This window comes from Colias eurytheme, chromosome 14 (genome assembly GCF_061535395.1).
Source record: "Colias eurytheme isolate Ceu_HAF_F1 chromosome 14, ilColEury1 Martin Lab GWU primary, whole genome shotgun sequence".
In the NCBI taxonomy this organism is placed as follows: domain Eukaryota; kingdom Metazoa; phylum Arthropoda; class Insecta; order Lepidoptera; family Pieridae; genus Colias; species Colias eurytheme.
Genome location: NC_142993.1, coordinates 8659217 through 8731305, shown reverse-complemented (window position 1 = coordinate 8731305; position 72089 = coordinate 8659217). Strand labels below are relative to the sequence as shown.

Sequence of the window (72089 nt, the reverse complement as noted above, 5' to 3'; positions counted from 1 at the left end):
AAGCCCGCGAAGTAGTTCCCAACAGAAGATTAATGATTATTGCTTTCTTAATTATGACCTTTTATGCTACCGATAAGAGGAAATAAATTCAAAACAAAATTTTTGATTAACCCGCGATATGTGTTAAGTTTCTTTGTTTTTAGAGCTATAATTTTTTTAAAGAACGCAATTTTTACAAGAATGATGAAATACATATAACGCGTTAACATGCGATAAGTTTTTGTTTGTTTTGTATAAATATATACATATTAAGGTTCGTATAATGTCTTGACTGTCCGTTTAAATTGGGTCAAAATCGAGTATAAAGGAGTCGGTAGCATACAAAAATACAGGTAAAGCTTATAAAAGCGTGTTGAAATACTTTTCAGGCTATTGCCTAAGTTTAGTATCTGGATTATTACTTGGTTACATCTACTATCTTACAGTGAAAGTCCTATCAAAATCGTTCAAAATCAAAATCTAGCCGTTCTAAACGTACGTGACGGTATTGTCATGACGCGATCTTGAAATTTTACTCTCAACGCGCATAACTACGGTAGGTATAACTGAATTAGATTATTTTTTGTTGCAGTATAATTAAAAGTGACTCTGTTGCTTTAATGCCAATGGTGCTATTTGGTAAACTTCTTATGAGTGAAGCATTGCCATTACGCATTTCAGCTAATTGCTAGCCTTTTCAAGATAAACAAAAATTCCAATCCATTTGTTTGTCATAGATTTACGTTTTTTTTAAGTAAGATTTTCTCTATGGTTTTAACCTAAAATACTGAAAAAAATATTCATAATAATAAGGAATATACCGCCGCGAGGCGAGATACTTGCCCCCCCCATAAGGAATAAAGCTATCATAGAGTCGTCGTTTGCCCCAATTCGTGACGTTTGATGGATGGCCCTTCGTCGCTTCACTAATAAATGTAAACAAACATTTTTTGCTGAAGTTATTAATGGACACGGAATTAATAAGTTTAATTGTTTGGGATTCTTCCTCAACATGGAAATAGATTAATGTTCTAGTGGTATTAATTATTCTATGTATATCCCTATTATACAGGTACTTACTAACATTATAAAGAGCTAAGATTTGTAAGTGATTGGCCCAATAGGGACTGGACGGATTTTGGTGAAACTTTGCAGTAAAATTTTTATTGGTCATACATCAAAATAACACATGAGTTAGGTATAGAAATATATTATTTTGCCCGCGGGTGAAACCGTGTGGCACAGCTAGCTATTATTACTAATAAAATATATTAAAGGAGTGTGTAAGTTGGTGTTAATTTTGTTACTTTTTTATATACTGATTTGTTAACTATACAATGAAAAATATTATTAAAATAAAATATAAACTATTGGTAATATGAATCACTAACCGCAAAACACATCATTAGTGGATATTTGACTTCTGTAAAAAGGATTTAAAAGCTCTTATAGTTTAAGTATTTTAACGAGATCATGACTAATAAAAGAAGGTATTTGGTGAGAAATCATCAGGTTATTGAATAATTGTATAATGTTCATCGGAAGTTTCGTTAAAATATTTCTTGGAACCAAGTTCCGTGGCATAAGCGAGCGATTTCCAATACGCATTGAAGATCTACATTATACTATATTTGTTTCAAACATACTTAAGTAATTTAATCACAGAATATTAAAATTACACACTCATGTGCATACAATTATCTACCTTTTTAACTATCAATAGGAGTACTTACGTGTATGAAAATATGTAAGAAAAAACTATAATAAGAATAAGTAACTAGAATCATTATAATGCGAACAAATTTTACTAGTAACGTCGAAATAAATTATAATATACCATGATAAACAGTTAAACACACACACAAACACATACATAATACATAATTAATTAATTTTATTTTTAATACACTCTGTAGTAGACGCTTTTCTGGCCAACATCGAGACACCACAAAAAACTCTGTAATATAATGGTGTCCAAAACAAATAAGAACAAAAACAATATAATTATCCGCTCCGCTTACATCACAAGGCACAACCTAATCACTATCCGACCAAATGACTCGATGCCATCAGACTAAGCACTAACTTTAATTGGACTAAAAATCCTTATAAAGACTTCAAACAAACTACGGACTTGTTATCCAATGATTCCCGGATTATGTGTCATCAATTAAAAAGTTTGTTCGAGAGTTAGGAGGCTAGTGACGTCATCGTGTAACATTGGTAAAAAATAACGAAAGCTCCTGTAATAATTTTGTTAATGATACATATAAATATTTATAAATGGTAGTCTGTTTCGCGATGAGTAGAATCTGGAGGTCTTCAAGAGAAGAGATGACGGATATCATATCTTCGCTTACCAGTAGGCGAGATCGTGGTCAAATCTTCCCTATTGTTCGGAAAAAAACAGGTAAGTAACATAGGTTAGCACTACTACACAAATAAAAAGTGTATGAACAAGAATGCTTCTGGAGGATTATTGGGTTTTAAATAAATTATAATTTGTATGTTTACTTTTATTTCATATAACCATTTATATATTCTCCGTCATTGTGGCATTCTACATTTCGTTTGCGAAAATGACTTTTTATCTATTTTGTTAATTACCACGCCAACCACTTAACGTTTCTACCTATTTGACTGTATATAATATGATTAACTTTAAGAAAAGACAATTCAAATTCTTTGAAATAAAACTCAAAGGAATAGAGTTGGCAATTTATATGGTTAACAGCAATCGCGAAATAACATGAAGTGCAATATACATTTATATTTAGCCATGTTATACGTGCATCACTCTTCCAGTAAGCTCTAAAGAACCTTAAATATTCATTACAATGCTCAGAAGCTCTTAAACTTGTAACTTTTCAAACTACCGCACAAAAGTTTTTAACGTATAGAATATAATAATCGATTCCTGTACAGGTAAACAATATTCTTTTATAGGTACCTACATGCTGGAGCTCATAATATTGAGAAGAAAGCTAAAGTAAGAGTAAATACACAAAGATAACTTTCTTGATACTGTCATCCTTTTTATTTTTCATCGCAACTTTGTAATTACACTCATCGACGCAAAATTGGATTGAGTTTCAATTAAGCATACCTACTCTTAATTTTAGTTTAAAAACTAATAAGTTTTACTTATAAAATGTTTTTTACACAAAATATCGTATCATAACATAATTTATTACTATCTAGTTAGAAACAAAAATAGCTAAATAACATCTCCTATAATATTGTGATATTTACAAAGAGCTTACCATTATTTTTACAAAAACATGAAAAACGTGCCGTTTTTCATATAATATTTACAAACAAAATATCAGATCTGAAGCGTCAGTTATAAAAGAGCAAAGTCCACAAGGATACATACATATTTCGGTTCTAAAAATATCAAATGTCATGAAAAATAATGATGGGCTTAAACGTTCACGGTCTAATTTTGTACGAAATTCACCTAACGGCCGAGTGTACACTGAGCTCTAATTATTCCAACTCACTGTAAAAGATAAGTCTTCTTATAAGGAAGTTACCCGAAATAGATATTTTTACGATGCACATTCGCCCTTATAACAGGGTAACAAAGCTCAAATTATCACAACAAGTTTCCCCGCAGTAAAATTTACATGTCATAAATGTAATATTTAGCTCTGAACTTACTAATTAGAAGGAGTCTTTTTTGGTAGCGTCAACAAATGAAACTGTTACGGATACGTTTGATACAACAAACACTGTATAACGATTTTTTTTCAGTAGTTATAAATATTTTTTTATGTATTTATTTAACACTTTTATTATACATGTTCTTATACAGCTTTATATTTATTAGTTACGAGTATATTATACTTATCCAAGAATTTGGAGAAGTTGATACAAATGAAAGAGTTTTATTGAGAGTTAGTAAGTATTCAGGAAAGCAAAATTGTCAAAAAAAAAATAACGCCACTTTTAGAAAAAGCACATTTCAAACATAGAGATAGTATGTACTACGTAGTACATATATCTCGATGATTTCAAAAGAAATTAATAAAGTATGATCGAATAAAGAAATGGTTACAATACGTAACCTGTTTTTTTATGTTTACAAAGTTTATACATTTTTGTCGTTGTCGGTACATTTTAGTTAAGAAGCCCTACTCCCGCGAGTCCTCGTCTCACTTTTAATTAGTTGTGAGTTGTTATTATTGTAAATTAAAATGTGCCCGTAAAAATTACGCACCACCTCATGTTGCATTATATTATTAATTTTGGGCGGTATATTTTCGTACACAGCGAATATCGTTTGTAGTTTGTACGTATGTAGAAACTAATTAAGGTTTTTTGTCTCTGTAATTACCTACGTCCTTGGTAAAAATATTTTATAATGAACACGACCCAATTATTAAGTCTAATAAAAATTCACTTTGAAATCATTTATTTTTTTAATTATTTTCTTTGACCCTAGAAGCCCAATCATAATATTATTGAATTGGCTATTAAGCCCAATTTATACGTAAAAAGTATAAATTGGGTAGTGATGGATGGGAGTGGGCTGGGGGAAGGGAGGATGGGAGTAGGGAGGATGGGAGTTGGGAGGATGGGAGGAGGTGGATGGGAGTTGTGAGGATGTGAGTTGGGAGGATGGCTATGGGGAGGATGGGAGGGGAGCATGGGAGTGGGGAAGATGAGAGTTGGGAGGATGGCGGTGGAGAGGATGGGAGTGGGGAGGGTGGCTATGGGTAGGATGGGAGTTGGGAGGATGGGAGGGGAGCATGGGAGTGGGGAAGATGGGAGTTGGGAGGATGGCGGTGGAGAGGATGCGAGTGGGGAGGATGGCTGTGGGGAGGATGAAAGTGGGGTGGATGAAATTGGATAGGATGAAAGTGGGGAGGATGAAAGTGGGGAGGATGGGAGTGAGGAGGATGGTGGTGGGGAGGATAGCGGCGGGGACGACGGCTATGGGGAGGAAAGCTGTGGGGGGATGGCGGTGGGGAGGATGAAAGTGGGGAGAATGGGAGGGGGAGAATAGCTGTGGGGAGGATGGCGGTGGGGAGGATGGAGGGGGAGAATGACTGTGGAGAGGACGAAAGTGGGGAGGATGGCTATGGTGAGGATACCTGTGGGGGGATGGCGGTGGGGAGGATGAAAGTGGGGAGGATGAAAGTGGGGTGGATGAAATTGGATAGGATGGCAGTGGGGAGGATGGCCGTGGGGAGGATGGCGGTGGGGAGGATGGCGGTGGGGAGGATGGCAGTGGGGAGGATGGCTGTGGGGAGGGTGAAAGTGGGGTGGATGAAATTGGAGTGAGGAGGATGGCGGTGGGGAGGATGGCAGTGTGGAGGATGGCGGTGGGGAGGACGGCAGTGGGGAGCATGAAAGTGGGGAGGATGGCGGTGGGGAGGATGAAAGTGGGGAGGATGAAAGTGGGGTGGATGAAATTGGATAGGATGGCAGTGGGGAGGATGGCTGTGGGGAGGATGGCGGTGGGGAGGATGGTGGTGGGGAGGATGGCAGTGGGGAGGATGGCAGTGGGGAGGATGGAGGGGGAGAATGACTGTGGAGAGGATGAAAAAGGGGAGGATGAGAGTGGGGAGGATGGCTATGGTGAGGATACCTGTGGGGGGATGGCGGTGGGGAGGATGAAAGTGGGGAGAATGGGAGGGGGGTGTGGGAGTGGGGAGGAAGGCTGTGGGGAGAATGGGAGGGGGAGAATGGGAGTGGGGAGGATGAAAGTGGGGATTATGGGAGGGGATATTGGGATTGTTTTACATCAAAGTTTTTAAACTTTTTTCAAAAATTAAATTAAACTACAATAATACCATAATGGTAGCACAGAAAAAAATAAGTATTTAGAACCGGTCTTAAGGAATATCAATATTGTGTTCTCCGCATATATCCTCCCCACAGCCATCCTCCCCACTCCCATCGTCCCCACTTCCATCCTATCCATTTTCATCCACCCCACTTTCATCCTCCCCACTTTCATCCTCCCCACCGCCATCCTCCAAACAGCCATCCTCCCCACTTTCATCCTCCCCACCGCCATCCTCACCACAGCCATTCTCCCCCTTCCATTCTCCCCACTTTCATCCTCCCGACCGCCATCCCCCCACAGCTTTCCTCCCCATAGCCATCGTCCCCACCGCTATCCTCCCCAAAGCCATCTTCCTCACTCTTATTCTCCCCACCACCATCCTCCCCACTCCCATCTTCCCCACAGCCATCCTCCCCACTCTCATTCTCCCCACAGTCATCCTCTCCACTCCCATCCTCCCCACAGCCATCCTCCCCACAGCCATCCTCCCCACAGCCATCCTCCCCACTTTCATCCTAAACTACTATTATTAGTTAGACAACAATATTATGTACTAAATGACCTAAATACTACGGCGACCGAATTTCAAGCAAGTAAGTAGTTAGTAGGTATAGTATTAGCACAGCCCTTCCCCCCGGATCTCGCTCGCGAGTAGACGTGAAATAAGTTTATTTTTGTTCGTCTATCAATAATTAAATCGAATTTCAATTTAGTTAATTCTCGATCAAAAAATAGGAGTGCATAAACGAATAAGAGGTTAACGTATTAAGTGCGACGCTGACTTCTGTGCGCCTGGTACGAGAACAAATCGGGGATAGCCACGCCCAATTGGAAACTCCGCCCGCCCATGCCCAACCTCTTCTGGCCGCTTCCAATCACTAGCGCGCCCATCTCTTCTACGTCATCCGCAGTGAGTACACCTCTTGATATTGCTACATTCCTGGTACCTCGAGAGCGGAGATAAATTGAGGTGCGAGTTTGCTAATGCGCTGCAGTAAGGAACACTTAAATAGTGAATATTAAATTACCATTATTTTAAATGCAACGCACACCACCCAAAGTCTCTTCCATGGAGGGTTCAACTAATGCTGCTGTAAACCAAGTTTCGAGGACTAAAAGACAGCGTACAAACAACTCCCCACACTCTCCGTCTCCGTCAATTGATAAGCAAGATGAAATCTTGTCCATGCTCTCGAAAGTGCTTGCGGAGTTGAGCGAAATACGTAAAACAAATATCGAAATGAATGCATCCCTTGAGTACTACATTAAACAATGCGAAGATTTAAACAAACGAGTGGTATCTCTTGAAAGCGAGAAGGCGAAAAGCGAAGATTATATAAAAAAATTGGAGAGCAAACTGGAGGAGTCGGATCGTCACAATCGAAGCACATGCCTGGAAATAAGGGGAATACCTGCGAAGCCCCGCGAATCTAAACTTGAACTTTGTTCTCTTGTAGAGAAACTTCATAATAAATTACGAGTCGATTACCAACAAAGCGATTTAAAAGATGTGTATCGAATAAGGGGTAAATCAGCTACTGATAGAACTTTAATCATTGAATATTGTTCGACTATTACGAAAGCTAATATACTACATGCAAGTAAAAAATATAACGCGTCAAATACAACCGACCGACTCAACACTGCTCATTTAGGCCTGGGGGACAAAAGCTATGTGTACGTCTCAGAATATCTAACTCCAAGGACAAGACGGTTATACTTTTTGGCTCGGGATTTAGCAAAAACAAATAAATATGATTTCTGCTGGACCTCGAACGGACGGGTCTTTATCAGGAAAATTGAAGGTTCGCCTCCTATAATAATCAATAGTGAGCAGCAACTCGTCGACCTGAAACAAAAAAACGGGTTAATAAATACAGTGTAAATATGTTTCTGTGCAAGATAATATGTAATTGTTGTTTACTATGTTATGTGTACTACTTAATATCTTATATGTTGTTAAAAGTGTCCTTGTTGTGTAAATATACACTAAAAATACGTTCATACTTCATATATCTAATATTTCATAACTTTTTCACATACTTCTCACCAACCTTACAAACTCACAGCACACTCAATCATCAAACACAATATCTATTATTACACACTAATACTAATTTAAGATCAATCAGCACCTTTCATATTTTCATGTGGCATAATCTGACCTATGTTATTAAATATGGATAAAAATCAACAATCTAAATTGTGCACATATATAGACAACTTCATTGTAACGAATGCTAGGAACTGCTTGCCAGAAGAGTGCAGGTCTTTTGTCACTTTAACGAAGAATTCTTTCAGTATTCTAACGTTAAATATTAGAAGTATTAATAAAAATTATCCAGCTCTCGAAGTCCTTATACAAAGATTAGATATGCAATGTGATATCATAATACTAACAGAGTGTTGGATAGACAATGAGAAGCCTTATCCGAAAATGATAAATTATAGCACATCGTCTACTAAAAACTGTCTAAATCAAAATGGAGGCATAATTGTTTACTCAAAAAGCGGTCTGGATATATCTATTAAAGAGCCAAAATTTCAAGACGCTAACTGCCTTCTTTTGAATGTGGGAAATGAAATCGCTATTGTGGCTCTATACAGATCACCATCCATTTCGGGAATAGATCCTTTTCTGCACTCGTTGGATTCAGTCCTTACCACGGTTTCTAAATGCAAGACTATCTCGGTTATAGGAGATATAAATATTGACATCCATTCCAATAGTACAGACAAAAATTCTACCACTTACCTGGATTTACTAGCTAGTCATGGACTTCTAGCTAGTCACACGCTGATAACCCGTGGGAATAGGTGCCTTGATCATGTAATGCTCAAAACAAGGTGTAAATATACCACACTTATTATTGACACTTATGTAACTGACCATAAGCCAGTTATGTTAAATATAATTAAAGAAAAATCTAGTAAATTGAGCTTTAGTAGAACTATAACTAAAATTGACATAATAAAATTATGCAATGATTTGAAGGCTGCTGACTTTAGTGAGGTTCTCGAAGCAATGGATGTAAATTTGGCGACAGATATTTTGTATTGTAAGTTAATTAACCTCATGAAATATTGTTCTAAGACCTTTAAGATATCAGGTAAGCAACGAATACTAAAACCGTGGATTACACCTGGAATTCTCCGTTGTATAAAGACTCGAGACAACATGCACATAAGACTGAAAGACGTTCCTAATAACCAAATTCTAAGGATTACTTACCTACGTTATAGAAACTTTTGTACGAAATTATTAAAAAACTTGAAAAGAGATTATTACAAAGCTGAACTTCTAAAACATCAAAACAATATCAAAAAAACATGGCAGGCAATAAAAAAAGTCACTAATACTGAAAGAGATGAAAATAAAAATGTGGGCCTAATTAAAGTAAAGGATAATCCAACTAGCTCTATCAACTTTATAAACGATTACTTTGTTAGCGTGGGAAAGACTCTAGCTGAGAAGATTAAAGCCCCAGCTATGTCAACTAAAATAAACCATACTCTTTCACAAACTAATTCCATTGTCATGTTAGAAACAGACCCAGATGAAATACTTGGCATAATTAAAAATTTAAGGAGTGATTGTGCAGCGGGATATGATGGTATCACAGCAGAAATCATTAAGAGCTCGGCTACTGTGCTTGTGCCCGTCATAACTCACATTTGCAACCGAAGTCTCACCACAGGGATTTTCCCTGATGCTTTTAAAACTTCTATAATTGTTCCTATTCATAAGGGTGGGTGCAGCGATAGTGTCGAAAACTACAGACCCATATCTATTCTCCCGGTGTTATCCAAAGTGCTTGAAAAAGTAATAAACAAACGACTAATGAGTTTTCTCGAAAAATACCAAATTCTATCTTCATCGCAATATGGTTTTAGGGAGGGCCGATCAACTGAAAATGCGGTATCCAATATCTCAGAATACATTGTTGATAATTTGGACAAACGAAAAAAAGTAGTTGGAGTTTTTCTTGATTTAGCAAAGGCATTCGATACGGTTTCCATACCCGCCCTTGTGGATAAACTAGAGAAAGTAGGTATCAGGGAGAATGCACTGTCTCTACTAAAAGATTATCTGACAAACAGGAAACAAAAAACTAAAATTGGTGACTATATCAGTGAAAAACGGGAAGTTAGCTATGGTGTACCTCAAGGCAGTGTACTCGGCCCGAGTCTCTTTTTGGTCTACGTAAATGACCTCTTTAGTATCTCCTTGAAGCAAGGTAAAATTTTCTCCTATGCTGACGATACAGCTCTAATATTCACTGGGAACAGTTGGCAGGAGGCTCAGTCAAATGCTGAGGAAGGATTAAAACAAGTAATTACTTGGCTTCAGAATAATAAGCTTTCCCTAAACATAGCAAAGACCAAGTATATACTTTTCTCCCAAACGCGTAATCGTCCTGAGCAAATTTCATTAAAGGCACATCTAAGCTGCCAAATTTCTTCCTGTGCATGTCCTGAACTGGAACGCGTCACCTCCATCAAGTACTTAGGAATTATCCTAGACAGCAGGTTCTGCTGGAAACCTCACATTGAGTATCTAAGTAAGAGAATTCGAAAGCTCATTTATGTTTTTAAAAATCTCCGAGAAGTGGCAGATCGTGACCTAATAATTAAAGTCTACAATGCACTATGTAAGCCACTACTAACCTATTGCTGCAGTTCTTGGGGAGGTGCTCCAAGTACCAATATGTTAATTCTGGAACGGGCTCAAAGAGCTGTTTTGAAAGTCGCCATTTCCAGGCCTTTTTATTTTGGTACATCAGAGTTATTCGCTGAATGTGGGGTACTAACTGTAAGACAACTTTTTATTCAAAAAATTCTCTTAAATCAGCACCAATTAATCAGTTCTAACCCTATAGGTAAAAGAAGGAAAGATAAAGTCTTCTCTAAGCCCAAAACAAGCACTAAACTTGCTCAACGCCAGCAAGCATTTCTTGGACCTCTCATATACAATAGAATGGCCAAAGATATTGTAGCTCTGCCTTCGATGTCCATAAGAGATGCCAACAGTGCTATTAGAAACTGGTTGATTGAGTGTGATTATGAAGCTATTGAGAAAATGCTTAAAGTTATAGTCTGATCCATGTTATTTTCTCTGTCTTGCCACAAATCGTACACACACACGCACACACACACACACACACACGCACACACGCACGCACACACACACACACACACACGCACACACGCACACATGCACGCACACACACACACACACATTCACACATAGTTACACACTTATAAATAAAGGCGTTAATATAGGCGCAGATTTCATTTAGTTTATAAATTAATAAATAAAAATGTAAATTTAATCTTAATATGTATAAATAATGTTTTATCTTTATGTATAAATAATTTTGATTGATAATATCAGATAATTTTTAATACCTGATATATAATGAGTACCACTTACCTTATTGTGTTATCAGGAAGGGTTGCAGGCCTACGATACAAGCTGTCTTAGTGTAGGTCTGCAGGTCATATTATCTTTTTAATCATCAGGTCCTATTATGATATCCTTGTATTTTTATGTTTAATTAATTAAGATAATTATTTCTTTGTATTTAATTTTGTATTTATGGTGAATAAATGATTATGATTATGATTATGACAGTATTACAATATTATTTAATACTGTGGTAACTATTAGTAACTAATTATTAACGAAAATTATAAAGTCCTAAAATTCTAAAATGACTCTCCGTGTAGGCGAAAATCATCATCATTATCATATTATTATTATCAACTAGCGACCCGCCCCGGCTTCGCACGGGTGCAATGCTGATACTAATTAATATACTACAGAAAAACTGTGAACGTTGTATAATATAAAAACATAGCGGCCCGCTCCGGCTTCGCAAGGGTATAAAATATATAGCCGGGCGGCCGGCCGGTATCGCCGCAAACGCTACGTCCTACGTCCCGCAATTTTTAAATCTGTATCTTCGAAAATATTCACTTAAATCATACGGTGTAGAGGGCCATATAGATCTATATTAAATGAACAATGTATTCAAGGTAACAATGCAATGGTAGGTAAACAATGCAGACGCTAAAATAATATAAATGAAAATATGAACATTCAGAATTTGATGTTATTTATTTAAGCGCCATCTATTACATTTGTATCGTACTATCAGTGGATTTAAAAAAGTGTGTAATCAATTAGTTTCGGTGCTGAAGCCTAGATGGCGCGCTATAAAACACTTAATTTAGTACAGCGCCATCTATTCATTTTTATCGGAACTTTTACGTACCTTAACCAGGTCACATCATTAACCATGCGCCCATATCTAGTAGTACGACATGAAAGTCATAGATGTCACTAAGATAAAAAGTTATGGAACTCTTTACTTGCTCCTTCCCCTATGTTCTTTTAAATGTCAAGTTCGTAACCATTATCTCTCAACTGCTTTTAATTCGGATTAGTATATATTTATGTAGTACTAGCGGTCCGCCCCGGCTTCGCCCGTGGTACATATTTACGTTTTCTCTACATCAGAACCATCCTCGTACTTCAAGGAATATAATAAAAAAAGAATTATCGAAATCGGTTCAGCCGTTCTCAAGTTATGCGCTTACCAACACATTTTGGGATTCATTTTTATATTATAAGATCAGTATATTTATATATATATATTTAGTTATTTAGTTACTACTATTTAGTATGTATTTGTATGTATGTATGTGTGTCTTTAGTTGTATTAATATAATTAGTTTATTATAATGTATAGTATGTTGTGTGTATCTTGTATATGCATTTTATTGTATTATATAATTACTTACTTCTACTCAATCCAATAATTTTTTTCTTCTGTTTCTCAATTTATTTTCCGCTTCTTTGCCTTCTCCCCGTGGTTGCCTGGCAGAAATCACTGCATAGTGATGCGGTGAGTTTAGTGAAATGAGTAGAGTAAAATGCATAATTAAAAATACATACATGTGTAAATATGCTTTAGTGATAAAATACAAAAATTTGTGATTTTCTTGTAAAAAATTGCGTACCTTATATTATACCTATACAAATCATTTTTCCCTTCTTACAAAAATTGACACGAATCCAAAATTAAACCTTTTAACATTCGATCATCAATCATATCCGTTCCACCATTTATTCCAGTTGCTTCTAAAGGGTTGGAGACAAATCGTCGCGCCCCTACAGGGATGTGTTAACTGCACACAGTTAACACATACGTCACTGCGCTGATTCGTTACGGAATACAGGACCGGAATTAATGTTATTTTTTAACTGATAAATGTATTAGGTTTATTAGGCAATATTATAAAGAGGGTTTTTTATGTTGTCGTTTTTATTAAAAAATGGCCAAACTAGGTAATAAAACAGATACCTAAATAATTAATAGCCATTATACCTACCAATTATTAAGTGTAAAATTTTTTGCTAAGTATAGATAACACATTATTAATTATTGAACACAGAAATAAACAGTCGCTACTCGCGGGCGCTACGCTACGCTACGCGCTATTATTATTTTTGATCACATTTTTAGTTAATTGTATTTTTTGTTCTTACAGAAAAACGGAGCGCTTCAGGGCTAATGCACCGTCCATAATAAATAAAAACATGCTTAATTTATTAATTACCTAATTACATATTTATTTAATTACTAGCTTCCGCCCGCGACTCCGTCCGCGCGGATGTCGGTCTTCGCGTGGATGGTTTATTTCTCCATTTTGAGTAACTCTGACAATGACATCTTATAAATATCTATTGGACCCAAATACGGCTAGGCCTATAATAATACGCAACGTGTGTTCGCGGTTCTACAGAACAACGTCTATGGATAAAACTGAAAAATTAAGATTAATTTTTTTTTACGTATTTTTCCAGGATAAAAAGTATCCTATTTTACGCCCAGGATAATAAGGTATAATTATACCAAGTTTCATCGAAATCGAACCGTTAGTTTTTACGTGATGCCTGAACATACAGACAGACAGACAGACAGACAAAAATTTTTTTAATCACATATTTGGGTTTGGTATCGATCCAGTAACACCCCCTGCTATTTATTTTTTCAATATTTTCAATGTACAGAATTGACCCTTCTACAGATTTATTATATGTATGTTAAAGCGTGGTTGCATTACGTAATTAAATACTGATATAATATTTCTTAGACATCTTCACTCGACCAAAGTCGGTACAAGAATGACTCGCAACTGCAGACGACCGTTATTTATAGGACAACTATTCGAGTGGCGTGACTGTGTGAGTCAGTGCAGGTGTTATTTGTGTTGTTTTGATCGTTATTTTGAATATGACTGTAATATTATTATTATTCGATAATTAAATGATTATTAATACTTTTATCCATTTGATTATTATTAAAATAATTAATCGAGTTCGTCAATTGATTTACTTTTTAAAATATAATTTGATCTTTAAATTAAACGCGCTAACACGGCCATTCTGAAAAAAAGCTCGTGCTCTGAGCGGTAATTCAAAACTCAAAATATCAATGATATAATTCACTTCAGCAGGTGACATTCAGAATTGTTTAAAGTAGTACATTATATTCAAATTATTTGTTTCTTTGTCCAGTTGTCAGACTAAACCACTGTCTGGATCCATACTGACAAGTGACAATCGGGTTATTATTATTTTCCGCCCAGTTGTAAGACTAAGTCACAGAAAACCCGTACAGACAAGTGGCATTCAATTCTATTATTATCTGCCCAGTTGCCAGCCTAAGTCACAGAAGACCCGAACAGACAAGTGGCATCCGATTATATTATTTGCCCAGTTGCCAGTCTAAGTCACAGAAGACCCGAACAGACAAGTGGCATTCGATTGTATTATTATCTGCCCAGTTGTCAGACTAAGTCACAGAAGACCCGTACAGACAAGTGGCATTCGATTGTATTATTATTTGCCCAGTTGTCAGACTAAGTCACAGAAGACCCGTACAGACAAGTGGCAGTCGATTATCACCATTACCGCTAACACGGTCATCTAAATTTGGCTTTGGTACTATTCTTACACGTACATAGGACACAATTAGCAATTGCTTGTACTTTTCGCTTCATAGCAATCATTTTCGAGTATTATTGTGATTTACATAGGATTCGATAGCTCAACGAGTTTTTCCAGCTGTGAACAGCGGCTTCTGTATCTCACCTGTATCTCAACTCTCAAGTGATAACCATAAGTCCTGGAACATAATTAAAAGTTAAAACACAAGTTATATCCGGCTTGGCCATAGTAAAACAATAACACAAGAACGTCCTCGTACGTTCATTTGAAATGAGTACGGTAATTTATCTCGCGATGTCAAAACACAATGTATTATTATACACAAATATAACCGCTCGGCCAAACTGACCTTATAGAACACCATCACATCCACATGATGAACTCAAACTCAAATATTGATTTATTCAACTGGACTTCGCTTAGAAGCGTTTTTAAATAGTCAAAATACAGAAAAATAATAATTTACCACCACAATAGCTTACACTGGGCGCCATCGAAGGCACCACATTGGATCCAAATTCCATGGGATCAAAAACTTATTATTTGTGACATAAGCACATCGTTCGCTTACCACAATTAAAGGCTCAAATATCCTGGACAACCGCCCGGATTGCACATCACATTATAATATTGATGAACTACATTACCGTTACAATATTCCACACCACAAACATTTACTTCACACAACGCACAAGAAAACACACAATGTGCGAGTTCCTTCATCCTTGTTTACTTGAAGTCAATTCAATCCAATTTTTCGTAGATTGAAGTCCACAGTGGTATACTGTCATGATGGTGACAGTGACAGTTGCACACTGTCACGTAGTACGATGAAAGAATTTGTGCCAGCCTGTCAGGATTCCGAGGAAGGGCTGGTTCATCTTCTACTTCTGATGTTAACGCGTGGTTGCATTACGTAATTAAATACTGATATAATATTTCTTAGACATCTTCACTCGACCAAAGTCGGTACAAGAATGACTCGCAACTGCAGACGACCGTTATTTATAGGACAACTATTCGAGTGGCGTGACTGTGTGAGTCAGTGCAGGTGTTATTTGTGTTGTTTTGATCGTTATTTTGAATATGACTGTAATATTATTATTATTCGATAATTAAATGATTATTAATACTTTTATCCATTTGATTATTATTAAAATAATTAATCGAGTTCGTCAATTGATTTACTTTTTAAAATATAATTTGATCTTTAAATTAAACGCGCTAACATGTATAGATTTGAGTAACTCTGACAATGACATCTTATAAATATCTATTGGACCCAAATACGGCTAGGCCTATAATAATACGCAACGTGTGTTCGCGGTTCTACAGAACAACGTCTATGGATAAAACTGAAAAATTAAGATTAATTTTTTTTTACGTATTTTTCCAGGATAAAAAGTATCCTATTTTACGCCCAGGATAATAAGGTATAATTATACCAAGTTTCATCGAAATCGAACCGTTAGTTTTTACGTGATGCCTGAACATACAGACAGACAGACAGACAGACAGACAGACAGACAGACAAAATTTTTTTTAATCACATATTTGGGTTTGGTATCGATCCAGTAACACCCCCTGCTATTTATTTTTTCAATATTTTCAATGTACAGAATTGACCCTTCTACAGATTTATTATATGTATAGATTTTTTACGTATTTTTCCAGGATAAAAAGTATCCTATTTTACGCCCAGGATAATAAGGTATAATTATACCAAGTTTCATCGAAATCGAACCGTTAGTTTTTACGTGATGCCTGAACATACAGACAGACAGACAGACAGACAGACAGACAGACAGACAGACAAAATTTTTTTTAATCACATATTTGGGTTTGGTATCGATCCAGTAACACCCCCTGCTATTTATTTTTTCAATATTTTCAATGTACAGAATTGACCCTTCTACAGATTTATTATATGTATAGATTTTTTACGTATTTTTCCAGGATAAAAAGTATCCTATTTTACGCCCAGGATAATAAGGTATAATTATACCAAGTTTCATCGAAATCGAACCGTTAGTTTTTACGTGATGCCTGAACATACAGACAGACAGACAGACAGACAGACAGACAAAAATTTTTTTAATCACATATTTGGGTTTGGTATCGATCCAGTAACACCCCCTGCTATTTATTTTTTCAATATTTTCAATGTACAGAATTGACCCTTCTACAGATTTATTATATGTATAGATTAGTTGACATAGGAATTAAATACTTTGTGTTGTAAAAACTACTGGACGGATTTGGATGAAACTTAGGTATAAGTATCAGAGTTCCTAGTACCTACCTGTTTTACTCTAAGCTAAATTTTTGATTTTACACGCGGGTTACGGTGAAACCGCGAGTGAGAAGAACGGAGTGTAAAATTCCATATTATGTTATATGTTAACAGTTAACACTTAACACTAATATTAATTACATCCTGGTTTTACTTTCGCAAAGCACCATTACTTTAATGCATAACATTTCATATGAAACTTCAGACAAATCAGTAGGTAGTGACTACTGCGAATATCTGCCTTCGTGATAATGTCATTAGAAAATAATATTAAACACGGAAACCATTTAAAATATGCCATATTAAAGTCTAGATATGCACGCACAATAGCAGCAACTATGCGTCGATTAACAGCATCATGGCGCCGGCTCTGCCTGATCCCTTTGTAATCTTATTACATTTAGTTAAAGGGTAGAATTCGATGTATCGCACATCAATACCACTTACAAAGGCAGATATGCCTCGATGGATTCGAATCCATAGCACCCTCGAGTCTAGTGCCGGTTTTGAGGGCATTTCATTAATATACGTCATGTTATACCTACTTTCTGGATATGTATATATTACTTGCCTTTAATTGTATCGTCTAACTGGAATAGTTATGCATGTTAAATCTATCTATAGGATAAAATCTTTGGGCAAGTGATAATTAAGAACTTGCTATCGGAAAGACTATTCAGGGATTATTTTTTAATTCTTACTTGATAAACCATGGAACAGGAAAATGACCGTATGCAAAAAAAAAACTTATATTAGGACTCAACTAACTAATAATTATCCTACACATTGTTAAAATAAACTACCTATAACTAGTTAAAGCAAAGTCTCATGACCACCTGGGGGATGATAGATAAATTAAATCTTAATAAGACGTATATTCTGCTTATAATTACATATTTCTACAAGAGATAATTCAACCTCTATCTATATTCTACACGTGTATCGGTGTAACTCGTGTGCCCTCGCCATAGGATAAGCGCGTGTATAAAGAAAATTTCAAACATATACCTAAGTACATGTTATTATCTCTGAAACATGTCCTCGTGTTATTGATTTTAAATATTCCACCAATACATAGGTATTCTGTTTTTTTTTTTTGTAGGTGTATCAGTAGGTAGGTATACTAAATAAATAGTAGAAGAAAAAAATAATTGAGTCTCAAGATGCGATGAACTTGTTAAACCGTCTCTACTTTCGAAGAAAAACAGACGAGTAGAGTGAGCAATAAGAATCACTACGTCACAGCTAAAACATCAGATATTTCGGCACTCGAGATCCTCATCAATCAAAATAATATTAGCTCTCATAAAATCTAAGCCATCCCGAGGCAAGCCACGCGATCCAACGTTTACTTTGCCGAAACCTCTCAATAACCTCTCCCTATTATTTACAATGGAAAAATAATCAAAATGAAAGATTGTTTTCGGACGTCCAAATAGTTTTTGCAGGCGCGATTTTTCCTGAAAGATAACTCTAATATTTTACGGCGGACTGTGGAAATGAGTGACGCTAGGATTGATGAGGACTCAGTTTGTTATTTGAAAAAGCGGCCCATTTCTACTGTTAGTTGAGACTTGAGATATATATCAATGGGAACGTCAACAGAGCACAAAATTAAAGTCAATAATACGAGTTTGTATTGAGTTCTTTTCTAGAGCAAGGAATTCGGGTGTAGTTGCAGCTTTTAAATATTAACAAGAAGTTTTTCTATGAATGAAGTGATAAATGCAGAAATGAAGAGTTCAATTTTTACTCGTACAAAATATTATTTTTCAGTTACATATTACATTATTAGGTATTTAATGATCTATGAATTCCGGGTGCAATTTCATCGAAAAAATTTTTTTATGGAAAAAAAAAAGATAAAATTTAAAGGCGTCTAAAATATTTATTTTATATATTATGTACTTACCTATATTTCGAAGATTTCTAGATATGGGTAATTAAAAAACTTAACAGTGAATATTATTTTATTACGATGAAATCAGCTATCAGTAGAGGCATTATTTTGTACGTGTAATTTTATATGTTTGTCAATTATTAGTAATAGTTTACTGCAAGCGCACTCAGAGGTATCTTAAGGTTCCCGTATATCACTAATTAGCTAAGAAATTTGCCAGGATTTAAAAGCATTTTCATACGACACTAAGATAACGAAATAAGAAATTTCAAACTATTACACGGCACATCACGTTTCTTACGATACCTGCGGGCTTCCTATTACACTTGGTAAAATATTTTACACTCTAATTGTTTTCTTTACGACATCACGTAGTTGTTTTAGAACCAAGAAAATGTCAAGAGGATTTTGAGTGCACATTACAAACTTTAATTTCACTAGCCTACGTGTAGAATTTAATGCGACGTGAATAATAAATAATAATTAAGTCAAAATATGATAAAGCTCAAAAAGCTCATAATTCATCAGCACTAGATTTTAAATTAAACTCAAACTCAAACTCAAACATTTATTTATTCAATTAGACTTCTTAAAGAAGCACTTTTGAAACGTCATTACATATTTTAAAATTTACCACCGATTCGGAAAGCAGTATCTACGGAGAAGAACCGGCAAGAAACTCCATAGTTGCTCTTTTAAATCATGTCAGTTTTAAAATTTTACAAAATACATATGTAACAACATATAAGTATTGTAATAACATGCCAAAGAACTGTCCTGTGGTTTTTACGCGACAACCCTCCATGGGTTTTTATCGTCCATATATTCCTGAATACTGTAGTACGCTCTCTGAACTAGTACATTTTTTATATAAGTTTTAAATTTAGAACTACTAAACTCTTTAATATTATGAGGAATTCTATTGTAAAAGCGTATACCTTGACCCATAAATGAATTTTTAACTTTAGCTAATCGGAAAAATGGCATTTCAATTCTATTTCTGTTCCTTGTGCCATAACAGTGTCTATCTCCTACTCTTGTGTGTAAGTCGGCGTTTTTGTGTACATGCAAAATATTATTAAATATATACTGTGATGGTACAGTAAGGATACCAGTATTCTTAAAGAGATCTCTTAGTGAGTCCCGAGCACGTAAATTATATATAGAACGAATGGCTCTTTTCTGTAAGATAAATATAGTTTCTATATCTGCTGCCCTGCCCCATAGTAGAATTCCATAGGACATAATACTATGAAAGTAGCTGAAATAAACCAATCTAGCTGTATCTTCATCGGTGAGATGCCTTACCTTTCGGACTGCATATGCTGCTGAACTGAGCTTACCTGCAGCGGTGTTGACATGGGCTCCCCACTGTAGTTTCTCGTCCAATGTTAACCCAAGAAATACAGTCGATTCTGTAGGGTGTAATACCTCCCCGTTCAAGGTAATATTTCTGCTTAACTTTTTAACGTTTGGTAGTAAAAATTCAACACAAGTTGTTTTTTTGGCATTTAATAATAAATTATTAGCAGTAAACCAGTCGGATATGTGTAAAAGAGCACTGTTCACTTCGTCAACATTTGGGTCATGCCTATCCACATTAAATATTAATGAGGTATCATCTGCAAACAGAACTATTTCACACCTATCCTGTAAATAATAAGGTAGATCATTGATATATACCAAGAACAAGAAGGGTCCTAAAATAGATCCCTGTGGAACACCAATGTTAATTGACGCACCGCTAGAACGTTCTCCATTAACAACTACAGTTTGTATCCTATCATGCAGGTATGAGGCTATGAGGTTCTGAGCTTGTCCTTTAATCCCATAGTGATTAAGTTTACGCAATAAGGTACAATGTTCAACGCAGTCAAATGCCTTGGAGAGGTCACAAAATATCCCCAAAGCATTTTTTGAGTTTTCCCATGCCTTATATATATGTGTTAGTAGTGCAACTCCAGCATCTGTGGTTGAGCGCCCCTTTGTGAAACCAAACTGTTTGGTGTGCAGCAAATTATTAGATGCAAAGTGACTAGTCAATTGGTTTAATATTAACTTTTCGAATACCTTACTTAATGTTGGTAAAATCGAGATAGGTCTATAGTTGTTACAGTCTTCTTGATCGCCTTTCTTAAATAGAGGTATAACTTTACTAAGCTTTAATAAATTAGGAAATGTACCATAGTCACAACACTTATTAAATATAAAAGCTAGATTGTTCGCAATATTTTCTATTATATTATTAACTAAATTTACGGACATTCCCCAAAGATCACAAGTATTTTTTAAATTTAGTGTCTTAAAGGCTGTAACAATATCATTAGCAGTTACGTGTCGCAATTCAAATAATGTGCTGCACCCCGCAACATGGTCCCTCAAAAAGGTCTCTGCAAGTGCTGAAGACGAATTTAAATTATTAGTAATGCTAGCAGGGACACTACTAAAGAAATCTTCAAATGCAAGCGCAACATCAGCATTTTTGTCAATAACCATGCCATTATTAACAAGTTTTATGGTATTACTTGATTTGCTTTTACCCATTTCACCATTAATAATAGACCAAACTGTTTTAACTTTATTATCGGAGTCGCGTATTTTATCTCTGATATACAAACGCTTCGCAGTAAAACAAACAATTTTAAAAGTTTTTGAGTAATTTCTAACATAACTAAGAAAAGATGGGTCTTTATTATATTGCTTCATACCATATAACTCATAAAGAACGATCCTACACCTATGTATGCTAGGTGTCGCCCATTTACTAAATGGTAAATCCTTGGTAATATTTAAAGATTTAACTTTAAATATTTTTTCAAATTCATTATGCACTAAATTAAAAAGATTTTTAAACATTTCACAAGGATTATTATGACAGGATTGATCATTCAGTACGGGCAGGCTTTTATTAATATTATCTCTAAATTTATTAATGCCTTTTTTAGTTATAGGCCTAACATTAATTCTTTTAAATTCAGGTAAACAATCCCATTCAAAAACTACTTTCTGGCCACAGTGATCCGAAGTGAGTGAATTGAGAATATTTTTCTCTAAACAGTTGCAGTCGCAGTATATATTATCAATACAGGTTGCAGAAGTAGGTGTAATTCGTGTGGGTTCATTAAAAAGTTTATACAGATTAAATGACTGAAACAAATTAACAATTCGTGTTGCCGTTTGTGTTTGTAAAAGTATATCAATATTAAAATCACCACATACTATAACTTTTTTTTTACTCCTACTTAAACGCTTTAATATTTCTTCCATGACTGTCTCAAACATATTATAGTCACTGGAAGGGGGTCTATAAACGCAAACAATAATATAACGCTCCAGCTCCACACAGGACAGTTCAATGGTCCGTTCTACAGAAAGGCTAACAATGTCAGTTCGTTCCTTGCATTTTAAACTATTGTGTACAAAAATAAGAGAACCTCCATGAATAGCGTTTGTTCTAAAGTATATACTTTTTAATTTATAATTATCAATATTTATTAACAACTGACATTGTTTAAGCCAATGTTCTGTTACACAAAATATTTTAATTCTATTATGATTTAAAAATAATTCTATTTCTAATAATTTGCTAGCCAAGCCTTGAATATTTTGATGCACAATAGAAAAAGACTGCTTAGCTGTTGTCTTATAAACTAGTTTAAATCTAGCTTAGGGCTAGATTGTCTGTCAACACTTAAACTAGGTTGATGTATATAATTACTACTACATAAAATTATAGTAGATCCAGGGTCTGATACTAAACATGTACCAGACTGGTTAATAATTTTATATGCTATTAACATAGCAAGTTCTCTCTTATATCTAAATGGCAGATACACTGTATTCTTTGTCAAACAAAAAGATTTAATACAAGAATTTATGTCAAAATATATAAATGCATCACTATGATGATTTGTTAAATTATATAATTTCAAGTTAATATTATAGATAAATTTATATTGATTTTGTGTCAAACCAGGCAAATATGGTAATGTACACAACATAAATTTGCATTTTGTCTCACTACTAATTTTTAACATTTTTTGAAATCCTATATCTATGTCATGTTTTTTTAATTTAAAACTATCTCCATATAATATAATAACAATACTATTTTCATTAAAAGTAAAACTATCTAATGAATTCATGATATATGTAAATGAACCATTAGGAGTACAAAAATTAGTTACTTTATGCCCCAAATTGTTAAGGTGATGAATTAATTTTTCTAACATTTACGGCCCTTTTTAAACCTTCGTAATTTTTATATTATTAAAGTTGTCGTGATGAAAATTCTTGACAAGAAAGTTCAATAGTAACACAATACGTCTACCGTTTTAGAAACATGATTCCATGATATTTTCACGATAGAAAAAAAATACAAAGTTCTCATTGTTATTTTTTTATAATCTCTGGCATCTTCAAAATAACAAACGTAAAGTTACGACTTTTTGGATATTAACTATAAAATATACAACCTATACGTCTACCGATTTAGAATTTTGAAATATGCGATGGTTTTGAAATAAACAAGAAATACTTGAAATTAGCGCGCGACCAGCCAATATAGCGAGAGCCGCCCTGTACCTTCCTACCCCGATCGCTGCACGAGTCATTCCCGCTACGGCCGTCACACGGGGAACTTGTGTCGCTCGCGCAATCGTAAAAAAGGGTGACAACACGATAAGACAAAATGAGACAAATGGGGACAATAAAGAAAATAAGAAGAAGAAACATAAAGGTTGGAGGAAAAAGAATGCTTACAATTGGAACAAATTAATGAAGTAAGTTGGTTTTATTTTAAATTTTATGATAATTGTATTATAGACGATGTTTGATATGTACCCCTGTTTTAAGTACATAACGAATGTGTAAGATATTTTCATTTATAGCATAGATAATCTTTTCAGAAATCCGGAATCCAGAAGGAAAATAAACCCACTGATTGTTCACAATGTGAACCCACTCCTTCGTAAGTACCTTTATTCAGTCAAAAATGTATGTTATCAACGTTCTACTGGTTTTATCGCATGATTCCATTTTTAGCAAAAAGCAACAAAGTGCAAAGAAATAAAAAATCATGGTGAACTTAGTGGAAGTATGGCGGACATAATATGGAACAGGAGCTCATTGGAGTAGTATTATATTTAAAAAAAATACGAAATAATTTCAAGAATTACATTAATTCTTAGAAGGTGGTAGATAAGTATGTTGTATAAAGAATTTGATGTTGATATTTATTTCATTTATACTTACTACACCTGTGCGGGAAATTGCTTAGTAATAAAACAGGTTTATATTCATATTTACATAGTAATGTGAGTTTTCATTTCGAAAAATTTTGTGTAAGTATATTAAATTGAGTTCCTGGGTGATCTGGAAACACAATTGGGCCCGGAAGATGGCGCTGTAGTCACTCCTCCTAATGACATGAACCAATTTGGATGAATATTTGTGTGCACATTTCATTTTTGTGGGATGATTGGTTGATTCGCTTTCACATTAGCTAATATTATGTATTTTTGTTGTTAGAAAGTAAACTTAATTTAATGTTTATAATACATTATTATTGGTATAAATAAGCCAGTGTTCGTCTCACATTGCTGTACCTGCCTACCTACCCTACCAGGGCCTAACTTTGTTCTGGCTATTTTATTTTGATTATTTGTAATGAATAATTACAATTATAATAGAGTGCAAAAAATAAATACATGCGTCAATATATTTTGTGTTTTTTTTTAAACAATTTTTTTATTTAAAAAAATATCATTCCGACCGCGGCTTTGCCCGCGTGGAATTAGGTTATATCGTGAATCCTGTTTTATCCCACAGAAGTGTTCAGTTCGGATAAAAAGTATCCTATGTGTAAATCCAGGCAATTAGCTATATTTTATCAAAATTGGTAATGTAGTCTTGACGTGATTAAGTAACAACTAACAAAAAAATATACAAATTAACATCCAAAGTTTTGCATCAGTTTTACTGTATTAGTGATATCTTCCACTCTTGACTTTGACTGAGAAGAATTAGGGTGTACCTTTCATTTCTGGGCATGATGTAATATCTACGTCAGCATCAAATTCTATCTAAATCAATTCAGTAGTCCGCGTTATTGAGTACCATTTCATTTTTTCAGAGTAACAATATTTTTTGTTATTTTAAAGATTATTTATAACCTGTATTATTTTGTAATAAAGTAAGCATTACGAAATAATAATAATTATTAATAATGTCTAAGTAGTTGTTGGAAAGAAGATTATTTGTTTATAAGCAAGAAATTAAAACCAATAAATCAACAATTGAATAAATGTATAACAATATTATAACTGTATGACGACTCCATACATGTTTGTCCCGAGTCGGCCAGCGGCAGCGCGGCGAGTTTGCAAGAATGACTTCGCGCACACCGGCGTTCGCGATAGCGAGCTATTAGACTCCGCCCGCCAAGCAGTGGATTTTTTTTTTGTGTATCGTCTTAAGCAAAGCGCCAAATCCCTGACCAATATTGTCTGACAACACAATAATTTCCTGCGTGGAAAGATGTTTCGTTTTAGTAGATGGAATTGTTGCCGTTGATTGAATACTATGTATATCAGTGCAGTCAATTAGCTTATGGGGCGACTGTTGCTTATTGTCACTTATTGAACACTTACATACATAGTTATTGGTTAGAGATTCGAAACGATCCATATTTTCATTGCTTAACTTAATTAGGTAATCTGCCTCTTTTATGTGTTCATTAATTTGTAACTGGGCAGCAGAATTATTATTGCATCTTGCTTATTTCGTACTGAAAATGATATGATAGTTCGTATTTAGGATTTTTTTACCTACCAAATACAAATTATAGATACCGAACGCTATTTTTTATCTGGAAACCGAGTGATTAGTTGATAAATATTAAATAGCGTGGTCAATAATAATGTCTTCTTGTATAACAGTTTATGTTAAACACAGAAGATTAAAAAAGCAATTATTTATTGTAAAATTAATATGTTGCTGCGCAATAAAAACTATAATATTTTTAATAAAGTCGAGCGAATCTGCCCGTTATTAAAGTCGATGCGAGACCGATGTTTATAGGAAAACAACGTCGCACGTGCTATAAATGGTATCACATTTTTAGCTTACTTTATTGTGAACCAATATACTGATTTGCCTGGGGCCTAACCAATAAATAATATCCTCTATAAAAAAGACAGGAGACATTACTTACATTGACTATTTCATTAAATAAAAGATTTTGTACAAAAGTAATGATATTAGGTACCTACTTCAAAAAGGAGACATAAAACATAAAAAATAAGATATTCGAACATGAGCAGTAATTAATGGTTTATAAAAGTTTAACTAACGCTAATTAGAAAATATAGAACCGTGTAAATTATATACGCCTAGCATTATTTACATCTATAAACTCCGTATGCAAAAAACACTTTGTGAATGTTTCAGGCGTAAAAAAAAGGGGTGCAGTTACAATTTGTATTAAACTACATATTATATTATGTATAAAATTTTGTTTTAAAATTGTACCTAGATTGTAAATAAATAAATAAAGTATCCTGTGTATCTCCCAATATTTCCTATTAAAGTGTCAATTAAATAATATATATTATTCATAAAGTATTTACGTAGATACCTATAACTAAGAATTTGCAATTTCGCTTAGTTAAAGTATCAGTAAGATAAAAAAGCTAAGGTGGAAAATATATCCATTTCGAAACGAGCTCTACAATGGATTCCTTTGATAGTTAACTTTCAATAAACAGAAGAATGGTGGCTTTGAATTCAACCCTCGTTTTAAAGCCAGTATTGATAGTCGAAATGTTTTAACAAAATTAACCTTCTGGGATGTATATAGGTCTATTGACAGGGACCTTTACTCCCTATAAATATATACAAATGGCCCTTGGTTTTTTAATAAGAGGGTAAGCCGAATATTAGACTAATATCGGAGTGCAAACCTATGTTACCCTCACAGTATGAAGGCGTATGAGTATTTTTTATGTTTAGTTATTCGACTGAATGGCTATCCATAATGTAGATTACATAAAATCAGCATTTCGTTACTTAGAGTTATAGCAATGCATACCTACTGATAAATTGGTTTTGCATTGGTATTGGTATTGCAATGCATTACCTATAAATTAATAACGATTTTTTTTTGACAAATAAGAACTAATACAGCCTTTTCAAAATACCATCGCTTAATATAGTCAAGTTAGTTTACGCAAACCGCTGCTGTAAAATTAAATATAAATATAAATTAGTTAATAATATGTAAAAACCTAAATTTATAATAGGATTAACTTTCTCAGTCACAGCCACACTAATCCTTCGTTTCTTAGCCATAATCCAAAAAACGCATCCACCCCACGGCCCACAATGCAGTTAATATTAAAATATTGCATACAGCCCATGCATTTTTTTACTGAGCCAAAACATTGGCTTACCCCAAACTATCACTGTATCACCCCACAAAAATAATACAAGTATTTGTACTCAGTTTTTATGCCTCGGGGAGAAAATGCTCATTTAAATACTGAGTAATATGCGAAACGTGACTTGGATATTATTAATAGTATTATTTTGTAGTTTAAGAAAAAGATAAAACAGTTACAATGTGCGTGTTATAAAAAGGGTATGAAAGTACGAGGTGTCTGGTGTTAAGTTTCGTATATAACCAAATCTTTGAACCAACGACATGTGAAGAAATTCATCTCGAAGTATCAATTAACTAAAATAATTAACCATGTAAAATATTTTATGTATAATTTTACCGCAAAAAGCGGTCCTTATTATATTTACCTAATTGCAGTATGTAATCGTTCTAATTTACTAACACTTAATTTAATATTTAAAGAATAGAATTGTTATAGAGAATTAGAATAATGTTAATACTAACCACACTAACAACAAATAAAATTTGTAATTAGATATAAAGTAAAGGAAAGAATAAAGGCTTTATTCATTTTATTTTTTATTTTTACCATGTAAAATGGATGAATGTGTTATTAAATTATCAACGAAACAAAAAACTAAGACTTGAAATTTTCAGTCTATTAATACTTACTATATTTATTATTTTGTACCAATTTTTGTGAATATTTTTACGAAAATAGAACAATTGTTATAAAAAAGCTCCGTCATTATAATATTTGGAAGTCCATATAAAAGTTTCATTGTTCAACTTAATTTTTGATTATTGAAGTGACAAAAGATTTTGTTTACAAAATAGAAACTCTTGTTTTCCAATTCTGTTTGTTCTGACGTTATAAAAAGTTTCATAACAATTTTTTTTGTCAATGTCGTTCATCATGACGTCAATAAATTGCTGCCTTAATTTTGTATTGCCTTAATTAAATATTGTAGTACATGCTTACCTGAGGCTAAGATCGAATTAAATAAGTAGGTAGTATAAAATATTTTAAAAAACAAGTGTTGTCGCTGTTTTATTATTTTACACAATAATTTTTATTAAGCTCCCAACGAATGCTCTACAAAACCTATTTCCAAAAAAAATTTACAAATAAAAACGTTATTAGATAACATTACTCCATAATTTAATTCTTCTCTACAATAACGGATAAGATTTGGAACTAATCCAAATGAGAGCTAAATACATGAAATAGAATAATAATATCGAATCATGTGATTATGCCCAATATGATTTAAGCCTAATGTCTTCCTTGCCTTGAAAGCAGTGCACTGCTCCATTGTATTCCGTCAAGTCGCTTTCAGTTAGGCCATAGACAAAAACACACATACATATTATAGCTTACGTCGTAAACTTTATCGTTAACCCAAATATCTTTAATATGAATCGTCAAAACACTCCCTCATATCAAATGCTACCAACAAATTGCTTATCCTTTATATTGCGTTTATTGTACCAATTCGTTCATCAAATAAAAAACGCTGTTATCACAGTAATAAAACAATTCCCACAGAGAACAATCAAGTAATGATGCTGTTAAAACATTAAAACGTTTTCACTATTGATAGCAGGATAAATAAAGATGAGCAAGATTAACTGCGGGGTGTTATGAATTGTGTCGAATTTTTTTTGGAAGAAAATAATGTCGGAGTGGTAGCTTATCTTATATTGGAGGATATTTGTTTTAATATATTTTACAGCTCTACAAAGTTATGTCAAACTTCAATGTGCTCTATATTTATATTAAACAGACAAAATACAGACTTGATTGTTTGCTTCGTTATAATTCAAATTTTACACATTGGACACGTAAGGTTTTGATTTTGATTTATGCAAAAAACATAAATTTAATTCATTTCTAGAGCTTTAAAATAGGTTTATTAACTTCAATATTATATTCGTCCATATACAAGAAGACATTAATATACCGTCTCTATATTATAATATTTATCCGATCACAGAAGAATTAATAAACCACAGTGCAGTTTCAAACAAACACCTTAAAGTCAACTAGGGGTACTCAAGGGTACATATCCGATATCGTGCATATCAAATTTCAACATAAATTAACTCTCAAATACCCTCAATTCACCAATAAAGTCCTTCGCTATCATTTATCAAAGACTGCAGTATCGCCTTATCTTGGCTCATAACAATTTTAGTACACCATTTTTCTCCCCAGCACCTTAGAATGTGAATCACCCTATACTAAGATAAAAGGGCAAACTTCTTTGACACATTACTCATATTGCAAGGGCGTCACTAAACATTTTGCGGAAAGGGCATTAAGATTGCCGAATGCAATACTTTGGACCCCTACTTCTTGTTTTGACGCATAGATACGTACTAGCGACTGATAGGAATCAATTTATGCATTTGTTTTATACAAATTAAACCTTATCTCTTTGTAATAAGGGGTATTGTGATCTGTGGAAGTGTGTACGCACTTTGTAATTTGCAGTCGTAATAAATGTTGCGTATCGACGCGTGTAATACGTAATGGAAGTTATTTGTGTTTCTTGTAATGAAAATTGTATGTGCTTATTGGAAGATTTTTCGGGATTTTTAAATAAATAATTTATTTTTAGGACAATAAAATAATTACTTATAAGGATTTATGCCATAAAAGTTGAAAAAGTAAAGAATCGATTAAAGCAACGGAATGTTTTTTTTAACATTACACTATCCCAGCTCTGGAAAGACATACTTAAGTGTTTATAGGTACCTACATATTAAGTAATCAAAGATGAAACCTAATTACAATTATACGAACCTCACGGCTCACCTAATCAACCTAATTGTTAGTTAACCAGACATTGATAATTTACATGACGTGATAAGTAAACATATTAAAGCTTTTGTTAAATCTCTGGTTAATGTTATTATTAAAAATCCTCGAATTCAAAGCAGTAAACAACGAAAAGATGCAATATATTCAAAATATTATTTTATGCCAGCGTCTTAGGGGAAGGACCCTCAATTGTATTATTTTTATACCCACTCCATAACATTTCTGTGGTGTTTTCATGCCATTACCTGCTCGACAGACGCCATAAATATATTAATACGATAGTCATACGTTATCTTGTATACCAAAGAAATATTGCAATGAAAATTTTATGCGCATGTACTTTGTACGCGTAATAGGTTTTTAGTAAATTGTAAGAAAATTGCTTTGTCGTATTTTATTCAGGATTCTTCTCTATTACTGTAATATGTGCTTTGGTTGTGTATGAAGCGTTAATATTGATTTAATTTTGTCAAATAATATCTGAAAAAAGAGATTTTAAAATATTTTTATTATTAGATATTAATTATGTTTTGCTTCCTTTAGAAATAGGGATAGGGGATCCATTTTTCTAAAGGTATTTAAGCAATAGGCCTTTAGAAAAATGTTTTTCAACAGATTTTTTATAAATACTAAAGACAAATACAATAAGTTATCTTCCAGTTTAACTTTGAAATAAACATCAACACCCACATTGAGGTACGCGTTAAATGGGTATAATTTAAATTTCAATTGATTAAATTTCACGGTCGTATATTAAAAATTTTAAAGTGACCACAAAGCCGGGGTCATGTCAGATTCTCGTGATTGAAGACCCGGCTAATCAAATTTAACGTAAATTGTACTCGTTCATTTAGGATCGCTTTTAGTAGTGATGTGCTTTTAACTGAAGCGATGAAAAAATAACTTTTTGAAGTGAAACTTTTTTAGGCGCGTTGAGAGTAAAATTTTAGAAATTTTACGTCAAAGAAAATATACCGTCACGTCATTGGAGTAAGGCGACGATTTCTCCAAAGATGTTTCACTTCTGATAGGTGTGCTGGGCACACACGCACTCGTTTTTAAATCTTTTGGCTTTTTTAAGGTGCAAATATTTAAGATAAGTACGTATACGTCTTACATTTCAGTTAAATTATTCAGAACCGACTTCCTCAATATTTGGAATTATATTTTCTAGTTTTTTTTTAAATAAATCAATAGATTCTCTATAATATAATCCAGTAGAAATAAAACAACACTATCACTATGTACACAACTCTATTTCGCACTTAAAATTGAGCATTCTCTAAACACACATCAAACGTGCCACCTAAAATTGGTTTAAAACAAGAAAAGGGGATGCTGGATGTATACGATTTTCCTGTTTTGAATCAATTTTATTCCTCCCAATAACATTTATATATTTATTGTTCCCATCACTAGCGTCGTATAAGAAACAATAGATATTAATAGCGTGACGAATTGGTTTGAACCCGAACAAAATAACGTGCGGGCGCCATGTATCATAAAGATTTTTTACTCGTAAAAATAACAAATTCATGTGTTTTATTAAACTATTACAATCAGTGTTTGACAAGATACTAGATAAAAATATAGTTAGAAAAAAATATACTAAAAATACGCTTAATTAATGTAAATTGAATTGACAAGCATGAATTGACTCTATACTTTTAAAGTTGGTCAAAATCAAGTCTAAAGGAGTCGGTTACATATTATTATTAAGATACTGGTGAAGCTTATAAAAGCGTTTTAAAAACGTCCATTACAAGATGAACATTTAAATGGTAATTTAACAAGTCTTTACTTTCCCGTATTTAAAATAAGCGTACATTTCTGGGTGTAAAACTGCGTGGTTAATGATATTCGTGTTCGGTTCACAGGAGCTGACCTTTCAATTCCGCTAAACTTGACGTACTGCGGGCCTTTTACGTGAACTCTTACGAATGCATGCGAAACTAGGCATTGCGTTTTTTTTTATTCATAAATTATTACCTACACGTGATGGTGCAAGTATTCTTTGAAATATAATATTGTTACTCAATTTATAAGCTTTTTAAAGAGAACTTTACTTCACGACTTAGTTAGACACGTTGAAAAAATATATTATGTAATCATGAAGAATTGAATCTACAGATTTTCTTCTTTTATAGCGACCGTTAAATTCCTGAGAAGTATGAGACCCATTATTTTTAAACAAAACGTTAGGATAGCACACGGCCACAGAGCTCACACCTAGAAGAATAAGTATAACATTCATTATCTTGGCCTTAACAAGATTGCACTGCAATGTCCAGAATATTAAACCATTTCATTCCTGATGCGAGTCCAAGCCGCTATTTGACCAAGGCGTATCAATAAATAAGCAAGATAAATATCACCCGGGGCCAGTACATCAGACAAGCGTTGGGAGTTTGCCAAAGTACAGGTACGCACGGGGGTCGAAACTATTCTAACTTGATTACACACAGTCTACTGGAGTGAAAAATGTACTGATACGGCCATGTTTTAGATCGTAGACACGTCTGGAGTAGAAAGTTCGGGTTCCGTCATCTCCGATAATCTTGTACTGGGGATGGTTAACCCTATTAGTATTGGTGACATTGGTTACGTGCTAAGAAAAAGCAATGGCAAATTAAGTTCTTTTTATGGTTATTTTGGCTTCCAGCCAAAATTTGTATCAATTAATTAATAGAGAGTATTTTGAGGATTGATAACAACAAAAATATATTCACCAACACCAACAAAAACACAAGTTCCGTTCAAATAGCCACCAGGGAGACTCAAATCAACCTTATTTGAAAGAAATAAATTCTATAAAGATCTAACATACACAGCTAACAATACTTGTAACTAAAATTCTCATAGAGAAAAGCAAAAGTATCGACAATGTTACATAATCTCATTAACAAACATCACACGTAAAACTTCTTCAGTATCACAGTCAGCATTGAGAGATCGTTTGAACCGACTCAGTACCATAAATTAAACTTACCAGAGTACCTAAGCACATCAAATAAAACCACAAATACCTAAATACTATAAAGCGAGGCATACATTGAACGCTATATAAATTTCACTGACGTGTTAACAAAGATAAATGGCTGAAATAAACGCGTTTAATAGTTATTTAAACATATTGACTGTCAATAAAGATAGGCCCGCATATTTGAATACATTTGGTATATTTGTTTGTAATTGTAATTTGGAACTTGATTAAATATGTGAATTAATACTATAATATGCTTTGGTAATGGGTTGATAGAATACTAAAGGTAAATAGCCTATTGGTAGCTAAGTATTGTGAAATTCAGTGATACACATGTTATACACCAATCTTATATCTCGAAATTGATAGCCTCCATCTATGCAAAATCTAAACTGTGATTAGAGTTACATGCAAATTTACCAATAATAATATGAAAATATAGAACAGAGCCAGAGTACTATAAAGAATGATTTCAATCATAACACAAAGGAGGCAGTGATAAGAAAGAAAATAATTTGTTCATGTTTGATTTTAAATTTTTGTTTTGTTTTAGGTTGCAGGTCTACAAATAAAACATTATATGTAATATAAACGCAAAATGTAACAAAGGTTTCAGTGTTGGAAGGCGTTCAAAATTATCTGGATTTGCTGAAGCTTGAAAAACTTGTATGTAAAATAAAAGCCCGCGCCAATAAGTTAAAAAAATACGGGAACAAAATATATCCGCCCACACTACATTAATATGAAACGCAAGTAAAATAAACAAAGGAGAATTAAAAAACCAGACGCATAAATCTGAATATATCGTACCCCAATACAAATGGTATCGAAATGTGTTTACATGAGTTGTGAATCTAAAACATTTTATGGTTCGCACGCAGAACGACGAACTTTAAGATGAATATACATATATCAATGTCTGCAGCTACGCAGTATGTTTAAGGGGTAAAGAGCTCATATTATAGTAGAATTGTGAACTTTAAATTACTTTTCTGTATTACAGTTTTTATTGTTGTATGCTTATTTTAACTCAATAGTTAACGATGTTATTGTGAAAGAATGGATTCTAATCTATCTATCAGACTAAGAATTTCTTAATCAGTCGATATTCGAGACTTTGTTCTGACAATTCTTACCGTAGATATCAAATAAACGGTCATAGTGAATAGTGTTAGGTCACAAAAAATTCACAATTAATAAAAAAAATGTCTGGTTACAAAATAGAATGCGAATAACACACCTACAAAATTAAAGCTGTCATTAGTATCTAATTTTAAAACTCATCAACAAAAACACTGTTATTATATCTGTCAAAGTATGCCAAAGACTCCGAGCAAAATTTTAACGTGTTAAGAATCCAAACTTTCTAATAAACCAAACGAACATTCTGGAATGCTATGTTTGATTAAATGAATATTTTTCTTCTACAGGCGGCACCACCAAAGGCTCCTGTACAATATGTCCTACAGCCGACGCGACCACTTTTTTGATCATTAGTAAGTTCCTGATGGGGTGACACAGCTACCACGTAGTTTCGAACTCTTATCGCCGATATTTATCTTAATTACAAAGTTAAATACGCAATTTAGATTCTAAGCGTGGCTCCGGCAAAGCGCCTTGAGATGGCACCGTCAAACACCGATTGTATACCTTCCGAACGCTTATGGTGTCTATCGATAATCAAACAATGGGAATACCAGACGTCGCTTATGATATTCTATTGTTGTTTCGCAAAAAGTTCGAGCGAGATTTGTAACACGGTGCAGGAACGCGAGAGATGCATGAAGAGTAATGTTAATTTGGTTTTCGTTCCATTTCGGGCATGAATATGCTGTGATATTATTCTTATAACATTTTGTAAAACGTGAGATGCGAGTTTGTTTTTCGACTCTTGAGTTTAATTTTTTCGTTTTATTTATCATATTCAAATTACAATTTTGGACTTAGTGAGAATTCAGAATTACCTATATTAATAAAAACCGATTTTGAATAAAATATGCATAGAATTATTCTAGAATATTTTACAAAGGTGAACGGTCTTGCACGCAATTACATAAAAGTATGTAGCTAATTTATATTTTTTGTAATAAATACATTAAACATTTTACAGTAATATATTATGGTCACCCACATACTAAAAAAACAATTTTCATTACTGAATATTTATCATCCAATGGGGTTCGACCCCTTACTACTCTCATTGCTTAATTTTTACAGTAATTAAATGCACGTATTGATTTTCGGACTATGCTTTTTATAACAATTTATATACCTTTGCCTTACAATTGTTTTATATATATTCGAGTTAAATAATGTGAATAAAATACAACGCGTTTAAATTCATTTCAAAGTAATTTATTTCTAAACACTCCTTTACCTACATCCATACATTTTAAAACGTTTTTAAATTCCTTTCAAACTAATTTATTTCTCTTTCCTTTACATCCAAATATTTTTTAACAATATACTTAATTATTCCAGTTTCCAAAGCTCTTTTTCTAGTAATTTTCGGTAAATGGAACGCGTATGCAGAACGCGCAGACATACCCATTTGTCTTAGCAAACGGACCGATTTGTGCGTCGGCGAATCGGTAACGGATGCTTCAGGCACGTCCAAACTGACTTATTGGACTTAACATTGGTTTCTATTACTGATTTGATAGACTGACTCATTGTTCTTTAGCCGATTAGTGATAGATGTAATGCTGTTTTGTTTTAGTTATATTCACGGCGCTAAGACCAAACGTTCATAATATAGTTTCCAGAACATGGAAGGGCCTTCTTCTGAGCATTATTGTTGTCTTATTGATAGCAATTCAATTCGACATCAAGATACTATGCGGAATATTCACACGATTACCGTTATAAATTATGATCGCCCAGTAGATGCACAAATAATTTATGCAACAAAATGTAATTTCCTCTAGGTATTTTTTTATTAAATATCCGCCTTGGCAAGAATTTCAAGAATTAGCAAAAGATTGCATATAATCTTCTTATTTTATAAAAATCGACCCCAACTTTGAATCGCAGACTTCACAATTGCTAACCAAATAAAACTTACTTACTATAAGTTTTCAAATCCTCACTCAACAATGTATCACAAAAACAATTGAGCACACATCTATCCGTAGCAAATACGAAACGTGGTAATATGGCAACATCAGTTGTATGAAAAGGTATAAAATGAAGGATATCGTTCATGAACAGCATGCGGCATTCGTCGATATTACAGCAGATTTACGTGCAAAATGCAACCGAACCGTGGTTTGACTGACTGCTTGAACGCATCTTGAATAATTCATAGATTCACATCTAAAACTTTGTCAGATTCAGGCGCCCCTTGGAATATTGCATTGTTTTATATTTTCTTCCTTTATATACAATTTCCTTGTGTTCATGTAATTTTCACAAACAATCTTGAGATGCTCAAAGGATTGGATCGGATTCTGGAATATATTATTTATATTTTTAGTGCATACAAGGTAACTAATAACCTCATACAACTGGCCTAATTACTATTGTACCTAAAGAAAAGGACTGTACGGACGGTAATAAGAATATCACAACTATTAGACTTTCATTTTGTTTTCCCTTAAAGATTTCCCTTGTTGTTAAAGATTAAATGAAAAAATTCCACGTAATTTTTCCGTCTGAACGGAATGGCTCATTAAATATTTATCTTATTAATTGGCCAGATTGCCGTAACTACATTTCAGAATATACTAAGATGAAAGAAATCCATTCCATTAACGTAAAAGGAATAAATATAGCAAAGGTAAGTGAGCTCTCACAAAATAAAAGGCGGAAAAAATTCACTTTACAGATTCCGTTCTATAAAAATTTATTTGAGGATATAATTTCGCTTGGATCTTAATGAAAATAAATAGGAAATTAGTGGGGGTTCAATGGGAGAAATGAGTGCGGTCATTGCAACAAGGCCAGCATATAAATAGATTTTCTTTTTATTGAAAGTATTTTTGAAATTGGTAATGATTCAGTGCTGCAGATGCATTTTACGGCGAAGTGATTAACACGTTTCGTATCGACTGGTGCATTTTAATAAACATTTGTGCTCCAGATTTTCTTTTCCTGTAATTTCGGTATTATTATCCTGAAAGGTTGAAATATTTTATGCAGATTAATTAGTAGTGAGAAATATGTACTGATACATGAGTAAGATCTTTGCTGGTTGAGAGCTTCAAAATCGTAGACAAATATCTATACTAATATTATAATGTAGAAAGGAGTAACGGCTTTATTTGTAACTATTGTTATTGGTTATGTTTGAATATCAGGAATCGATATGTTATGTATACTTATTACTTATGGGATAATCACTCATGCAAAACCTGAAGCTTGCAGCATTCAAGTATGATTATTAGGTAATATTTAAACTAGAAACAAAGTCGCATTTCACGTTAAATTGCACGCCAGATCTTCGAGTTAATCCATAAAAGAGCATTCAACAAAGTTCAGCAGAAATATGAAGGTGCATTAAAACGATCACACCAACTAAATCAGGTCATAAGTATCGGAGTGCGCCAGTCGGTATTAAATAAAAATAATCCAACATTTTAACTCTTTGCCGCGCTCTTGGCTATATCTTGAGTGCATCGTTGAAAGTAAATGGCAGTATAATTCCTACTTCCATTGCGTTTGGATTGCATTTAGAGACGTTAGGGGATGAAACTGGATAAAGTTTATGTTAACAGTAAGCAATAAAAATAGCCTTTATGACGATACGTGGAATGGTTACGTTTGTATGCCATTACCCAGTGTTTCAACTCGAAATTAAATTCGCTTTATTGAAATGGTAATACGGCTGCCGTTACGTTAAGTATTCTGTAAATGCGATACTTTCATGCTCGTTCGGATTGGATCAAATTACAAAGTAGGATACGTTTTTGGTTACTTTATGGAGCAAACAATGTGAGCATTGAATAATCATAAAATGAATCCGTGCTGAATGCCGTTTGTGTGACTATATGCATTCTGAAAACTTTTAAAGGTTAATGATACACAAAATGATTTTCCTAGTTAAGTAGTAGTACTTACTAGATATATAGACGGTACAAAAACTATTTCACATCAGCGATAAGATGGTATTTAAACTTTTTATGATAACGAACAGTATATTATTAATTTTGTCAAAATAAATAAATAATTTGAGTAACATTATGTCTAAATTCAAGTGTTATGTTGACCATAATATGCCATTTATTTTTTAATATTTTACCCGTTAAAATGTTAATCAATAGTAGCAATTAAACTCCGTACTACTGAAGTGCGTAAAATGAAAATTTACGCAAGCGAAAAAACAATAAATCCAAAAAAAATTACTCGCCAAGGTAGGGGTTTCAACAAGCCAACGGGAACCAATTAAATTGATTGATTCAATATAAATGGTTGTTAATTAAACCGTGCCGGTTGTGCAAGTGTAAATTATTAAAGTACTCGGAATTTAAAGTCGAAGTAAAATAAATAAAAGCTGTGGCAATTTTAACGTTTTTATTACGTGAAGAAGCGCTAAAGCTGGTTAGGTTTGATTTCAATGGATTTAAAAAGCTGATTCAATTTTACCTTTTAAAATTCATTAATCATGATTATTTAAAGTAGGTACATAATTTCTATAAATGCCCTCAAAAATCCGTCGATTCAGTTTGGTATTATTCCTATTTTGGTTCGTGTCTGCAAACGATTGGCTACTTTAGCATCTACCCTAAAAGCCTTAAGGACTTGTTGCAAGCTCTACTTATTACACGCGAATATATTCTTGTGAAAAACTGAAAGTTTTCAATGCCACCACAGCCTACTTAGGCACTAATCACACATTTCTAAATCGTCAAAGCTCGGTTACATACGCCCGGAGCTAACTGCAACATTACAGGCTTACACATAAAAGTATACCTAGACAATACCAACATTCACATAAAATATACGTCCATATTCCATACACACTATCCTCAATTTACATTCGCGTTAACCACGAGATTGCGTCCGCCATGCCGCGGCGACACGCCGTCCAATGGGCTAAATTAAATACATAAAGAAACTGTGTTCACGCATAAACGTTGTCTGCACGTTTGTACATTGGTCGATAATGTTGGTAACGCTGAAGTTGTAGGAAATAGTTGTATGTGATATTGGGGTTTAATGTGAGATGATAATATGACTTGTTTCATTCGGAGAGCTTTTGCTCCCTCGCAATTTACAGTTTCCATCTTGAATGTATTGTTAATCGATCTGTATAAAAGGCTATTCTGATAAATAATACAGTACGATACAATAAAATGATGGTGTCACTTCCAATAATTACCAATCTAAGTAAATAATACTACCTCACTGAAACAAAAATAAGCAATAAATAATACAAATAAACTGAATAGACTAGTTGCTGCTAAACTATATCCATAAAAACAAATTTCCTCAGTGAATATATTTAAGTAAACTACGAAGCAAACAGTTTAAAAGTTAGCATAAAGCAAGAATTCTATGAAACTTTAACAAAATCAGCTTCCAAAGACTTTCGTAGTTTGAAAGTTACCGTTTGAAGAGATAAGTAGTTTACATTTTCAAGTACTTATATATGGAAATGTAATATTCATAATTGTTTGCATACAAAGAAGGTAATAAATTATAGATTTACTGTTTATGATTTTATATAAATTATCAATATTTTTGCAAATTTTATAATGAATATGTTCCCATTAACGTTAGATCGCTATTCCAGTACAAATGACGTATTTAGCCCCTGTGGTAGGTTTTTAATAAAAGCTTGTGCCTGAATCAATATTATTAAAAATCAAAACGTTTAGATGTGAGAAAACAAAAATAAACGTTAAATGTAAGCCTGAAGAGGAAAATCAAATATAATATTATGGTCCTATTTGTACAACAATAATAAAAATTATTTATTACCTTGCATATACTATACATAAATTTATTACCGTGGAGAAATTGTAACTGTACATTTAACAATATAGCCGATAGATATAAAAATAAATAAAATAGTAAACTAATTACATGTTGTTATTGTTAACGATTTAATCGAGTAATATAAATTCACATAATGAAAACGAGTACGCAGCAGCTAATTAATTTTGAATAGCGATAAATTCGCAAAATACATTCCGAGTATTTCATTTAATTTTAATTTCAAAGTACATTGAACATCAATACATAAGCGCACTGAAATTGCAAGTGTATAAACCGTTGGTCGTGAACTAAAATAAATTACAAACCCCGCGTAATTTCACACCCTACGCAATGTCACTAATTGTACCAAAATACACTTAAATTTTCTTTGTGTGTAGCAATTCCAGCCTCAGATGGGGTCAGTGACAACCCTATGACAATTAATGTTAAACGCCCTTTGTCTAATAGACCCCCCAATTAACGCATACTTTGAATATCTGAAGGAAAGATTCATGATTTTCTTGAAGATCCGTGGTATGTCTAAATGAAGCGGTTGTGTACACACTAACCTTTCACTATAGTTATAACATAAATATAATTTCTTAAAACTCTTGATATTATTTTTAGTTTTGAAAATAGATCATAATAAATAGGTCAGGCGTTTACATGTTATGGAATACATCAAATATGAAATTAACGTTTCATCTGCTATAAAAACCTCTCTAACAACATGTTTACCCAGTTTACGTAATAATATTATTAATACCCTCAGTATTTGGGTAGGACGTTGCATCTAATTGATATATAGATAGATATACCTTCTATTATTCTAATTCTACAGCACACAGTTAACACAAACAATATTATACAACAGAAACAAGCTAGTAGGAACATAAATTTAGCAGTTACAAGACTAATCAACATAGAAATCGTAATACGAATATCGGCTCAGCAATTACAATACATTTACATACAGATTTGGTTGGATTGAATTCGAACAGTTTCAGCCGGCTTGTTAATTTGCCTAAAAGGAATGTAATTGGTCGGATACAATTTAGCACTCGCGTGAACTAAATGTGGATATGTCGGGGGATTCTTAAAGCTAAAGATTTCCTTACTCTTAGGGCTGGCTCATGATTTTTTATTAATTTAAATTAAAAAAAAAAACCTTTAATCATCCAAGGCGAAGCTTTATTGATGCTTATTACTTTTTTAAATTTACCCCTTTCTGAAATAATAGATAAAAAAGTACCATGTGATACTAGTCTTTCTAGATAAATTAAAAATAAAGTGCCCTCACAGTTATAATATTTTAAGAAATATCACATTGAAAATAGGCTATATTAACTAGCAATAATAAATTTACACTCGCATTACTAATACGAATGCTAGTCATGACATAATATTGATTATTATTAAATAGGAAACGACCTTAATTTATAACGGAATTGTTTAATTGATAATTTAGCATACTTGGAAATGTAGAGTTTGCTCTTTAGATGTGGTTCTTAGCCTCAAATTGAAATGTAATGAAAACGAAATTAAAAGGAAGCAAATTGCTCGAATTTATAATACAATATAAAATCATAAATTTTGTAGAAATGTTATTTGAGCTCATTTGAATTTTGCCGAGTGACATAAACATATTTTTATTGTTACTATTAAAAAGAAAGGAATCTAATTTAATCAGGTAATATCACTAATTTTAAAGCTAACCTAAAACTACAATATCTACATAGCACGTGCGACAAAAAATATTGATAACCAACATTTTGTGGCCTACCACGAATACAAAATAAAATAAATATTTTTTTACCAGCCCTACAGTTTCCGTTAACAATTGTTCCATTCACGACCACATCGACGCGTGCGGCTTCGAGTGTTTTGATGGCTTTGAAAGACGCAATCGCTATGCAATTGCTGTCACTTATTGTCATTGTGATGACAATAAATCATTTTTTTTTGTTCGGAAATTTTGTCATGCATGTAATGAATAAAGACTTGTAAGGAATCAGTGATTCCTAAATGATGTGATAACTTCGATTCAGTTTTTGTGTTCTTCTACGTTCTTTGTTCTAGAGAATGTAGTAAAACAACGAAGAATATGACTATTATTTTATTTATTTAATTTCTCTGAATTTTAATGTCTCCCGGATTCTATAAATATTGTACTTCTCATAATTTTAATAAATCAATTTAATCCCTATTTTAAACAAATTGGATTATTTTCCATAACACACAAACAATTTTTATAAATTGTATCTCCCCTTCGCATAATTTACTCTAAAGTTCTACTTAAATTACAGTAAGAAGAAATTATCTTTTTCAAAACCACATGGCCCCTTTAATGTACGTATCAAGGCGACTCTATTTGCCCAAATTTAATGCACTTTGAGGGTGCATATCTTACTTTGGGTAATTATTTTGCAATAGGGTTACGCAGATGTTAACCCGAAGTTGCCTAAGAATTTCAAGGGACAAACTTTGTACCGAAATAATTAAATTGTATACTGACGTGTAAATAAAATATTGATAGAAGTATTGAATTTGTAACAAACTTTATAAGAGCGCGAGATGATTTATGTTTTTCATTTGTTTAATTTACTGTGCCTGTTGCCAATTTAATTTTCGATTCTGTTTGCAAATGTTATAGCGTTTTAATTAAGATTCAAATGATTAAGATACTATGTAAGTAAAGATATACAAGATTTAATTAATAAATAAGAATTTATTGATTGAGTTTTCTGAACTAGTAGATTAAAATACTTTCAGTCCACAATGAGGGTGACATACTAATACGAAATACTGATAAGATTTTGAAATAGGTAATAAATATTTCATTTAAATATGAACAATTCATATTTATTTCAAATAGATAAAGGGATTGGTAACCTAGCAGCAAAATGAATAGAACGAACATTGGAATGTTCAGAAACTGTTCATATTAAAGAGTTATGCGAAATAACTTCAAAATACCGATAACCCCTACAAGTTATTTGTAATATATTGTAATGAAAGTAATATTGGGAACGAAGCGATATCCGGTCAAATTGTGTCGAGTAATTTGGAACAATCGGAATGAAATCCGTTAATAGGAAAATGTAAAGGGTGATTCTGGTCGGGCGCGTTGTTCCGTACAAAACGTAGCATTTCCAATTTCTACGTGACCTTTTTCACTCGGATGTCACATGTTCTACAAACGAGGTGTCTTTGTTCAACAAACGTAATTAGAAAATTCCCAAATGACGTCCTATTTTGCTTTTCGTCGGATTTCATGAGTTCCGCCCCTGGACTCGCAAATTAGTTTTGTTCCGGTTTGATCCATCCGAACCTCGGATGTGACAAGTTTGTATTCTACTAGTGCTATTTATTTGGGAATATAGAGTTGCACTTTAGTTTTAATTTAATTCGAATAAGCGGTTGTGATGCTTAATTTGTGTATATTGTGTTTTATGTTCTGGTATGTTGTTTTATTACTGATGCATATTATCATATACTTAAGTAATAACTTCAGGAATTAAATGCTGTTATAATCATCTGGAAATATTCGTTGTTTTATTTTAAATTTATTAAGTATTAAGCATGAAATAAAAAATTATTACATATAGTTCTTAAACATTTCATTGTATTACATAGCAGCGTGATAAGTATATTTTAATAACGATTTTATTTAATTTACTTAGCACGTATCAATAAAATATTATATGACCGAGGCTGTATAGTGTATAAAACTCATAAACATAGAGTATAGAATAAAAATGAAATAGTGCCAAACAATATTACATGCTAAATGTGCATTTAAGTTATTATTTGCAAGACAAATAGTGACATGAACAATTGCCACATGGGACATTTGAACGAGGTATATTGCATGTTATGACATTCTATTAAAGCGTTTATCAGTACGGCTAATAAATTACAAAATTCTCTTTCAGTGCAAGTTTCATTTACCCGTGAAATAATAGAATTGCCTCTCCCCACAGTGTAGGTTCCTACTTCAGTAATTGTTTTAGATAAATTAACGAAGTAGTTCCAAAGAGAACAAATCCCTTGGGACGAAATTTAATTGTAGGTATGTGCTTTTTATTCAATTGATAATTAATGACATTATTTTCTCATTTTCTATTTTGTTACACATTCTTACGTAATTGGAGAGATGAGACAAAAATTGTGGAATGTAAAAAATTGTTCAGGTAATTAGTTTCTGATTGCTCATTAAAAGATAATTAAAAAATAAATTGTTATAATTTTGTTAAAAATGATTTGTATAAGCATAGAAGATGTTAAATACTTAAATAAAGGAATAGAATTTCACGTCACTTCACTTGAATAGTAGGTAAGTACCAAAAAACTATATAATAAAATAATAAAAATACTTTATTGTACACACAGAATGAGGTTCACAGAGAGACAATAAAAAACAGCAAAAGAGGTTAAGGTACAGTAGGCGGTCTTATCGCTCATGAGCGATTTCTTCCAGACAACCAAAAAGCAAAGGAGAGCTGAGAAGTAGGAGAGTAGGCGTGGTACAACAGTGAAAGTTCATAACATGTACAAATATTGCACAAGATAAAATAAAAGTGCAAGAAATACTTAAAAACGGAAAATATTAAGATACTAAACTAAATAAACATAAATATAATACACATAAATGGTGAATAGATAAATACATAAATAGATAAATATAAATATATACATAAATATATATAAATGTCATACAAAATATATCTATGTATTATCTACTTAGAAACAAGTTTAAAACTCTTAAAATTGATTTTTATACATATCTTATATTTTTTATCCATATGAAAACATGGATAGATTGTATGCACGCCGTAATTGTAGTATTTTATAAGTTTCTGTAAAATTTTAAGAATTTAAACGTCCACATTGCATGTAGAGCCTTTTTTAGCTTTTTATGTAGGTATATTTTTTGAAGAATTAATAATAAATAATACAACATAAATAACTTTGAGAAAATAATTTATGTTTATCACAGCACATTAGAGCATACAGAAAAGCCTGCAAAGCTTACCAACTAATATTTCAAATGCACCATACATTAGAATGCACTAGAGATCCTTATGTCAGAAGCAAATGCTGAAATCGACAAGCGCTAAGATATGGAACATGTCTCTCCAGTCAGCAAACCAAGCATGTGAAATATACACGACTTGGCGGTATAATCATTATTTTAATACGTTCTTTCTATAGGGCTTTTGGCAATTGGTTGAATTGTTCGTGAATTTTTATGTTTTTGATTCATGGAAAAAAGAGTCATTTTGCGCAAGTATGATCATGGTAATTTTAAGCATTATGATTTGCATATTATAAGCGACGATTAAATGAAACTGTAGCTTTTATCATTTATACAAATAACATTTATACAAAATTATAATTTACATAAGGAGAAATTCACAAGTAATACTCTTCGTAGAACTTTATAAGTACCTACGTAATGTACCTCTATATAAAAATAACCGGCCAAGTGCGAGTCGGGCTCGCGCACAAAGGGTTCCGTAGCAGCAAATATAATAAATTACAGTTAAATCAACCTATCTCAAAAACTATAAGAGATACTTTGATCAAACCAAAAATCGTTGAAAGAGTTAATTAGCATGCATCACCTCTATTTTTTTTAGAATTTTATACCCCGTAGTTATAAAAATAGAGGGGGGGGGACATACTTTTTACGACTTTGAGAGCTGATATCTCAAAAACCGTTCACTTTAAGAAAAATGTTTTTTAGAAAACTTTATATCATTTTAAAAGACCTTTCCATTGATACCCCACACGGGTATGTACATCGAAAAAAAAAATTTCATCCCTCAGTTACATGTATGGGGGGCCCCACCCCCAATTCTTTTTTTTACTATTTAGTGTCATATTTTTGTAGCGGTTCATACAACACATATTCCCATCAAATTTCATCACTGTAGTACTTATAGTTTCCGAGTAAATCGGCTGTGACAGACGGACAGACGGACAGACGGACAGACGGACATGACGAAACTATAAGGGTTCCGTTTTTGCCATTTTGGCTACGGAACCCTAAAAACAGTAAACAGACATAAAATAATTATAAAACCATTTGATAACCAAATAATTTTTCATAGTTACTTCGAGTTTGTTTTATATTTTTTGTAAAGACCATTCACATAGTATTGAAATAGAAATATCTATAGATGCTCCAATTAATATAATAGTAAGCTTCATGCCTGCATACAGTGTGCATAACGTGGGATATCACCCCTTTCATTGCACCCCTTGATTCTATATATTTACGTAATGTTATTATAGTAATTAGGACTGTAAATATTTTCATAATCAATATTATACTGTATAGTGTAAACTTTTTAATTTTGTAAACAGATCTGTTTGGTTGTGTGTGTTGTGTGGGTGGTAGTTATTTTGTGTTTTATAAAAGCTTGTGAATTAAACTTGTTTTGTATACAAATTAAAATGACGCACTTTTATAAATACTAATATATTTTTATTTATTAAACTTGTTGTTTTATTCAGAATTTACTACCATTTTTTAACCTTTTGAAGTTTTCATTAAAATTTTTGTTTCGTGACACTGTAGTAGTGTATCTAGTAAAAAGATAAAAGTAGATACCTATCTTTTTTACCATAGATTGTGACTACACATTACTAAATGTTCTACAATAGCTTATGATGCATATCCCCAATAATATAAAAAACTATATAATATCACAAATAAAACCATAAAGAGGAAAACAAACCAAAAACAGCAATATTGAGCCCTAACCTCAAGGACTCCCGCTCGACTAGCCGCAATGATTGCCTTAAAACGAGGCTCCTTTAGTTATAAGTCACCTGAGGAACTTACGCTTCAATCGAACGGTCTATTTAATATTTTTCATGCGGATCGTTAAAGCGATCGTTCCGATGTAAAAGTTTAATATAAGTAAGGACTAATAGCAAAAACGTGACTTATGGATGGCAATTTTGTAAGGACCTTTATTATTAAAAAGAAATAGGCAGCGTTTGTGGTGAAGTTTTGGTAAGACGGTGAATACACGGATATATAAAAATAAAAGTAGGTATATGTAATGTGTAACAGGAATATTATTATGGTAATTAGGTGAATATGAAACTAAAAATTCAGTATTGACTAGCAAATTCTAGCAATTTTAAGTATTAAATTAATTGAGAAGTATGGAGACTGATATTTTCAGAACTAAATAAAGTTGAAAAAATATTAGATTCATACATTTTATGGAGTGCGATGATATTAATTCTAAAACTGAAAGCTTTTAAAGTGATACAATCAAATATTTAAATGTATTTTTTGAGTTTAAATAAAAACAGATTTCTTAAGTATTTTTATTAACTTGATTAAATTTGAAAACCCACAATAAGTTGAACAATAAAAATCGTCTTAAACGTCGCTTATAATAAAGGTAGGTACTTACCAATTTACCACAATAAAATGGCTACTTTCAAGTCAATCCGTTATAATGAGGGTAATGATTAAAATAACATGCTTATAATAATATAACAATGATCCAGTTACATGAATATTATAATATTGGCAATTTTCGATGCATTACAGATAAGCTTGTGGCATAAAGCCTGATTTTATCGTCCTGTTAGCTGTTTAAATAACATTAACACGTATTAATTATCCATTATACACACGGCTTATATTTGATAATATAAAGTTTCATTTAGTACACCTTAATAGCGTGTCACCGGTAAAATTCAACTAGTTTCAAAGGAAAACACGTCAGGAAACAATCATTTTTAAAGTAATATTTTATGTAGTTCTTGGATTTATTAAATTGTAAGTAACTGTTATGTTGTTGAGTTAATACTTTAGTTATCTTTGTCAAAAAGCTTGGTTGTGAAGCGAAGAGTAACGGATGAAAAAAAATAAATCATAAGACCAATTCAAACAGTTACGTAGAGTTGTAATCCAATCCATTGTATTGAGTGAAAAATACGCAGAAATTCATCAATAATTACTGATTGATTGATTTATAAATCTTTAGTAACGCACCTTTTCAAAGACACCCGATAAGACCTAACGACCGTCCAGTTTAACACGAATATCTCCATCCTCTTACAACAATGTATGTGTTATTTTATTTTAAAATTATGCTACGAATTTACACCCTTCATTCTTATATTTAGCTTATGATTAATAACATAAAATTAGATCCTGCTAAGTTCCACCTTTAAAAACAATCTCACAATTTTGAATAACAAACGATGTTATTCAAAGATTATCACATGAAAATGACTAATGACTTTGGATTTCTTCTGCATGTTAATTGTATGAAGCGCTCCTAACACTAATTTACACTATGTTTATTTAACTATTGACAATTTTAGTACTGCCCTTAATATCATTAGCTGGTTCAAATTAAAACCTTATCCCTTGTTGATAAAGGTTAGGCAGTATTGAGAAACGGCACTAAGATATTTGTCGAAATAGATCAAGCCGGGTTTCTTTGTCACTTCAGCTACGCTTCTGACAGATGAATTAATTTTTCATCTTGATGAGTATTGAGTAAACAAAGGGCATAGGGAAGGAAGGTTTATTTACGCCATGTGTTTTCTAGTGTGCCATAATGATAAGTCAATTTCGTTTTTGTTTTGTACATTGATTGATAACACTTCTTATTGATTATAAATTTTGTACCTTCGAGCTGCTGTCCGGCCTAATCTCGATATGTATTTTTAATAACTCAGGCCCCGGAATCACAGACACAATAGAAAATCTATTGTGTCGTGGACCGATCGGGCCGTTCGGGGCTCAATGGGTTAAAAGAAAAACTTGATACGTACCATCAACGATAATTTAAATCTTACTGAAAGTAAGTACTTTAAAAACTAGAAACTTATGAAATTACTGCCTTTATTAGCATCAAAATATGATAGCATTGCGAATACCGCGTTCAGAAATTTTACAGAAACCAAAGAATGTAAGACATGTTTATAGTAAACGTTGTATATCACGGTGTAGCGACAAAATGGAAATGCTACGGAAACTCATTTGAATGCCATGCTAAGACATGCAGTGACTTGAGAGGAATGTCATGGTACGGTGGATCTTTATCGTGAGGATGTTCGTGTCTTTCGACCGTTTGTAGCGTATGATATGTTGGTAGGAAGTTTGTTTGTTGCAAAATTGGCATCGATGCAGTCTTTTAGTGTTGTAGAGAATGTGGTGGGATTTTCTAAGGTTCGAGATTTGATGAGCCTACACAGTACAGTAGTACTGCAGTTTTTACAGTAGTTAATCAAACTTAAACATTTGATGCTAAAGGACATCAAATAAATAGCCAAGTAAAAAAAGAGCGTGCGTGCCGATCCCTCGTGTCAGAATCATTTCTGACATGAGGGAACTTCTTTGGCAAGATCGAAGACAAGTACCAATATCGTCGCCTTACTCCATGACGTGACGGTATTGCTATGACGAAACCTTGAAATTTTACTCTCAACGCGCATAAAGAAGTTTCTCTTAAAACAAATCTTAATTAAAATAAGGATACAAAAAATCCAAGACCATTTAAATTAAAAACTTCATTATAATCCAGGCTATTTCTTTTCATGTATTAAACATCTAGCTTAGAACTGTAATGCAAGCAGTTTTATGGGTGAAAGGTTGATTAAAACTATCAAAGAGGACGATAGAGCGATAGTAAAACTAGGCGTATCTTGCCTTTAATCTAATAGAGATTAGATAATTATTCAATCATTTGTAAGTGATTCTAGATTTTAAATATCCTACTAATATTATAAATGGGAAGCAAAAGGGAAGCTCTCGATAGAAACGCCAGGCGGAGCACTGTGGATGCCCTCTGCCCCAGCTAGGGGACACAGGAACATAAGTCAAGTAAGTCAATATTATAAATGCGAAAGTTTGTGAAGATGGAATTTTGCTACTCTTTCACGCAAATACTACTGAACCGATTACAATGAAATTTGGTATGTTTATTCTGAAGACCTAGAATAGACATAGGCTATTTTTCTTTGCGCGGCGGGCGGGTGAAGCCGCGGGTGGTAATCTAGTTAAGTAATACTTTTCTGATAGATCAATCAACTTACCTTTGAAATAATTCGCTTACCATAAAAATACGACACAAAATAGTAGAATAAACAAGTAGGTAATGCATTTTTTTAAGAGAAAGAAATCAGTAATGATTGTTAATAACTTATTCTTTATAATGGATTTGAAAAAAAGTATTCTTTAGCAGTTTTCTAAACCTACTGTACAATATATCCGTAATCTGATATAAATAAAAAATATACTTACTGGAAAAAATAAGGTGTTAAAAATACGATGAAACACGTCCTATAAAAATCATCAGCTAGAACGTGTTAATGGTAATGTCGAATACGTAATTCTTTTGAAGCTGAATTATTTATATCTCAAAGCAGAAACAATAATATCGGAGATCCGGTTGAAGTATCTATTTTTATTGTTTTAGATAATGATATGTGATAAGCATTATACCCGTGGTTCAGACGTGATGGAGACAAAGATCGTAATGTGTTTGATGGTAATTTGAAATTCACAGAGGGGAATGTCTATTTTCTTTATTTTGGAATGTTTTATTGTAAGTGTGTAGATTTGAATAATGAAAAATAATTGCTATTCGTTAAAATAGATATCGGTTATTAAAACTTTTTCCTATTTTACTGGAATTAATAATTTTTTGAAAAAGATCTGGTCGAGGTGGATTAGGTAGAGTTCAGATTTTATATTTACAAATGCTTAAGTAATTTTTTAACGTTAATATCCTAAACTATCTCGCTTTATAACAATAATGTTTTATCAATTAAAAAATATTTTTATAACTTCAAAATATTTAACGAAACTTCCTACTTAAAATGAAACTACTTAAAGTTTACACATAATGTAAGCAACATTTTAAACTGACCTAGCGCCTATCTTTAAAATGCACAAAGTACTGTAAGTTGTAAGGTTATGGGGAAAATTTAAAAGTGTTCAACGACTCCACTTTTCACACCAAACTGTATAATAAAAGTTAGCAAGTAATTTTCATCTCCATATAAGAGCACACGTTAACTTCACAAGCATGTGGTGCCCTAGAAACTATTTTGTGAGGCTTTTATCTCATTTTCGCGCGAAGTGAAAAGTTTTGCAAAGTTTCTCATACAACAGGTGCCTGCGATGTCAAGATATTAGTCCCTTTTTTAAAGAGCGTTACCCGAAAAGCATTTCCATATTCAAAGGGCTATATTTCTTCTCTTGCAAAGTGCTATGTAACATGATAATGTGGAAATACTCTCACAAACTTTTCTTCATATGACAGTTTAAAATAATGCCCATACTCCACGCAAAACTCCTCAAAAATTGTAAAACAACATTACGCGCGCAACTTCGTACAATTATTTACGTCTAAATTAATGAATTTCACCGCCGAACAGAATTTTATATGCGAAATAACACTTTTGATTGTGAGTATTATAAGTAAACTTTCCGCTATACATTATTCATTAATTACTTTGCAAATATAATGAGTTCGCGTGGATGAAATCTGAAGTTACTGGGTTGCGAAACTTTTTAACTCGTCGAAACTTTTATCTCATTTTGTTTATTATAAGCGCTCGATACAACCGCTCGAGAATAATTCAGCGGCGTATGCACCCTCAGTAATGCCTATGGGATGAAGTTTCTTCAGACGTAGAGCGGAAAGCCGCGGGGCGTCAGGCGTCGCAGGGCGGAGCTACGGAGCGCCGCTCAGTCGGTGGGCAGCCGTCACACGCGTTAGTCGCCCATCGCCACCGCGCTACACGCTGTTATGCCACGCGATCCGCGATGTTATTTCCAACGTGTGAATATTTATGACGCGATCAACCATTACGCCTCATCATAAATGGCACTGCAGAATTCGATGCCTCGCATGTCGCAAACAATCATAAAATGCCAATAATACAAACTATTGTGAAAAAACTTGATCTACGAAGTTTTAATCATTTGATAGTGTATGTGCTGTTGTATTACTATGTCGTCGAAAGGAGTTCAGCGTCCGAAATGCCACACGAGTGTGCCTACCGCAGCTCCGAAACGGAAACGTCGGAAAATGCGGTGCTATTTTGCAAGATTCGAACGATAAGTAGTTTGGATCACCTGCTACAAAACATCAGCAGAACGTATCTTGATGATGTGATATCGTTACACGTTCAGTGTAGTGAAATACTCTTCTTCGAAAGTACGCTTTCAACACACTCGGATAAGGCATCTGGAAAGAATTCTAACCTAGGAAAGCTAAGGAATCTTAGAGTAGACAAATGTAAAATACGTCAGATCCCCGCGAGAGCCTTTGAAAATTTCAAAGACCTTAAACGACTACACGTGACAACGCACAACAGTGAATGGTCCGCGATGACTATGGAGTTACACGAACAAGCATTTATGGGTTTAAGTGAGTTGATTGAACTAGATTTAAGTGACAATAATATATGGAGCACAAAAACGGATACTTTTTGCTCTCTGTACAGTTTAAAAACTCTGAACTTTACCAAAAATCACTTGCAGAATATAAAGACGTTAGGCTTTTCAGACTCTTTACGTGAACAAAATTTAAGTGTGAAAAGTTGTAATTTAGTTTTAGAAACCCTTGATATGTCATTCAACGATTTGATTGTAATACCAGATTATAGTTTGTCAAAGTTAAGATCTTTATCAAAGTTATATTTGCAAAACAACGCTATATCCTCTTTAGAAAATGAATCGTTTAAGGGTTTAATAAGTTTGGAGGTTCTCAATTTATCCAACAATTTTTTGAGCAGCGTTTCGATAGATATTTTCACAGATACGAAACTGTTAAAAGAAATTAATTTAAGCAACAACACCCTTAATGTTTTGCAACCCGGATTGTTTTCGGGTATGGAACAGCTTCAAATACTGGATTTATCGCGTAACGATTTAACTAGTCAGTGGATAAATAAAGGTATTTTTGTAGGCTTACTGCGTATGGTTATTTTGAATGTTTCTTATAATAAATTGAATAAGATAGATCGCTATACGTTTCAAGATTTGTATAGTTTGCAAAAGTTAAATTTGGAACATAATGAAATTGTAACAATTGACGAGCATGCTTTTGAAGAGTTGCGAAATTTACATTCTCTAACACTATCGCACAATAAACTTTTTCACATCCATACTCACTTATTCACTGATTTGCATGTGTTGCACGAGTTGTTTTTAGATAATAATAAAATTAAGCACATAGACGAGAATGCCTTTGATAACATAACAACAATAGAGGATTTGAGCTTGAACGATAACATGCTATCATCAATTCCTGTTTCGATTCGTAAATTACGTTCTTTGAGGTCCCTAGACATCGGTAATAATAATATAACACATCTGAGTCGAGAGAATTTTCACGGCTTGAATGAACTTTTCGGTTTACGACTCGTTGACAATAAAGTGACGAGTCTTAATGAAAATACTTTCGAGCATTTGCCACAACTACAGGTGTTAAATTTAGCTTCGAACAAAATTAAATACGTAGCTCAAGGGTGCTTTCGCAAAAACGTTAATTTGAAGTTACTACGCATGGATGGGAATGATATAACAGAGATTGATGGTATTTTTAACACATTGAACAGTCTAGTATGGTTAAACATTTCTGCTAATCGAATATCGTCATTTGATTTTTCAAATTTTCCAAGTACATTAGAGTGGTTAGACTTGCATATGAACTCAATAAATAATTTCTTCAACAATGACATGTTTTCGAACACAAATATAAAATTATTAGATTTAAGTTATAATAATTTAACTCAAATCACGGTTACCTCCATACCGAAAACAGTTGAAAAGCTTTATTTGAATGATAATAACATAAACCACATTCAAGTAGGTTCGTTTTCGAAATTACGAAGGCTGTCAACTGTAACGCTAAACAATAATAAACTTATACAATTTGACATAAACGCTTTCAGGTTAGATCAAATAGATGATGATAGCGACTTGCCCGAGTTCTTTATAAGTGGAAACCCATTTGTTTGTGACTGTTCAATGGAATGGATTCAACGCATCAATTATTTGAGTCACAGTCGACAATACCCACGTGTGTTGGATCTTGATAAAGCCTTTTGTTCGTTGGTACATTCGCGCGCAAAAGAAAAAAAGGTGATAATAGATATGTCGCCCTCGGACTTTCTCTGTCCATATGAAAGTCATTGTTTCGCTCTGTGTCATTGTTGTGACTTTGTGGCTTGCGATTGTGAAATGATTTGTCCCAATAACTGTAAATGCTATCATGATATCACGTGGAATGCAAATGTCGTCGATTGTTCCAACGCGGGCTATACCCAAGTACCAGATAGAATACCTATGGATGCGACAGAAATATATTTAGATGGGAATCATATACAAAATTTAGGCAACCACGTATTTATTGGTAAAAAGAAGTTGCAGGTCTTATATCTAAATAACACAGAACTAAAGGAAGTTAATAATCAAACTTTTAAAGGAATCGATTCCTTGACTGTTTTACATTTGGAAAATAATAAGTTAGTAGAACTTAAAGGCGACGAATTTGTACATTTGAATAATTTAAATGAGTTATATTTAGATCATAATGCGATAGAACACGTGGCTAGTAATACCTTTTCTTCGTTAAATTCGCTCTCCGTACTTAAAATCGATGATAATAAACTTATCAACTTTTTTCCTTGGAAATTGTTAGCGTCCTCATCTAAAGCTATTGCTCACGTTTCAATCGAAGGAAATCGATATTCTTGCGATTGCAAAAGTATTGCTGAATTGGATTCGTGGCTACGTAAGGATCCCGGTGATCCTGAAAAAATGTTGTGCAGTGATAGTCAAGGGAATCCTACGAAAATCACCATTGCTTCCGTGCTAAGCCACTGCAAGGAATATATGGGATCTGTAAACGACCCAACTATTTTAAAAGATGAAATTGTTTCAAAATCCGTTTTTCTACCCGATAGTTATTTTGCGATTGCCTGCGGAATAATTATAATAATTGTATTAATTTGTTTGATAGGTGCCATCTTTTATGCTTTTAGATACGACGTAAGTGATTGGCTCTACACCAAGTATGGTGTACCATTATTTAAAGAACAAACGTGCCCCAATGTCGAGCATATTTTAGAAGGTAACTCGAATCACATGTACGAATATTATGTGATATGTAATACCAAAGATACTAGTTTTGTACAACATAATATTATGGCCGAAATAGAGTTTAGAAAAATGGCAGCGAGAAGGCTTTCAATGAACGAGGCTACACTGAATATTTTAACATTAGATAGCTTTTCAAAGTGCTCAAAATTATCCAAACGTCTCCTCATTGTCTTAACAACGAATTTCATTTGTAACGATTTGTGCGATATTCATTTTAAAAACATGTTTTATAGTTATTTAAAGTCGTTAAACAGAAGCGAAATAAATAAAATTATTTTCATAAAAATAGTGGATAATAATCAAATAAACGATGAACTCGGTTTCGTGTTAGACAAGTTTAAAAATATATCGTGGAACGATCCTCGTTTTTGGGACAAGTTCGTGGCTTTACTGAATTCGACGGACACTATTATAACGGTAAAAGGATCAGAGAAGAGCGTATTTAAGAAGTCATTACGCAAGACCCCAACATTGAGGTATACAACAATGCCTGTCTCAAACGATAGTTGCTCAAAGCAGAATTTTACGAATTCTTTACAATTCTCTAAGAGAAACGAGGACGAGTCTTCACATAATGAAAGCTCGCCTTCATCTGACAACATGTACGGGGAAGGGAACAATTCGAACAATAGTTACATGTCGATCGACAACAGGACGTGTCCTCGGTTTAATTATGACCTCAGGAAATCCCCTAGCAGTGGTCATGTCTACTCTAGGGTGGAGGATATTTCTCCGACCATACCCCGCTCTATTACCAGCAATGCTTCTGCTAAAGGGCGTACTTACTATGTCTGATCGATATTGCTTCTTTTCAAGTATTTTATTACTTATTCTACTATTGTTATGCACTTATTATATTTGTCCTCCATACACACTAATCACACAAATGTATATAATCCGCTTCTACCATAAACATTTGTCAATTTTATCATACGTAATGCATGTTGGATGCAGAGCAATTTTGAAGTAAGTGAAGAAACAATATACTGTACAAAATCCAAGTGGAAATGTTAAGTCTGATAAGAAACACTATTCAAATATGTATTAATATTGTTGTGGATCATGTTCACATACACACTGTAAAAGAACACCAAATCGGTTAAGTCTCGTATTAGTAATTAACGATAAATATTTTTAATTGATTCATAATATTATGTATGACAATTATAAGCTTTTATCTATATGCTTTGTTTGATATTTGAAACTATTGATATAATATTATATTCTTATTTAAAAGTAAAAAAAAGATAATATATTTTATTACAAAAACAACTATGTATTACTATACTTTATTTTTTGTTAATTGAACAGTCTTTCCGTATAATATGATTATTATTTGGTGTTATATTAAATGTATTATTTTATGTGCTTAATAGATATAAGTCATATTTAAATGTATATAGAGGATATGTTTGCTGTTATTGTTTATATTGATGGTCGTTTGCTTAACTTTATTAATATTTAACTAAGCTAAATCGTGATACTAGATATAATAATTATAAATTTGAAAATAAATGTAATTTTTGGATTGTAATTATTAGTCTTAATGGAAATTATTGTTTTGTATAAAAGTGTACAAAGGTATCTTGAAAACATAATAAAATTATACTGACGTTTTTTATACTCATTCAGTGTTTTATTGTTCTCATGAATAGATAGAGAAGCAATTTATCCTTTAATATAAATGCTCTTTTAGAATTATTCTGCAGTGTAGTACATGTGTTTTGTTATTGAAGTTTTTAATTACTGTTCAAAAATATATTATGAATGGTTAAAGTACTAAATAACAGCAAAAGTATTAAAAAATAATGCACTCAATTCACTACAGTTCTCTGCAATGTAGGTCAATTCAACTGTTGGTCACAAAATAGGAAGATAAACAAACAAAATGATAAGGAAGAACTTTATTTCCAATTAAATAAATTGAAGATAATATATTATAATGGGTACATACACTTATTTATTATCTGTGTGATCTATGAAAAGAAAAAAATTGAATATCAATAGCTCTATTTTACGATATTATGCTGGCTATAAAAAATAATGGAAAAAATGAAGGTGGTCTATAACAGCTGTTAATGTTTATAATTAAATAAAGTATAATTTTGTCTATTTTGATGATTCAAAAATACATATAGAATCAGTAATAAAGATAAAACATCCATTTATGTAAAAACAAGCCTTATTTTTTTAATAGTTTGAAATAAATTATTGAGTTTAGAATAAATTTGTTTGCTCAGTGCTCTACATTACATTACTTTGTCATTTTTAAAATTAATTTTCAATTGAAATTCATAATAAATTAAATTGCTATTGGAAAATTAATGATTATTATAACATACTTATACTTATAAGATAGTAAATAGATTCTAATAAAAGGTAATAATATGGTCCGATTTATTTAGATATAGAGACAGATACTTTTGGGATTTCAAAGGAGCAAAATTTCAATAAAGGGCAAAAATCATACCTACAGAACACTGCTTGTCCCTAAAGGTTATTTAAATATGACAAAATTCTTATTAGAAACTAGACATAGTAGAAAACTTTTAAGTAAGAAATTTTAGAATGTTCTAAGCAGATTTATTTTATGAACTTACTTATTACTTATATGAGTTCCCGTTTACAGGTCACAGAGTTACTAGCTAGAATCAGAATTAAATTAATTCACATTTACTTCAAAAGGACAAAATATTTGCATGGCAAATTTAAAAAAAGAAATGATTGCATTAATGTACAGATTATTTAATGTCATTGATAACATTTTTGGAATTTGGTAAAAAATGTGGTATAATATTGTGTTTTTGGTCGATATACGTGTATTTACAAAAATTAATTAATTTACCATATTATAAATAATGTAAATTTAATTCTATACCTACGTTTTATATATTTTATACCCTAGTTTCAGCAATATTATTTGAATATCCAATTATTTAGATCTCTATTGTTCCGCGAGTAAATATTTAGATTGAGTTAATCATAGCATTATTGTCTATCAAAGTCCAATGGTTTGTTTTCAAATTACTGTTTGTCTTATCAATACTAAGACAAAGAGTTATTGTGTATGGATAAAATGTTGTGTGCAAGACAGGGAGCCTTGTTGTTTTATCTATAGATATAATAAAACAGTAGATAAAGCATTTCTATACATTGAATAATATATTTGTAGTGAAAGAAACATCTATACTGATATTATATAATTTTTGATATTCTAAAGTTGAAAACTTTGTTTGTTTTGAATGCGCTTATCTCAGGCACCACGGGTCAGATTTGAAAAATCATTCCACTGTTAGATAGTCTATTTATCGAGGAAGGCTATATATTATCACCACGCAAAGACCAATAAGAACGGATTAGTGGGTAAAACTGCAGGGCACAATAAGCTAATAATATAATATTTAGTTAGAGGTATCATTGAATAGATCTTTAAAAATCAAATAGAAGTTTCCAATTCCTTTTTTTTTTTGCTAAAATAAATAGTTGACGAGTAATACGAATTTAAATCAAAAATGTCGAAGTGCCTCTTTAAAAATTCACGAAGTAAAAAAAGTATAAAAGATTTAGATCGTGATTCAAAATTGTCATAAAACATCAAAAATAGGGCTTACATTTAGCATAGTGTTAAATGTTTGCGACATTTTTTGTGTTCTTGTGACTCAATTACATGTTTCTCTTATTTGAAGTATGCTAATAGGAGTCTATGGTACCGAGAATTTTGCTATTTGTCGTAACGCCCACGGTTTCACAAATTGAACTGTTAACTTTCTAAGAAACACTTGTGTTTAATTACTGGTAGTTTCAACTTAGAGTAATTCCAATTGGCATTCATTGTTCATTAATTTCCTAGTAAATTCTAATGTGATTTCAGTTTAGTGGTGTTATATCAAAACTTAGTACAACCTTAGTCTTCAACTAAAATCGGAGTTTGAGAATAACATAAAAGTTTGCAAAAAAAGATTGTTCAACTGTATCTGTACCTTGTTCATAATTTTATCTTATAGGCTTCAATCAAAAAGTTCGATGTCATATGCAGGCGGCCGCGGCGTGGTGGATTGTAACATTTCACTTGTATCCCTATACTAGTTAATAAATATGACTCATGGTGATTTTAAAGTAAATATTAAAATGATAATATTTCTTACTTAAATTAATATTAAAAAAAAAGTAAGTAAGTACATAAAAATGTTTTCAACCAGACGCAGACAGACGGTTTCAGCACTGAAAATATATAATACTAGCGGTCCGCCCCGGCTTCGCCCGTGGTACATATTTCGCAATAAAAGGTAGCCTATTTTCTTTCTCAGGGTCTAAAGATTTTCTGTGCCAAATTTCATCAAAATTGGTCCAGTAGTTTATGCGTGAAAACCATACATACATACAAACCTTTCCTCTTTATAATCTTCTTATATATAAAATTCTCGTGTCACAATGTTAGTCTGCATACTCCTCCGAAACGGGTGGATTCTCATGAAATTTTCTGTGCATATCGGGTAAGTCTGAGAATCGGCCAACATCTATTTTTCATATGTACCACGGGCGAAGCCGGGGCGGACCGCTAGTATTAGTATAGATGTCTGTCGCCTGTTTAAGTCCTGCGTGACAGCCGAGTTACTACGTAACGGGTACGTATATTGATATATTATGTATAATTCTTATAAGTAGCAAGCAAATATAATAACAAATCACTATGTGAAATATGATATTATTATGATAACATTTAGGATAATGCTACCAACGCATACATTTACTTATTTTAATATTCCACGTGACGTCTATGGCCTTCACAATACACCGATTAAATCCATTATCATATCGATATCATGTCAGATAAACGCCTTTGAACCCTTACCCCGCTAACGATATCCAAACAAATAATTAACAGATAGTATCATACAATATGGAATAAGCGGGACTACACAGAGCGAGCAGCCTCGCGAAGCTATTGCTGCGCGAATCTCGGTCAGTATGGCTCGGCCGAGGAAGAGAAGATTGATAGCATTCTATAAAACTAAATATCAATTTCAACAAAGACCGAGTTCCATCGTTACAATATTGTAATCATAATAATGTTGTTTCATATTGGTTGAGATGGTTGTTTAATCATCTCAATAGATGGCGAGGAGTGTCCCTGAGACACATAAAATCAAAAAAGCAGAAGAAATTCGATTGCTCAGACAGGATCACGAGAGGCAAAGCGAAAGACGCGAGTTCGAATCTTCATAAGCGATTTTTTTCTATTCTTTAAAAAAATTCTAATTTCGTGTGATGTAATTTTCCTCGGCTAAATACCGTCCCCATAAACTTCGCGCGGCAAATGTGTAGACCCACCCGTCTATTTAATATACTAACCTGCATCGATTCCCCTATCGGCTGCCAATTTTAATCGGATGACGTTTGCACTGGATCGCATAATTACGATCAGGATTGGAAAACTCTCACGGGACCACATTCGTATTAGTTTTGACGTATCGTGATGGATGCGTCACAATCTCTTGACGAATCTTGTGAATGGACCCGGCTGATGGAGGAATAATTTGATGGTATGATTGTGCTCAATAATCGAATAAGGTATTATTTGGATCGTTATCTTTCGTTATTGAAAAGGAGTATAAAGAAATGTAGAAGCAAAACAAAGCTTCATAAATGTTTTCTAAGTTTGATATTAGTATTATTAAAGGACAAGGTCGATAAGTATGTACAAAATAAAAATATTCTTCAAATTATTATTACCACAACTATTATATAGATCAGATATCCTGTTATTATAATAAATGAAGGCCATCAATATATAGATAAGTTTACCTATAATATAAGTAGTAATAACAGTGATAGTTTTTTTTTATAAGCATTATTAGAAATATTGTATTCATTGCAAAAAGGCTAACGCTTACCACAGATTTTAAGGCGCTACCCGGCAATTTCGACTATGTTCAACCTCTATAAACTCTGGTACAACATAAAGCACAATACCGAAAAAAATATATAAAATAGGATGGTCTTTGATCTTTAATTGCTCGCGAGGAATTTTTTCCAAAGTTAATAGATTTCTAGAAAAAAAAAGTGCCGTGGTCATCGATTTTTCCGCAAATACTCTATAAACTTCGTAACCTGCTGACTTAGAGCTCTGAAATTTTTATGTTTAATAAATTATCAGTTACACAACAGTCCCTGACGAGGATATTTTGTTTCACTGATTAGTATCTTTTTAAATACAAAATGCGAGGAAAAAAGAAGGTGCAGCGGGAGAGGTTTGAGATCCGTCAAGTATGGTCAAGGTTATTAGCGCATGTAACAGCCTTAAGAAACACGTGCGTTACCTAATTTAAATGGTACAATGTTGTGGGTATCGCGTTCAATTTTTTATCTGTATCAAAGGAAGTAGTCAAAGGAAAGATAACATTTGTTGTCTTTAACAATGTAACTTCCGGTAACAAAGCGAATTTATATCGTTACAATAAGTGACATATTGTATGAATGTAAGCTGTAACAAAAAATACGCAATTTGATTTAAAATTTCGACAATGCGACGCATGTTAAATTTTGCGTGTCATGTTTCTTATTTTACATGTAGGTACCATTTTTGACTATTGCAAAGTAATTATTATATTATACATATATCCTAAATGTATGTTTCAAGGTCATTTTATTTTATTTTGAAAATAGGACAAAAAATTAATTAATTTCTGTTCAGTTTGTATTTCATTAAAAAACAATATAACATGTGGCTGGCATTCATTGAGATGATGTGTTATTCTTCTTAATTATAATTTAGAAATGAAATAGTCAAAAAGGAGAAGAAGATTGTGATGTAAGTAGATAATTTAAAAATATTATTATATTGGTACTATTGCAATTTTTTTTTTCTATATTTTTTCAATAAATCTTTAAAGCGTCTGCTATTATTATTAAAGAAAAAAACATCACCTATAAAAATTTGTAAAATTTAAAGCTTCCCTTCCTTACATCGATCCACCCACAAATTGGTAATCTACTCATGTTACAGGAAACCCGCGGTTGCTACAATTGTATCGGAAACTAGATACTGGATCTTACTAAATACATACAGTACACCTTATAACTTTATAAGGCATAATATAGAGGAAGGCATAAAAAAGTGTATTATGGTTATATTTCAAATCGCAAAATCATTTGTAGAGTACAGTAGAATGTAGAGCAATTGCAAATTTTTACTAAATTAATATGTATTAAATATTTAAGGGTAAGATTTGAAATTCAGGCAAAAATAGGTTGCACGTAGGTATAATAATAAAAAGGAATGATGATTTGTTGTAATTAGATGATACTTTTGATCATAATATTAAAAAAGCTGGCCGATAATGACACACAATCATACACAATACTGAATGCCGAGTCTTCACTATAATTTCTTCATCTGAAATATTGTATACCTAAATCAGTACCTACTTTATGGATTTATTCTCTTAAAAGCATATTAAATGAAATATTATTAAAACTTATAATAATTAATGCTCAGAATGTAAATTTACTTAATTTTAAATCGTAAAATAATGATAGGCATGTTGTATGTAAAACGAACAAGACGCTTCTACGAATAGGGTTGCATTTTATTTCCTTAATTACAGTTATTATTGTTCGTAATCAGAATTCGTGGGTAGAAGTCCACTTAACCATGAAATTGCACGGTCGATTAACATGTTAGCTTTTTTGTTAAATAATAAAAAATCTGCTTTAAACTATGATTTGTGATTCATGACATAACTATTCATATCGTACAAAAAACTAAAGGACGGATTTTAATGGTATTTTGGCAGTGATGTAGCTTATTTACCAGAATAAATACTTAGCGCGACATAGCTAGTAGAACATAACTAATACATAAACAACAATATTTAAGTAAGTAAGTACAATATCCTAGATGCAGTTGCATCATTGTATTGCATTTAATTTAGCTTCGGTAATGTTTTTAGTCTACAACGTAGGTAGGTTACTATTTATATTTGACAAGAAAAACAATTTGTAAAAATGTGCAAACAATTACGTCCGTAACAACGTCTATTGAATTAATCTTAACAATCTCGCGTTTTTAATTTGTTTGCATTTCTCATTTTTCAAACTTTGATGCGCGCAACAATTATCTTGCCCCAACAAAAAACCTCCGTAATAGCCATGAGACGGACGATAATTTTTGTTACTAACGACCTAAGATATTGTTTGTTCTTCTACCAAAGTCGCCGACGTGCTCAGAGCACTGTAAATATACGGATATAACCAGCAATCATCATACACAAAACGTATTTAATGATAGCCCTTCGAACGAGTAAATTATCAATTCCGCCCGAAGGGATCGGACCTCGTTTTCGAAAGTAGTAACAAGCCTATCATCTATATTTTTGGAAACAATAACAAGTCAGTTCTGACCTTAAGGAAAAGGTAGCAAAGTTCAAAATAGATTGCGAGGTACCCTAGAATTCCAGGTAAAGCAATTTTAATTGAACTAAAATGTTGACTTAAGAAATATTATATGTATAGTTTGTTCTTTATTATAAAATAGAGCCAATTAATATTGAAATCAATCAATTTGTAATAAAACTTTTAATTTGTAGTTATTAAGTGTTTTTGAGTTGGGAAACATAACAAAGTATTTATAAGTCTAATTAAGCAATCATAAAACGTGATCGAATGTACCGGCGATGGGAAAACTTTCATAATAATATATCTACGAACAAAATAATTGAAATTAGTATCGATTTATCATCCAATAAAATAATTTAAAATGTGATATAAGGGCATATATTAAACGGTGCTAATACCTATATCTTAAACCCATACATACATTGGAGATAGCAGAGACATACGCACATGAGCCAGTGATTACGAAAAAAAAACCCACGTCGTCGCATATTTGTCTCATAAAAAATGCTTTAAAATTTTAATTACCTCTTTGTTAATATTTGTAGTTGACTACAAAATTTCGTCTCACAATTTTCAAGTATTGAACATATAGGGCGTGAAATGTATACACAAAGTTAGAGGTTGTTAGCGCCTTGGTATAGCACGTTATTCAAACTTCATGTTAACGACCTTTCATATTTAAATGTCAAAAATAACGAACTTATTAAAATATTTTACATAGGTCGCGGCGTAGTGTGTGGCGTATGGAGTACTGCCGAATGTAATTGGTCCTAATTGAGATTTTTAATGCTCTTGGCTTTGTTAACATACATTTTATAATGGCATACAACAAGACACAAAAATACGCTTCCTGGTTCATATCAATCGCTATGATTATTTAACCAGTTTAATAAAGTTTTATGTTTTTTATAGTATTACTATAATAAATATTTCTTGATTGTTAATATATTGACGGAATGTATTCAGAGTGACTTATTTTTACAGAAATTAGCCAATACCCAGGGAATATTCTACAAATTCAAATGCTCTATTTCAGCTGTCTTATAATTTTATTGCATCATCACTACACAGTATAAAACAAAGTCGCTTTCTCTGTCCCTATTTCCCTATGTCCCTTTGTATGCTTAAAGCTTTAAAACTACGCAACGGATTTTGATGCGGTTTTTTTAGTAGATAGAGTGATTCAAGAGGAAGGTTTTAGTATATACATAATTTATGTATTAGGTTTTAGACAAAGCGGGCGAAGCCGCGGGCGGTAAGCTAGTGTAATATAATGTAAAGTGAGTGTGAGATCAGGTGCAAGGATATCTTCACATGTGGTGTATCATGGAACCTGGGAAGATCGACGTGGTGACAAATACATTTATCATTCTAATACTTACGAGATTATAATTAGAATTTAAAACAGCATACCAGAAGAAAGCAGAAGAAAGAAACTGTAAGACCACCTTATGGCTTTGTAGTAAGTATATAGTTTTCCTAATTTAATCTGTCTAATATTCAAGATAAAACTACTACATAAACTATATAATTTTTAATTTTAAATGCAATACTAATCGAATAAAGTGCATAGTAAAGATATCATTCTTGAGTTTTTTCAATAAATTCTGCGATATAATCAGTCTTTAATAGTAGCCCTATATTGTATGGTCCTATAATGCTGTGGAGATCTTCAATTACATTTGAGGTTGGCGACATACGCAAGTAATGGCTGTGGTTACATGATAATGGGAGATGTTTGCAGGTTATTGCTACGTTTGCATTAAAATTAAAATATTCTTGATATAATAAGTACCTATTATAATGCGTAACGCTTATTGAATTATTATCGAGGATATTTTACGAAATATGCTCTGTATCATCAATCATTATGTTTTTAGAATATAACAGAATATGGTTGAATAGCATGGAATTTAAAAATACCTCATCTCTCGCAAAAAGACAAGTGACAGGAGATTTTTCCAATAGGTATATAATTGTCAAGAAATATATATTTTTTAATTGGCAAACGTTTAATAATTTTAATTACCTCATGCCAAAAATGTGATGGATGTCACTGAAAGTTTAATTGGTTGAGTTTTAAAGTCAACTTTTATGTTTTAAGATTAATAATTATTTACTGCTTGTGTTCTTTTATATTCTTCAGTTCCTTGTTCTTTTTGAAGACTTATAAGTAAGCTTTGGAATATTGTTTCTAATAAAGTAATATTTTTCCCAGGATTCCGTTTAATAGGCTTTTCAAGGTCTTAGGATTATGTAATCCCTGCTCACTACATAGTATTTTTATTTATTTATTTTATTTAGCATCAAAAATTCGGATATCGTAGATCCATTTGTTAGTATAAAACAAAGTCGCTTTCTCTGTCCTTTTGTCTCTATATATACTTAAATCTTTAAAACTTCGGAACGGATTTTTATGCGGCTTTTTTTATTGATAAAGTGATTCAAGAGGAAGGTTTTAGTATTATATAATTTATTAGGTTTTAGACAAAGCGGGTGAAGCCGCGGGAGGAAAGCTAATGTGCAATAAAGCACAAAAACCCATCAGAAATCAATTTAAATTATTCATGAATTTAAATTAATATTTCCAAATTTATTTTTAACGTTTTATATAATATTGACACGTACTAAATTAAGCTTGAGTAAGTACGCATTGTAAAATAAAATAATGATTATTTTCCTTTCACTTGCTGAATTTGTAAATGGCGTTCACTAAATAAATTCATTTATTTAAAATGCTTTTGATGTAAGGAAGTCTTTACAAAATCGTATGAAAGAAATTTTCGTCAACTAGGCTTTGAGCCCTCCTAACTTTTACTAATTGGAACAAACTTTAACGTCCAAATAAACGAGTCTTTTTCGGGGCTAAATTATTTGGCACTCTGTGTAATATAATTAGGCAGAAGCTCAATATTTAGCGATTTTTTTTTTGTAATATAGTGATTTGTAAATTATTCATAGGTACGTTCGTGAGGTTTATTATAAAAACGGATGTAGTTTTTGTGAACTAAACTTGGTTGATGTTTGGTTATACACCTTATTTTAACGTGAGTACATACCAATAATTCTCTGATTGTGAAAGTAGGTAGTTTTAGAAAAGCGGCTGCTAAGTAAATAATCAAATGGATTTTACAGATAGAAAGTCTCACACTTCATGATATTTATAAATTAAAATAACTCTGTATTTTTCTGCAATTTTTTTTAATAAGATGATGAATTGTTTGTAAAAAACTGTAGGTGTTTTAAAACAAATTATAAGGCTAAAAACGAATAGATAACATAGTACATACCTACCCAAATTTGTCACCTTATTGAGTACAAGACCTTCCAAGGCATACGATAATACCACGAATTAGAGAATTTATAGGCATCTATTTGTGGCCGTTCCACCGTTGACAGTGACTTGTGGACAAACATACTGACATGTTGTGGATATGTTCAACAGTCGATAGGTGATTACAGCCTAATGAGGTACAAGCGAAGCCTCGGAATCTTCTAATACTTTTCACTTAATCTACGTTATTACTTTGAACACTATTTATACTAGGTATGCTTTGAACGTAGCAATTTTTATAATGACTTCATATTTGAAATCATTTAGTTGTCAAAATTTTTAAGCAATTTACGAATGTTTACTAAATTGTGTTGAGTCATGATTTGTTAAATTGTTCAAGGAATTGGAAACATTTCTTGTGTAACTTTCCAGCCCACGCACGCTGAAATCTTAGTGTTGAAATTGTTTATTGCTTTTTAAATTAATATAGGTAAGCTAAGTTAATATCAGTAAATTTTGAGATTAAGTTCTATCTACCTAAATTAAATTTTAAAAATATAATTGCCACAATTTAAAATTATTAGAATGACTCATGTACCTATAGTGCGTTTCACGAGAGAGTTCCCCTGCCGTTATGTTGGCATACCTGACTGTCAAAAACGTCAAAGAGCTTAGAAGCGTTACAGAGCCATTTCTCTTTCACCACTTCTAAGCGTATGCGGCATGATGCCAATCTCTAAAACATTTATAAATTTCGGAAAACCTTGACAAATCTGTAACGCTTCTTAGCTCTTTGACGTTTTTGACAGTCAGGTATGCCAACATAACGGCAGGGGAACTCTCTCGTGAAACGCACTATAGTAGGTTAACCTTAACCTATTACTTGTAATAATATATTTTTTTTCCATTTTACTCCTCAAATTATTCATTTTTGTTCAACTTGTATTAATTATAAAATGAATTTAATTTGTAACAACCCCACCGAACTAAAGAAATTTTTAGAAAAATATTTTTTTATTAAGAAGCTTTATCTCTGTAGATACCTACCATCTACCATTTATTTACTCATGTGATAGCAAGACTAACACGTGACTACTGTAACAAATAAGAAACCCGCCATATCTCGTCAATCTTAAACGATGATAAATTATAATAAATCCAACGACAAGATGGCGTCAGTGGGTGTGCGCAAGCGCCGGCCAGTGATTGGCCGTAACATGATTAGCATTTAATTTGATCATGGTGAATTTAAGGGGCGATGGGGTCATTGACACTTGGTTTTTTTGTGTTAAAATGTGTCTACAATTAAACTTGTAATAATTACTTTATAGTTCGTAGCGACAGGCATTGGTAGGAATTCATTTTCTTTAGGTACTAGAATAAAAGTTACGTTATGTAATTACTAATTATGTAAGCTTGATTGACTAATACCTACATAAATTAGTATAAGCTTTTACACTCTTAAAGCTTAATTTTGCTGTGGCCTACTAAACTTGAGGATCATAGAAAATTAAGACAAATTCATACAGTGTAATTTATTGTATTTAAATATACCTATAGAATAAATTTTTGTATTTTTATCAACTCTATCTACTCAAAAGAAACCATTTTTGGGCTTAGCCATGTCTTACACTTAATGATAAGAGATAAATACATAGTTTAAAAGTAAATTCCGATCCTTACATCCAAAAGTCGTTTATAGTTTCTCTCTCGATCGACTGAATTCGATGTAGTTGCACTAAAAGCGAGGGATCTATTTTTATTGATGGCTCTAATGGATTTTTGTAATGTGATCTTTAAATTTGGTGTTGTTTTTTAACACGTATTCCGTGTCAAGCGTTACCGCACACGTTAGCTTTTAGCTTATCTTAAAGAAGATAAATCTATTGTGTTTCATCGGTTAAATAAAAAATAAGTTTATTAATTAAAAGTCGATAAAAATGCTTCAATTTGATAGAATAAACATCTGATATATTTTACTAGCTGTGCCCCACAGTGCTCCGCTCCTGTTGATCTAAGCGTGATGATATAAGGTAGGCCTTACTTATTAAAAGGAATGCTATAGGTAGCATTCCTCGATAAATGGGCTATCTAACACCGAAAGAACTTTTCAAATCGGACCAGTAGGTACTCAGTAGTTCCTTCATCAATAAAACAAACAAACTATTATTAATTAATATAAGTATAGATTTATATTTAAACTTCCAAAACCGTCTGCCACCTTTTGCTTCTGAAATAAATCGATTACGCTTATCGAGAGACACTATCCGTGATAAAAGCAATGTTAGAGTAGATAGAGTTAGATAATGTATCAACAAAATGCAATTTTTAGATATGATACAAATACAATACATTGTTGAAAGATAAATAAACATACATATTTTATCCTTCTTAAGATGCAGTTACACTCCTGTGATTTTTTTTAAATGTAAAAATATTTTTTATTTTGTTCGTAGTAAAATCTCAATACCAAAGGTCTAAATCTTACGTATAAAATAAGCGAAGCATAACTAGATATAACTTTGCTGTAAAAAGAAAAAAAAATTACTAATTTGTGTTCTACTAAAAAACAGTAGGTATCTATATTTAATGGAAATATCATCGGTAGCAAATAAAGTCTTGTGATCCTTATAGGTAGGTCTATGGAGAGTCGCATACACAACTTCTTCACCGATCACTTGCCGCTCCGTCGATCTTCAGTGTCCTGCAAGAAAAAATAATTTTTTATTTTTGTCTTTCATTCGTCTGAATAGAGCAGTCAAACTCAAACTCAAACTCAAACTCAGTCTAGACAAAAAGTGGTTAAGATTAAGCTTTTAGGTTCTCATCAGCATGCGTCACCTGCATTTTATTCGCAATGCAATGTTAAGTTCTATAACTAAATAAAAGACACATATTTTATTTACGATAACTACATCACCATCATACTACAATAAAAATACACTTTGGCTTGTCTCGACTTGTGGCAAGGACCTCCCAAAATTTTCTTCTCAATTTTTTTAAGTTTGACTGCGCCTTAACACAAACAAACAGTAGGTGGTATGTAATAGAGTATTGTTTTTCAATACGTAGGCGTATTACATCAATACTGTGATAATTGTACACATATTGTTGTTTCCACGTTATTAATTATTGTATTGATAAGGTAAGATTCATTCGCATCTTATCATTATAATGTGCTAGTAGCCGACTACTGAAAATTGTTTGTTATACCACCTGAACTTATGTTTCTAAAAAAATAATTTTAAGTAAGTACCTAGGTGTTTTTGATCAGTATGACTATAAATATAATATAACTAACTGTATAATTAATATAAAAACCGTATTTAAGGTTTCATTTCTTTTGATATTAATTACATTTTATTAAGCCCGTAAAAAGCTCGCTCGTTCACTAAAAAAAACGGCAAATAACTTTTTATCGTGTAGTAATACCAACATTCATTGATTGAATAGTTTAAAGACAAACATAACTTCAAGAGAAAATAGAAGTATAAATCAATTAATAAAAAAAGTAAAAACATAGACATAGTAATAAATAGACGATACGATACAATACAAGTACCTTTTACGTCTTTGGTCTTTCTTGCAATTAATTCACATGTAATCCTGTTTTTTTTTGTTAGCTTGTGTAATGTTTCCGCTTAAGTCTTCCCTTGACATAAATACGACTTAGGAATTCTTATTAACTTTTCTAAATAATGAAGGTCTTTAGTCTCTTAATTAAGCGCAAAGAGGGTTACTTTTATTTTTGTTACGGTATTAGTCACGGTTTGATTAGCTCGTAATACTGTTTTAAAAATAAACAATATTTTTTGGGTAGGTTATAAAATTAAAGTAACTTTGAGTATATACCTACTTGTTGATTTAAGATCGATTGATGGCTTAATTAAATAATAATTCATGAGAAAACTAGCTAAATTTGAATCAAAATTACGAAAAAAAGCAACACAATTAGGGAGTATGGGTAGTACGAGGATGGTAGAAAAAGGACTTAACAAATGAGATATTGTTCTATCATCATGTTATTTCAAACTAGCTTTCCGCCCGCGGCTTCGCCCGCGCAGTCAAAGAAAAACCCGCATAGTTCCCGTTTCCGTGGGATTTCCGGGATAAAACCTATCCTATGTCCCGCGGTAAAAAGTAGCCTATGTCCTTTCTCGGGTATCAAAATATCTCTATACCAAATTTCATGCAAATTGGTTCAGTAGTTAGGGCGTGATTGAGTAACAGACAAAAAGACAGAGTTACTTTCGCATTTATAATATTAGTATGGATGATGTTCAATATCGTAAACTACAATATCGTATTTCAATATAGGAGTCTAAACATCATTATCACGTAAAAATAAATTCCAGAAACTAGTACACAATATCCTAGAACTATTGTATAACATTTTCCTATTTCTTTAAACACAATTACCCACGTCTTTAGAGGTATGTATTTTTATTTGCACGATATTTGCAAAGTTAAACAGCAACTTGTGTTAGATTAAATCCGGGATTTTATTCCGTGCATTTCCACCGTATAGTTGAAGCAAACTCCAGTATTCATTGCTGGCTAGTTAGGGTTGCCAGGTAAAAGTATTACAGGTGAAAAAACCGGATATAGTAAAATTATTGTATGGTAAGAATGTTGATGTGCAAAATTACATAAAATTGTAAACCTTGTTGATTTAAATATTATAGCGATAAATCGAACAAATTTTAGTTATTATTCAAATATTATGTAAACATAATATGTATGTACTTCAAGTATAATTATTATTTAAAAGTGTGTTTCAAATTGCTAATTAATTTTTAAAAAATGTTCGAGGGTCAACCCTAATAACTACAAACCAAGATTTATATGGAGTTCACGGATATTTACACAGTCTAACATTATTTTTATGCTCTACCTATAATGTTTTAATGAGGTTACCGAGTGTATAATATGACTATTAAACTATATAAACGATATAATCTTAACGTTATTGATCATAAACTCCCAATTAACTCCTAACTAATTTTAAATTGCTAATCACTTACAGGATCAGTACATACCTATTACCCACATCACTGATTTTCCCTATTTTCCAATAAACCTAATTAACCGTTTCCTTGTTTTCCTCTGTTCTAAACGAATGGCCTTGTTACGCACAAATT

The 72089-nt window shown here is 32.6% G+C and overlaps 2 protein-coding genes across 2 annotated transcripts; both read left to right on the top strand.

Annotated features, from left to right (window-relative positions):
* Positions 1–6845: 6845 nt before the first annotated feature.
* Positions 6846–7661, top strand: LOC149903015 (uncharacterized). The gene has a single exon (XM_090109714.1). The coding sequence runs from the start codon at positions 6846–6848 to the stop codon at positions 7659–7661; it is 816 nt and encodes a 271-aa protein (XP_089965840.1).
* Positions 7662–51873: 44212 nt separating this feature from the next.
* Positions 51874–56585, top strand: LOC149903014 (toll-like receptor Tollo). The gene has a single exon (XM_090109443.1). It carries the CDS (start codon positions 52038–52040, stop codon positions 56070–56072), a length of 4035 nt encoding a protein of 1344 aa, XP_089965569.1. The 5' UTR covers positions 51874–52037; the 3' UTR covers positions 56073–56585.
* Positions 56586–72089: the final 15504 nt, after the last annotated feature.

Coding starts and splice junctions, on each gene's coding strand:
- LOC149903015 (XM_090109714.1), top strand. CDS start 6,846: ATGGAGGGTTCAACTAATGCTGCTGTAAACCAAGTTTCGAGGACTAAA.
- LOC149903014 (XM_090109443.1), top strand. CDS start 52,038: ATGCCAATAATACAAACTATTGTGAAAAAACTTGATCTACGAAGTTTT.